Consider the following 72,089-nt stretch of genomic DNA (forward strand, 5'->3'; position numbering starts at 1 on the left):
TGTTGGCTGCACCAGTGTTCAGCATACATAAGTTCCCTAGTGGGGTGTGAAAAGCACTTTGGGAGTTCCTCAAATGAAAGGTGCTGTGGCAGTGAAAAATACTGGCCACATTTCCAAGTTGTCTTTGTCTTCTCATTTTTCCCCCTTTCTCTAATTTTCCCTTAATCTCTAGGCCCACCAACTGGTTGGGGGTGAGGTAAGGGGCCTGGGCTGGCCTTTTCAAAGGGGCCTGGAATTCCAACTGCCACCACTGCCAAAGTAGCATAGGTGACAGCCAGAGATCTGGGTCCCTTTGAAGTGCTGCAACAGTGCTGCGGCAGGAGGCTACAGGGGAGGGGGGCAGCACAATTGTCTGCGCGGCTCTGAGTGTTGCATGCCCTAGGCCCTGCCCCTTCTGCCTTTGGCCCCTCCCACCTTACCCTGGGGCCTGCAGCACTTCTCTGCGCTGCTGTTCGTCTCTCAGTTTCTGTTGAACAGTAGTTACAGGACCCATGAGACAACTGTATATACTGCATAAGTAAACTAAAACGCTGCTGTAAATACATCATGCTCACTCTGAAGAGGCATATGCTAACACAAACGAACACGCACTGGGGCATTCAAACAAAGTAACTGAGAAGCATAAAGTATGTAAAACCCAGCTACTTACAGATTAATTTACACATAAGGAAAAAGGGTAAAATGAGGCAATGCAAAATTATATGAATTGTTTATAACTTGTTTGAAAAAAAATCCTATAAACCAGATTGAAAGTGACAAAATCATCAATATGTAACTGGAGTCCAATTTAACCATCTGAGATCAAAAGATTATGTTTCATTTATTTTTAGAAAGCCTAGGAGCCCTGATGCCTAATATAAAAGGTATAAAGGAGGCAAAAAAAGAGTAGATTGTTAACAAACCTAAAGAAGGTAAAACTGAAATATCCCTGAATTGATCCATATGGGACGAAAGTGAAAAATGCAGCATTAACAGTTATGTATTCAGGGATGCTAGTGAAATGATTAAAAACCACAGGAAGTAAGTCACAGAATAAAAATAGGGTAGGGAACATTTGGTAAATCTAAGATATCATCCATGTCTCAATTTTGTCTCCCAGCAGTTATCTATGGAGCAAAAGGGCTGCCTACAAAGATAATTGAACAGACACTATCACAGGCACATAGAAACACGAATGCTCAGTACCCAGTATTTCAAGTGGGAGACAAGTCAAAAGAATGTATATAATCAACGAATCACAGAGGTTGAGATTATAAGAACTAACTGGCATTGGGTAAAATATCAGAGTAGAAAACCAGACTCTTAACATATAATGATAACAGCTATTCAGTTCATAGCCTTCATAAGGAGTGTCTGGAACAGGAGAATATTAAAATGCTAAAGAGAGGGAGGCTGTTAAGGACATTATTTCTCACATCAGAGTGAAATAGATTATCAATATTGTGCAAGACAATGAGAGCCAAGAAATTCCAAAGGCATTTGTCCAGTATTAAACAGGCTATCACTGCTGCATATTTTTAAAAAATGAAGGGCTCAGTTGTCCCTGGCATCAAAGTTCTTAATTACAGTTCTCTGATTCAGCCCCAGCCAAACCCAAGTATTAATTAGAGTAATTGAAGTGTCTCTCAGGACTGTTATGCCAGAAGAGAATTAGTATATCAGCCCATCCCCACCTTCCTGCATCTCTGAGCTGTGCCAGAGAAGCCAGAATGAAATTCTAACTTGTAATGTTTTCCATTTTTAAATAAAATGTGCAACATGTATTCTTCTCAATTCTTTTTCTCTGAGTCCTCTTAGGTGACTTCATCCTCTGAAATCTATGAGATCATGAACCTGCTATAAGTTCTCAAGGCATCTTTTGACACTAAAACACAAATCATGTATCTATAAACAATCCCTTAACTAGAGCAGTAATTTCCTAAAGATATATTATTTGCCTGTGTTATTCTTACACAAACAAAAATCCCTATCTTACAAGACATGATGAAAAGGAGAGAGAGAGAGAGAGATAGGTTTATCAGCTGTTGGCTCCATTTATTTAAGGTACTGTAGCTTGGACTATTTTGAGGGCGACTATCTGATTGACTGTTTCTGAGCTTCAAATTTATATTCATTTTTTATAAATATTGACTGCACAAAAGAAGAAAAACGCTGTTAGACAGTGTCTACACTTGTGTTCCTCTTTTGAAAGAGGCATGCAAATAAGGGAAATAAAAATGCAAATGAAGTGCAGATTTACATATCTGACATGTAATTTGCATATTCTTCTTTTGAAACTCGCACAGCCATCATTATGCTAATGAGGTGCTGCATATTCATGGCAGCACCTCATTAGCATCTGCTGAAACGGCTCATTAGCATCCCCCTTCTGAAAGGCAGGGGCTAGTGTAGCCACGGCCACAAGGTTTTCTATAGGTTTCATCAAAGAATGTGAACCCATGCCATTTTTTCTGCATTATATTTATTTCATTTTAGTACCAGAAGCTTTCTACCCATCCCCCTAGTTGCTTATTAAATGGTGCAACCTAGCATGTCTGAGATTAAGACTTCACACAAAGTAGCTCAATTGAACTTGACTAGAAAAGAGAAGTGGTTTCCGTGGCAATGGTAACCACATGCAACTCCTATGAGATCATTGTTTAGGTTTTTCTTTCCTTCAGCAGAGAATAAACAATACTGAGATCTGATTCAGTAATGCCTTAATTATCATCTAAGCAGTCATTTTTATATAGGCATTTTGCATTTTAATTCTTTACAAAAATTCCATTCACTTTTGACTTGCTAATATGTGATTATACTTAGCCTGAAAGCATAATACACCTGCTGCAAACATAACAATTTAATCATTCATTTCTTTCCTGGTTTATATGAATAACCTCTCAAAATACGTGACCATTCAAACAGGCACATTAGAAACCCTGAGGAAACAATAGTGCCCATCCACTAGAAGCTGTGGAAAGCATTTCAACTTGAACATAAAATGCAGTCACTCAAAACAACCTCAGTTGAAGTTTCATCTGGGTATGTGAACAAATAAGAATTAACTACTTTTCATCAAAGTTGGGTGTGAATGTTTTTGCTGGATATTTATAAACATTTTACAGCTGTCTCTTGACTAGCACATTTCAGCATCAAAGCTGGGAAAGGTCATGTTGCATTTTTTAGTATAGCAACTGACTAGCTAAGGCAAATTCGTGCAAGTAGTTATGAACTTCAACATTTCCTATGAGTTTAGGTTGATTAGGAGTCAAACATCTCCAATTTCAGGGCCTGTGAATGTATGTATTATACTATGGAGGACAAGAAAGTATTTTCAAACATTTATTAAACCAGTCTTGGAAGTGTTTTCACACAAATCATTTCCTTTCTTTGTTAAGCACTATATACAAACAATTTAAATACTTTTTCGTTGCTTATTTTCACACACACACACACACACACACTCCTGGGGATCCAAATCCTATTAGAAAGCAGCACGTGAAAATCATTTATTACATTGGTTTTGAATTAAATTGATCATACTGAAAGAAATCCTCCCATTTTCTTGTAGCTGGTTGTTCAACAATTAACAAAAGCTTGTGTTAGTAGAGAACATAAAATTAATATACAAAGTCCTGGCTGGAATAGTTTAATTAGGAGTGATCCTGCTTTAGGCAGGGGGCTGGACTAGATGACCTCTGAAGGTCCCTTTCACACATCACAGTTCATATCCTGAATATATTAATATTAACATTTAATAGCTACAAAGTAAGTCATATATATGCAGCAAATATTCTTTATGCAAGAGATGCATAACTTGTCCCCAAAATGCTTACAATCTAGTTAAGACCTTCAGATATAAACTAATTCAGATAAACAGGATAGCATTTCTAGTGCAGTAAGATGAGGAGATAATATCACCATAAAAATCAGTTTTGAAAGGTGTCGAGGTCACTGCCTGGGGGTCCACCCTGCTTGGGGTAGGAACAGTCACGGCACTCCACTGAAGTCCCACAGGCTGGCAAGCTCAGCGCCTTCTAGCAGGGCTAAGCCAAACAGTTGATAAGGCCTTGCCTTGGGGCAGGTCAAGGCAACAGTTAGGCTGTGTCTACATGGGCACAAATCTTCGAAATGGCCATGCTAATTGCCATTTCGAAGATTACTAATGAGGCGCTGAATAGAATATTCAGTGCCTCATTAGCATTAGGACTTTTCCAGCCGCAGCACTTTGAAAGCACACAGCTCAGCGCAGCTACACGGGGGTCCTATTCCCATGAGCTCATGGGAATAAGGGGACTTCGAAGTAGGCGGGGCCCTTTCGAAAAGGAGCCCCGTCTGGACGCGCCGCACAGCGGCAAGGCTCGTCAATTTCGAAGCGCCGCTGCCGCCCGCATGCTAATGAAGCGCTGAATATGCATTTCAGCGCTTCATTAGTAAACTTCGAAATGGCCATTTGCATGGCCATTTCGAAGTTTGGGGCACGTGTAGACACAGCCAAGGTGAGCAAATCAGAGAGTGGAGGGGTGGGGGGAAAGGTCAAGAATTAGATTGAGCCAAGTATGCAGACAAGCCCCTGTAGTGACTCAGAAAGTTCCCATCACGATTTAAACCGTGTGTTAATGTGCTGAATTTGAATATAAAAGCCAGCTCAGATGTTTCTCTTTCCAAAACGGTGCGAGAATTCCTTTTCAGTAACACACATACCTTTAGGTCATTGACAGAATGCCCCATTCCATTAAAATGTTGACTAACTGGTTTGTGGATCTGGAGTGTTTTGATGTCTGTTTTGTGCCCATTGACCCTTTGTCTAAGGGAGTTAGAAGTCTGTCCAATATACAAAGCAGCTGGGCATTGTTGGCACATGATAGCATATATGATGTTAGTAGAGGAGCATGAGAAAGTGCCCGTGATTCTGTCAGTAACCTGGTCAGGTCCAGTGATGGTATTTCCAGAGAAGATATGTGGACAAAACTGGCAGCGGGCTTTGTTGCAGGGAAAGGTTCCAGGGCTGGTATTCCTGGGGTATAGACTGTGGCTGTTAGTGAGGATCCTCATGAGGTTGGGAGGTTGTCTGTAGGAGAGAACAGGCATGTCACCCAGGGCCTTCTGGAGTGTGGCATCCTGATTAAGGATAGGTTGTAGGTCTTTAATAATTTGTTGCAGTGGTCTGAGTTGGGGGCTGTAGGTGATGACCAGTGGTGTTCTGTTCTTGGCTTTTTTGGGCCGATCTTGGAGTAGCTGGTCTCTGGGTATTCGTCTGGCCCTGTCGATTTGTTTTTTTTACTTCTCCTGGTGGGTAATTCAGGTTTATGAATATTTGGTAAAGTTCTTGTAGTTTTTGGTCTCTGTCAGTTGGATCAGAGCAAATGCGATTGTACCTAAGAGCTTGACTGTAAACAATGGATCTAGTCACGTGTGCAGGATGGAAACTAGAAGGCTGTAGATAAGTATAGCGATCAGTAGGTTTTTGGTACAGTGTGGTACTGATCAGGCTTCTAGTTTCCATCCTGCACACGTGACTAGATCCATTGTTTACAGTCAAGCTCTTAGGTACAATTGCATTTGCTCTGATCCAACTGACAGAGACCAAAAACTACAAGAACTTTACCAAATATTCATAAACCTGAATTACCCACCAGGAGAAGTGAAAAAAAAAATCGACAGGGCCAGACGAATACCCAGAGACCAGCTACTCCAAGATCGGCCCAAAAAAGCCAAGAACAGAACACCACTGGTCATCACCTACAGCCCCCAACTCAGACCACTGCAACGAATTATTAAAGACCTACAACCTATCCTTAATCAGGATGCCACACTCCAGAAGGCCCTGGGTGACATGCCTGTTCTCTCCTACAGACAACCTCCCAACCTCATGAGGATCCTCACTAACAGCCACAGTCTATACCCCAGGAATACCAGCCCTGGAACCTTTCCCTGCAACAAAGCCCGCTGCCAGCTTTGTCCACATATCTTCTCTGGAAATACCATCACTGGACCTAACCAGAATAAAAAGCAGTCAAGTAGCACTTTAAAGACTACCAAAATAGTTTATCAGGTGAGCTTTCGTGGGACAGACCCACTTCTTCAGACCATATCCAGACCTAACCAGGTTACTGACAGAATCATGGGCACTTTCTCATGCTTCTCTACTAACATCATATATGCCATCATGTGCCAACAATGCCCAGCTGCTTTGTATATTGGACAGACTTCTAACTCCCTAAGACAAAGGGTCAATGGGCACAAAACAGACATCAAAACACTCCAGATCCACAAACCAGTTAGTCAACATTTTAATGGAATGGGGCATTCTGTCAATGACCTAAAGGTATGTGTGTTACTGAAAAGGCATTCTCGCACCGTTTTGGAAAGAGAAACATCTGAGCTGACTTTTATATTCAAATTCAGCACATTAACACACGGTTTAAATCGTGATGGGAACTTTCTCAGTCACTATAGGGGCTTGTCTGCATACTTGGCTCAATCTAATTCTTGACCTTCCCCCCCAACCCCTCCACTCTCTGATTTGCTCACCTTGATTATCTTTTTCTGATTTGTCCTCCTTGCTTACTGTTTTTGGTTCTGTGTGCCTTAAATATTGAGTCTGTATGGTCTGAAGAAGTGGGTCTGTCCCACGAAAGCTCACCTAATAAACCATTTTGCTAGTCTTTAAAGTGCTACTTGACTACTTTTTGTTTTGATAGTGTATAGACTAGCACGGCTTCCTTTTTGTTACTATCGAAGATTTGTGCTTGTGTAGACACAGCCTTAATGAGCTCAGCACCCTGCAGCAGGGCTGAGCAATACAGTTGAGGAGCAGCAGTTGGTGAGATCAGTGGCTCACATTAGGGTGAGCTATACTGTTAGTAAACAGCAGGTAATTAGCTCAGCACATTGCAGCAGGGCTGAGCAAGGCAGTTTATAGGCACTGGTTGGGGCAGAATAGTTGTTAATGAGCTCAGTGCCTTGCAGCAGGACTGAGAAAACCAGCTGATAGGCCCTGGCCCTGGGACAGGGCAGCAGTCAACAAGGCCCAACTCCCTTTTAGGAGGACTAAACAGCCCAACCAGTACACCAGGGGTTTGCCCTAGCATAGGGCAAGATAAAAGCCACACAGCCAAAGCAGTGTGAGTTGGGAGAGGAGAGAGGCTGCCTTTCTATGGGTAGGTGAGGGCAGGCCGACCCACTCCACTGCATCCCAGCCCAGGGCCCTAGCAACAGCTCCCACCAGAAACCAGTCAGTGGAGATCGAGACTGCAACACACCACCGTGGCTCTGGTGGAGCATTCCCAAGCCACTTCCTTCCTGTGCCTCCATTGGCACTGGATCCTATTCAGTGTCCTCTGGGTACATGGCTGCGGAGAGGTCCAGTCAGCCGGTCATCTCCACATCACTGGAGTAGTGGACTGGAGGCAGGACCATAGGCTCAGGCAAGTCAGAGGCCTCTGGGTAGCTGGCAGCAGGTAGGCTCCCATGCTTAGGCCAGTCCTGGTCCTTGAGGTAGCTGGCAGCAGGGTGGCTCACAGGCTTGGACTGACCTGGGCCCTGGAGTACAGGGCTTGCAGCAAGGGTGAGGGCACAGGTGGGTCTGAGAACTCTAGGAACTGGGCCAAAGACAGGCTCAGTTGTGGCACTAGAGTTGGGTCAGAGCATCTGGCTGGTAGGTCTGGCATAGGACGTGTAGCTCCTGCTTGCAGAAGCCCAGCCAGAAGCCTCTAATTGGCTCAGAGGCCAGCCTTTTACTGAGCCATGGGCCACACATCTGGTACTTCCAGTCCCAGGTGCCACTTGCTGCAGGGCAGTGCACAGGTGCTCTGAGCCCACCACCAGGGTTTTTGAGAAGCTTCCTCTGCTTCAGAGTCGGGGAAGGCCACTTCAGCTCACTACTGAAGGCTGCAAGAAAGAAGTGAGATAATGTCATATAGTACAAGCTCTAGTATCTGGCATATTAGGAGGAATGCAGGTGGCTGGTTAATCAAATATTCTGGTTAACTGAGCATTGTACGTTACCAATGGAATACCATTTTTCATAGAATTAGAATATGATGAAATGAATAAACTACAAAATAGCATACAGGTACTTGCCAATCTAGTAGTAGTAATGCACTGCAGAGTGGTTCATTTCTTGAAGCACTTAGGACTACACATGTAAAGTTTTCTATATAATAGGCTATTTTATGACACTAAACATTACTGTGGGCAACATGGGGTATACAACCAGATCACTAAAATACATTTTACACAGTAATTATATGGAATCTAATTTAATCTCTCTTTGATTGTTTAGAAAGCACCTCAGGATCATTATTACCAGCAACAAATGTTATTGTGAGTGTATAAGGTACAGGAAATTGAGCCGATCTGTAATGATCCTATGACACAACCTGAAAGCTGCTGTCCCTGATTTCAGCTTATTTGTCTTCTGCCTCTTTTGCATAAAAAGTAGACTGCATAATATGCAATCACATAATGTCCTGGGCAGTACACTAGTCCCAGTTACTAGACTGAAGATTTATATTGAAAGATTCTGTTTCGGGCACAAGAATTTGCTTGGAAGAGAGGCGATCCAACTAATAAGGAGAGGAAAGAGCACTTTGTGGGCAGGCCTGAGAACCTAGTGAGGAGGGCTTTAAACCAAGTCCATCGGGGAGGGTGACATAAGTCCTAAGGTAAGTGGAGAAGTGGAGTGCCAGGAAGAAACACAAGGTGAAAGGAACAACAAAGGGGAAAGTAAGCCAATCTGCTAATTATCTAAGGTGTTCGTACATGAATACAAGATGTCTGAGAAACAAACAGGAAGAATTAGAAGCCCTGGCACAGTCAATGAAGTATGAGGTGATTGGGACAACCGGGACTGGTGGGATAACTCACAAAACTAGAGCATAGTCGTGGAAGGGTGTAAACTGTTCATAAAGGATAGGCAGGGCAGAAAAGGAGAAGGAGTTGTGCTATATGTAAGAGAGCCCCGACTTTGATTCCAATGAAGTTAGTTCTCATTGGAACAGTCAGGGGAGAATCAAATCCTAGGTGGTGTTATGTGAAGGCAGGAGCAATAAGACATGAGTGTTTACAACAGAGTACAGTTAATGCTCAGTTAATGATAACTTGGAAGTGACAATAGAGGAGCAACACAACATTTCAGGAGCACTGAGGCCTGCTGTCTTAACTTTTAAATACTCTCCACTACACTAATTAAGGGTGGTAGCAGGAGTTTTGGGAAATGTTGGCAAGCCTAATTTAGGAAAATAGTTGTTGGGGTTCTTTTGGGGACAGACTATGACCCTCCAGTGCACCATGATCTGTGTAGCAGTCAGCTTTTCAGTTACACTGTTGAATGTTGCAGCACCAAATGCACTATAAACATATGTGCTAATGTCTCAATTGATCCAAAGGGACAAGAACATAATGTCCAGTAGGTGTTGGAGTTTTGGGTTATGCAATCTATATTTCTGTTACAAGTTTCTGTGGTAATACCCTAGATGTTTTATGATTGTTTTCATTGCTACTGAGACACAAGACTATGTTCTTATCAAACATAGCTTGCAAGCAGATAATTTTCAAATTGCAGAATGTGTCCCTCTAGATGAATTTCACATGCAATTAGATGAGTAACAAAAAAGTTTGATGTATAACCTGATGCATCACTGTAGAAAAGCATCTCTCAAAGAGAAGTATTAGCAGTAAAAACACCATTTACAAAATTTTATTTTTCTCCTCTGTTCACTTTTTCCTCACGATATCTATTAGCCTTTTATTTTCCTTTCTCTTCACACTATACCCACTACAATGGTGCAAAACCAGGCACCATCTTTACAAAGGTGACTGACCACAAACAAAGAATTCAGGTCCAGACATCCAGCATAGTTAGATGCCCAACTTCTAATGACAACACAAAATACAATCACTAAAGATAATGGCTACGTCTACACTGGGACGCTACATCTAAATAGCTTATTTTGATGTTGTGAAATCGAAATAAGCTATTTCGACGCGTAGCGTCCACATATTCTCCAGGGTTGGTGCTGTTGACGTTCAACATTGACGTAGGACAGCACTAAGTCGAAATAGGCCCCTCAGGGGAGCGTCTACACACAAAAGCAGCCCCAATCAGAAAAAGGGGGCTAGGAAAGCCTGCGGACAGCATCACAGGGCAGACTAGCCCTTCCGGGGCAACAGCAAGCTGCTCCCTTAAAGGGCCCCTCCCAGACACACTCAGCCTGCACAGCATGTGGTCTGCAGAGCCCACAGCCACTTGCACCCCCTGCATGCAGCATGGACCCCCAGCAGCAGCAGCAGCAGCAGACAGAAGCCCACACAGCCGCCCTTGGAGCAGTGACTGCCCTGCTTGGTGCCATGGAGGAGGCCACCCAGCATCTCCGAGAAGAAGATGAGCTGTCCTCCTCCGGGAATGAAGAAGCTGCCCCAGACCATGTAGCCCTCCCAGCCTCCCCCCGCCGGACGCGCCGCCAGCTATGGAGGTACCTCACCAGCACAGAGTGGTGGGAACGGCTGGTGCCTGGGGAATGGGACAATGACCACTGGCTCCAGAATTTCCGGATGAGTAGGCAGACGTTCCTCGAGCTATGCCAGTGGCTCACCCCTGCTCTGCAACACTAGGACACCCCCATGCGATGTGCCTTCACTGTCGAGAAACGGGTCGGCATCGCTGTCTGGAAGCTGGCCACTCCAGAAAGCTACCAATCCATAGGACAGCAGTTCAGTGTGGGCAAGGCCACAGTCAGGGCTGTTGTCATGGAGGTAAGGGGACCCCAGGGGGAAGGGTAGAGAGCAGGGGGAGGGGAAGGTGGGGGGGAGGGGGAACCTGGGGGTGGACCCGGGGGGAGGGGGGACATGGAGGGAACCTGGGGGGAGCTGGGGGCAGAGGGGGGACCCCAGGGGAGCCCGGGGGGGACCCTGGGGGGAAGGGGCACCTGGGGGAGCCCAGGGGGAGCCCGGGGGGAGCTGGGGGCAGAGGAGGGACCCAGGGGGAGCCCAGGGGGAGGGGAGACCCAGGGGGAGACTGGGAGAAGGCCAGGCACACCCTGCACACCCCTCAAGGGTGCTCATGTCCTTCCCCTGCAGTTGGTCCGCGCACTGAATGCCCTACTGCTCCACAGGCTCGTGCGGCTTGGGGACCTGGATGCGGCCATCACGGGGTTTGCCAGCATGGGGTTCCCTAATTGCTTTGGGGCACTGGATGGGACCCACATTCCCATCTGTGCCCCAGAACACAGCGGAGGATGCTTCCTGAATAGGAAGGGCTACCATTTGGTGGTCTTCCACGCCTTGGTGGACAGCCGGGGCCGCTTCTTGGACATTTATGTTGGCTGGCCTGGCAGCGCCCGTGATGCCTGGGTGTTTAGGAACTCAGGTATGTGCCACTGGCTGGAGGCAGGGACTTACATTGACCAGTGGGAGATCCCTCTGGGGGACACCACCGTGCCCCTCTGCCTCGTCGCAGATGTGGCCTACCCCTCCAGCCCTGGCTCATGTGCCCCTACAAAGGCCACCTCAGTGTGAGCCAGGAGCGGTTCAACACCCACCTAAACCATGAACGCCACGTGGTTGAGAGGACTTTCGGCCACCTCAAAGGCTGCTGGAGGTGCCTCCTCACCCGCCTGGATGCAGGGCTCCCCAACATCGTGGGCACGTGCTGTGCACTCCACAACCTGGTGGAGAGCAAGTGGGAGGCATTCGTGCAGGGCTGGACTGTGGAGGCTGGCATGGCCTACGCCCAGCCATCCGCTGTCCCCAGTCGCCAAGTTGACCATGAGGGGCTCCGGGTCCGGGAGGCCCTAGCCGCATCTACACGTGCCGCCTACTTCGAAGTAGCGGTGCCAACTTCGAAATAGCGCCTGTCACAGCTACACATGTTGGGCACTATTTCGAAGTTAACATCGACGTTAGGCGGCGAGACATCAAAGTCGCTAACCCCATGAGGGGATGGGAATAGCGCCCTACTTCGACGTTCAACGTCGAAGTAGGGAACGTGTAGTTGTTGCGCATCCTGCAACATCGAAATTGCAGGGTCCTCCATGGCGGCCATGAGCTGAGGGGTTGAGAGACGCTCTCTCCAGTCCCTGAGCTCGATGGTGGCCCCATGGAGTGGCCCCTTAAAGCTCCCTGCCCCCTCCCTTCCTATGCAGGAAGCTGAGAGAGCGTGCAGGCAGCAGCATTGCCGTGCAGCTAGCCTGCACACTCCTCCGCAGCCACAGACACCCACACCCATGCAATGGCCTACCGCCAGCCCCCCAAGCGCCCCCAGGGGGCCCCCCCAAGGGGAGCCAGGGCTCCCAGCCCAGCAGCCAGGCAGGGAAGCGGCAGTGGGGCCTCTCCTGGATGGAGGCCGAGCTTCGGGACCTGCTGGGGCTCTGGAGCAAGGAGGAGGTGCTCCAGGTAATGGGGAGCAAGAGGCGGAACGTGGATGCGATCGCTCGGCTGGCCGAGGGCATGGCCACCCGGGGTCACCCTGCCCGCACTCCGGATCATGTACGCAGTAAAGTGAAGGAGCTGCGGCAGGGTTACGCCCGGGCCCGGGATGCGGCCGGCCGATGTGGGGCCACTCCCGTCACTTGCCCCTTTTACAGGGAGCTCAGGGACATCCTGGGCCCCTGGCACACCTCCTCCCCTCCAGCCACGCTTGATACCTCAGCCGACGATCCCCAGCAGGCCCCGGAGACGGAGTCCACCCCGGAGGCAAGCCCCGCACCCCGGGGACCCCCAGGAGCCCACCCCCGGGGCACTGGAGAAGGAGGAGGAGGAGGGGAAGTCCTCCTCCAGCAATGCCGGCCTGAGGATCGTCCTGCCATCCAGGAGCTCCAGCCGGGCGTCCGCCCCCCGGGTGTCCCCCGACCGTGGGAGTGGACCATCAGGTATGTACCCCCCCGGTGCACACCCCCAGGGTTGAGGGGCGGGGGTAGTAGATATGACCAGGGCCCTCCACATGCCCAGATGACCATGGCCCCAAGGACAGCAGTGGCATGTCCCTCAGAAAAGTGCATCAGCCCCTGTCCCCCCCCAGCACGACAGTGCCATGCCCCATCCCCGGGGCTGGGGGGAGCGGAACCTCTAGGGTCCTCTGGGGGGAGGGGGTGGGACACCCAGCAGCAGCAGCAGCAGCAGCATGTGACGGAGTGGGGAGAGTGTAAATGCGAGACTCAGGCTACATATGAGAAACAAGCAGAATATCTTCCAGTGGCTAAGGATGATCCTGAGGCTACAACTGGCAGGTTACACCTCTGCCCTGAACAAAGAGGAGGGAGGAGCTGAGCTAGGTTTGAATCGGGGGCGGCAGTTAGAGGCTCGGGGAAGGGAGAGCTCGAAGGCAGCCAGCCTGAGGAGGGGGAAAGCTACACCCCAGAGGGGCACCCCTCGGGGTCTTCTCCCCAGGATGGGTTGGAAGGACTGTCTCTGACTGCTGTACTGTCGTTTCTGTGAGAAACTGGGCATCTGTTGCCTAAGAAACCTCCTGTCGTACCTGCTGAGTGAGTGACAGTCACTCCTGCCAGCGGACGGGGTGCAGTGCAGGGGGACCCCTGAACCCCATCACAGCAGCATCTCCCGGGGATGGGGATGGGGAACCTGCAGCAGAGGGGTGGGGGGACAAGGGCCACGGCTCGGGGACCACACTAACGGCCGTCTCCACTCTTCTTCCCCCCCTCCTGTGTTCCGCAGCTGCACCATAGAAAGGACCGGAGAGCGCCGGCGACGTGTCAGTGGTCCCAGACAGCCCACCGGGGCCATCACTCCAGGCCAGCCCCTCGGCGGAGGACCGACCAGCCCCACGGCGGGGAAGACGGTGGACCCAGCACCACCACCCAATGGCGACGGATCCCCAGCTGCTGGCCCTCCACCGTCGGCAGCTGGAGGTCGCCGAGCAGCGGCTGTGGGTGGAGGAACGCCGCCTCCATCTGCAGGAGCGTGTGCTGGTCTGGCGCCAGGAGGCATGGGGGGGCCTACATGAGAACCCTCAACCGCATCGCGGACTCCCTGGCCCCCCATGCCGCGCCGGCCGCCACTGTGCCCGCCCTGCCTGCTCCACTTGCTGCTACAGCCGCTGTGCCGTCTGCCATCGCACCACCACCTGCCACCGAGGGCCCTTCCACTGAGGGGGACCTGGGGCCAGCTGACACCCGCCGGCCATATCTACCAGTCCGCCCGGCCCCCAGCCAGCCCCGGCCAGGGCTGAGGCCGAGGCGGGGATCCCGGCCCCCCACCCTCAGCGCTGGACATTAGGGGGTGTGCGGCCCAGGACATGCCCCCCCTCCTTTGTATATATTCCCCCCAGTGTTATGTTCTTTTGTAAATAGTTTGTATATTTGACCCCTGTTACTATGCTGATCCTTGCCCTCCCCATGTACATAGTTCTCCCCTTCCTTGTCTTCCCCTTTCATCTTATCCTTATTTATAATACATATATATATAAGTTAGATTTTGCCTGTAAATAGTTAGTCTTGTTGATAATAATAATAATGAGTTCTACAGATATTTGATTTGACAAACAACTGTCTGCTTTTATTTACAAGAAAAGTGGGGGGCGGTGCTCTTGGGTGCTCTGTGGTGTGGGCGTAGGGGCAGGGAGTGTTGTGGAGGATGGGGGGGCAGCAGGGGGGGCCTGCCAGCGTTCACCCCGCGGCCTCATCGAACTGGGCCCGCAGGGCCTCCCAGACCCGGGGCCCTTCGGGGTCCACCTGGCGACTGGGGGCAGCGGGTGGCTGCACATCGGCCCTGCCGGCCTCCACAGACCAGCCATGAAAGAAGGCCTCCCCCTTGCTCTCCACCAGGTTGTGGAGGGCGCTGCACATGCCCACAATCTGGGGGATGTTGGTGAGGCCCGCATCAAGGCGGGTGAGGAGACACCTCCAGCGCCCTTTGAGGCGGCCAAATGTGCACTCCACCACCTGGCACGCGTGGTTCAGGCGCTGGCTGAAGCACTCCTGGCTGGCTGACAGATGGCCCGTGTATGGGTGCATGAGCCAGGGCCGGAGGGGGTATGCCGCATCTGCGATGACGCAAAGGGGCATGGTGGTGTCCCCCACAGGGATCTCCCACTGGGGGATGTAGGTCCCCGCCTCCAGCCAGCGGCACAGGCCCGAGTTCCAAAATACCCAGGCTTCTTGGGTGCTGCCAGGCCAGCCCACATATATGAACAGGAAATGGCCCCGGCTGTCCACCAAGGCGTGGAGGACCACTGAGTGGTAGCCCTTCCTGTTTAAGTAGCGTCCTCCACTGTGTTCCGGGGTGCAGATGGGGATATGAGTCCCATCCAGAGCCCCGAAGCAATTGGGGAAGCCTAGGGTGGCAAAGCCCGTGATGGCGGCATCAGGGTCCCCAAGCCTCACGAGCCTGTGGAGGAGCAGGGCGTTGATGACGCTGATGACCTGCAGGGGAAGCACATGGAAGAGCACCAATGATGGGTGTGCAGGGTGTGTGTGGCCCTCCCCTGCCAGGGCCCCCCTCCCCTCCCCTCCCGTCCCCTCCCCTGCCAGGGCTCCCTCTCCGGCCCCCCCCGTGGGTCCTCTTACCTCCATGAGGACAGCCCCGACGGTGGCCTTGCCGATGCCAAACTGCTGGCCCACGGATCGGTAGCTGTCTGGAGTGGCCAGCTTCTGGACAGCGATGCCGACCCATTTCTCGACGCTGAGGGCACGCCACATGGCGGTGTCCTGGTGCCTCAGTGCGGGGGTGAGCCACTGGCAGAGCTCCAGAAATGTCTGCCGGCTCATGCAAAAGTTCTGGAGCCAGCGGTCGTCATCCCACTCTCCGAGCTCCAGCCGCTCCCACCAGTCGGTGCTGGTGGGGTAGCTCCACAGCCAGCAGCGTGTGCGGCGGGTGGGGGGCAGGGTGCTGCAGGGTTGGGGGTTGCGTCCTCCTCCCCTGCGGGCAGCTCCTCCTCTGTGGCAAGGAGGTGCTCAGCTGCCTCCTGGATGGCATGGAGCAGGGCGACCACTGCTCCTGCAGGGGCAGCTGGGTGGACCTCTGGCTGCTGCTGCTGCTGCTGCTGCTGCTGCTGCTGGGGGTCCATGACTGCATCGCTCGAGGTGTGCGTGCCTGTGGCTCTGCAGACCGCGTGCTGTGCAGGCTGCGTGTGTCTGGGAGGGGCCCTTTAAGAGAGCGGCTAGCTGTTGCCCTGGAAGCGCTAGTCCTCCCTGTGACCCTGTCTGCAGCTGTTCCTGGCACCCTTATTTCGATGTGCGCTACTTTGGCATGTAGACGTTCCCTCGCAGCGCCTATTTCGATGTGGTGCTGCCCAATGTCGACGTTGAATGTCGATGTTGCCAGCCCTGGAGGACGTGTAGACGTTATTCATCAAAATAGCCTATTTCTGTGTCACTACATCGAAATAGGCTATTTCGATGTGGCATTCACATGTAGAAGTTGCCCCTGTTGGCCCATTTTGAACAGGCTGTGGGATGAATGCTGGCAGGGCCAGCTGGTGAGCCACCTACCTCCCTTCCACACTCCCCACAACACTATCTGCCGCCACGCCCACACCACGGAGTACCAAAGAGCACACACCACCACACTTGTTTTATCTTAAATAAACCAAACCTTCTTGAAACAACGATGAACTTTGACATTGATGATGGGGAACTATGTACTTCGGGGGAGCACAGCTACTAAAGGGTGGGTGGGACAAGGCAGCTATGTACAATTAAAGGGGTGCAGAATATGTATGAAGGGGGGCCTGGGGAGCTCAGTCCTTGGCCTCCTTTGCCCCTACTGTCCAGAGCCTGGTGTGGGGTGTGTGTGACCCACGTCTGGGCTGAAGGCCCTGTTGAAGCTGGGTGGGGGCCAGGAGAACTGGCAGGTATGGCCAGGCTGGTTCCTGAGCCCCGCGGTCTCCCTTCTTGGCAGGCCCCAGGACAGGTGGAGGGTGGCTGAGAGGGACGGCAGCCGGAGTGGCAGGGGGTGCCATCTGCTCTGCGATCCACTCAAAAGTCCTCATGAAGGACCCCCAAAGCTGCCTAGCGCCAGGCCAGCACTCACTCCTGCTAGTTGAGCCAGTGCTCCTCCACTTTCAGGCAGCACTCTGAAACCTCCACTTGATGCCGGAGGGTGGTGAGGAGCTAGGGGTCAGCAGTTGCCCATGGCTGGCTCCAGCAGTGGTGGGCTCATCCTGGGGCCAGTCCCTGCTCTGCTGTTAGGCTGCCCTGATGTGATGGCCCCGGTGGGCTGTCCAGCACAACAGACGCAGGGCCTGTGCTGTCAAGACCTTCAGATGGTGCAGCTGCAGAATGGGGGGTGGGCAGAGACAGCCGTTAGTCTGGGCCCTGACCTGTGGCCCACATCCCCCTACCCCTCCGCTGCTGGTTCCCCACATCCTGCCCCCAGAGATGATGATGATGGGTGTGGTATGCCCCCCGGGGGTGGCCCTGTCTGAGGTTCTGCTGCCCCCTGTCCTCAGGGATGGGGCATGGCGCTGTCCTGGGAGGCAGGTGCTGACGGGCTCTGAGGGATATGCTACTGCTGTCCTCAGGGCTGTGGTCTGGCTGGGTGTGTGGAGGGCCCTGGTCATGTCCCTTGTCCCTGCCCCTTAACCCGGGGGTGTGCACCTGGGGTACATTCCTGATGGTCCACTCCCACGGTCGGGGGGACACCTGTTGGGCGGACGCCCTGCTGGAGCTGCAGGAAGGGAGGTTGATGAGGAGCCCCCTGTCACTGGAGCCCTCCTCCTCCTCCTCTGCTGTCCCAGGGGTGGGCTCCTCTGAGGGACACTGGGGAGCAGGGCTGGCCTCCAGGCCAGACTCCAGCTCCAGGGCCTGCTGGGGCTCGTCAGCCAAAGTGTCAAGGGTGGCTGGGGGGAGGTGATGTACCGGGGGCCTAGGATCTCCCTGAGCTCCTTGTAAAAGGGGCAAGTGATAGGGGCGGCCCCAGACCGGCTGGCCGTGTCCGAGGCCCGGGCTTAACTCTGCCGCAGCTCCTTGACCTTACTCCTGACATGGTCAGGAGTGCAGACAGGGTGATCCCAGGCAGCCAGGCCCTTGGCCAGCTGGGCAAATGCATCTGCGTTCCACCGCTTGCTCCCCATTACCTGGAGTACCTCCTCCTCACGCCAAAGCCCCAGCAGGTCCTGGATCTCAGCGTCTGACCAGGAGGGGCCCTGCCACCTCTTCCCCTGCTGTCTGGATGTCTGGGAGCCCTGGTTTCCTTTGGGGGGGGTGCCCTGTGGGTGCTTGGGGGGGGCTGGCTGGCTGCCATTTGTTCTGGGTGGTGGATTGGGGCGTCTGGAGGGCATGCAGTCTGTGCATGTCTGTGCTGCTGCCTGGACGCTCACAGCTTCCTGGCATAGGAAATAAGGGGGTGGGGAGTTTTAAGGGGCTGCTGCACGTGGCTACCATAGAGCTCAGGGGCTGGATAGAGCATCTCTCAACCCCTCAGCTGGTGGCTGCCATGGACGACCCCACTCTTTCGACGTAGCGGGATGCGGATCGTCTACACATGCCCTACTTCGACGTTGGACGTTGAAGTAGGGCGCTATTCCCATCTTCTGATGGGGATAGTGATTTTGACTTCTCGCCGCCTTACATTGATTTCAACTTTGAAATAGCGCTAGGCACATCTAGACATGCCGGGCGCTATTTCGAAGTTGGCACAGCTATTTCTAAATAGCCGGCTAGTGTAGACGCTGATAATAGGTCATAATGTCCCAAATATAAATCCCTGGAAAACAAATTTGAGAGTTCTGTGCTTCCCAGTATGAATGGAAACATACATATTTCTGCTAGGAAAGATTTGGGATTGACTACAGAAACACTTAGTAGAGGCTGAAACTCTCTAGTCCGGAACTCTCTCATCCAGCAATATCTGTAATCCAGATGATGTTAGTTAGCCGAATGACCATTTATCATGGGTGTGGCCAAGCTTCCTGTTATCCCATAAAGTTTGTTTACAGCCAGCAGTCCTTGTGTGTTTCCTTTTAAACACATTTGTTTACATTATTCCCAGCTCTTGCGCCACCCACAATTTGGTTGTGCACGGTGTTAACACTAAGAGGTTAATGAATTTTTCAATAAAAACTGCAATTACAGAATTTCAAAGATTTTGTTTTAGCTAGTCTAATATTTATTCTTTGTCAGCATATCATGGAGTAGTCCAACAACTGCATTTCCCATCCGCTAGAAGGTCTTTGAACTACTGGAACTGTAGTTATTTGACAGACATTTTTTTTTACTTTCAGACCACTGCCTTTGTATGTGCTAGAGGAGTGGATGCTAACCATTCTAGACTACTGTACGCCTTTCAAGAATCTGATTTATCCTGTGTACCCTCAAGTTTTCGTCTCACTTAAAAACTTACAAAATCAAACACAAAAATATAAAAGTGCCAGAGAACACTATAACTGAAAAAGTTACTTACTCACTCATTTTTCCTATATAATTATAAAATAAATCAATGCGAATATAAATACTGTGCATACAAACAAATCATTACCTATGAAATTTTAATCTGTACTGACTTCTCTACTGGTTTTTATGAATTCTATTGTAAAACTGGTAAATATCTAGATGAGTTGATGAAATTCCTTGTAAGACCACGTGGTTCAGAACCACTGGGCTAGAGGTACATGCCATTACCGAGTCACTGCTGATAAAACCCTCTTCCTGAGGCCACTAACACTGCCATTCCTGGATTACATTTCAGTTTCCAGCTTCCCATCATTGTAATAGATGTTAACATCTCTTAAGCCGTGTCTACATGTGCACGCTACTTCGAAGTAGCGGCACTAACTTCGAAATAGCGCCCGTCACGGCTACACGTGTTGGGCGCTATTTCGATGTTAACATCGACATTAGGCAGTGAGACGTCGAAGCCACTAACATCCTGAGGGGATGGGAATAGCGCCCTACTTCGAAGTTGAACGTCGAAGTAGGGCACATGTAGACGATCCGTGTCCTGCAACATCGAAATAGTGGGGTCCGCCATGGCGGCCATCAGCTGAGGGGTTGAGAGACGCTCTGTCTCCAGCCCCTGCGGGGCTCTATGGTCTCCGTGTGCAGCAGCCCTTAGCCCAGGGCTTCTGGCTGCTGCTGCTGCAGCTGGGGATCCATGCTGCATGCACAGGGTCTGCAACCAGGTGTCGGCTCTGTGGATCTTGTGTTGTTTAGTGCAACTGTGTCTGGGAGGGGCCCTTTAAGGGAGCGGCTTGCTGTTGAGTCTGCCCTGTGACCCTCTCTGCAGCTGTGCCTGGCACCCTTATTTCGATGTGTGCTACTTTGGCGTGTAGACGTTCCCTTGCAGTGCCTATTTCGATGTGGTGCTGCGCAACGTCGATGTTGAACGTCGACGTTGCCAGCCCTGGAGGACGTGTAGACGTTATTCATCGAAATAGCCTATTTCGATGTCGCTACATCGAAATAAGCTACTTCGATGTAGGCTTCACGTGTAGACGTAGCTTTAAAGGTGTTTTTTAAAGTCTTATTTTGGCTCATATTTTTCACCAGCTCTGTCAGTTTCCATTTATTCCCTGATCTCAGAATTGCTCCTTTTTTATGAAAAGCAATTAAATCATTTTAAATAAACATTGATACATACATTTTAGTACAAATCAAAGGTGCTTGAAACGACCACAAATCAGGGTTTTATAAACATGCATGTCCTCACTCCTTGCTGATTTTGCCTTTTTATATTTGTAAAACACTAGGGTTTTCTCATGTTTTGACTGGAATTGAAATTGATGTGGCTGTTTTGGTTCGCAACAAAACAAATCCTTTCACCTTACATGAAGCAATCTGTCCTGTCCAAAGCACTGTTGCACATAGGTATCATCAATTGATGTCCCCAGAGCTCTGAGAACAGCGTTTGTTAGTTAACTATAGCTGCAGAGGAAAGCCATTTTTATCTATCTCAACAATGTACCAAATTCATAATAATTTCCTTGTTCTTCTGACATAAAATGACAATGGGCCTATTTAAACCAAAATTATTGTACATTTTAAAAGGTCTCTGAAAAAAATGCAATACTCACTTATTTCACAGTCATGCCCAGTCAAGCACTATAGGAAACAAGCAAGAAATCAGGCCCGCCAATGGGGACAAAAAGGAAGTTGCCCCCAGACTGGCATTTCAAAGGGGCCCAGAGCTCTGGTTGTCGCTGCTGCTGCAGCTGGTGCTCCAGACCCCTTTTAAAGTCTGTGAAATGCTGTGCTACTGTGCTGCACTTCACACTACACCCCACTCCTTCTGGCCTTGGCCCCACTCCCCCCGGGGGAAGGGAGCCAGGCCCCTCTCCCACCTTGCCCCTGGTCTCATAGTGTCTGTTGGCACTGCTGCAAGAAATCATTTAAAAAACTACAAGTTCCAGAATACAACATGCTCACTGAAGAGAAAACAAACAGGAAAGAAGAGAGAGATGCGGCCTGATATTATTCATTTATAATGCAGTACCATAAGGGGGCCCATCAAAACCAAAGTCCCACAGTGCAAGTGTAGGCATGTACAACACAAAAATGGAAGAAATTTGCAGTGTGGAGCAGAGTTTGGTGTTGTGAGGGTAGTTCAGTTTGGTGGTAATTTTTTTTTTAAATTATTTATGATGGGGGGTATAAAACCCTGGGTATGTACTGATTTCTTATGCTTCATATAAACTTGCAGCATCTGATGCTAGCCACAGCAAGAGCCAGAATATTAGATTACATATTTATCTTGTTATTTTATGTGTTTCTGAGGTGGGAAAAAAAGGCAGGGGTATCAACAGTAGATTCAATAGGTGTCTCTGTATTTATACAATTGGTGTAAATGGTATGCCTACGCCTATGTTATTCAGAACCACACAGAGTAATGTCTTTTATTACTAACCATGCTATATTTTTACCAGCGCTATGAAATGCTGTGCTTTTGTCCATAAAAGCACAGTATGTATATTAAATAATTCTAAACATTTTTTCTAACTATATATAGATTTTCATGCTAAAATTAATAGCAGTGGTATTGCAACTTCTCTCCTTGAGAGCTTAATAGAGAGAGAACATTAATTCTGCCTTTAAAACAAAACCTTCTAATTAATGATATTATAATAGAGCAGAATTAATTATCTACTCAGAAGAATTTATTTTTTCAAAATTTCATTTTAACAAAACCCCCCCCCACTATTGTTAATTCTTTAAAATGTCTTGTGCAATAGAAAGAGCAATATATTAACTGTGAAGAGAAAGCTATCTATTAGGTTGTGTGATCTGGCATGAATAATTACCTCTAGCACAATGAAAATTGCAATTATAGAACATCACATGGGCATAGTGCCCCATCCTTTATTCTGTTCTAGCTATTTCCTTCATTTATATTAAGGCTTTAACATAAACATCTGAGAGGACAGGCCAGGAATACACAAAAGAGAATCAAAAGTAAACAGAGTGCTTTTGAGAGAATGAGTCATTCCAAGAACAGCATATTCATGCTCTGCATAAAGAGAAGACATCACTTACCTGTGTCCTGCCAGACAAGACTGGTGAAAAGGCACAGAACATTTTTTACAATAGGACACCTAAAATCTGTAGAATTCAGTAGGTGATAACTGGATGGAGGACTAGTTTGATGTTCACTTAAAGATGAAAACTAAATATTTGTATTGTAAAACACTGATTAAATCTGAACATGTATTACTTTACCATGGTTTGCATTGTACAATAGCAGTGTAACAACTCACTTTCACAGCAGTTTTCAAGGTTTGGAAATAAGTTTGCATTGCACATGAGAACAAAAATCTTTCAAACATTCTCTTGAGCTTTAAAGATAGCTGCACCAGTGAGGCCTTTCTAGGCAGGCCTATGAAACCCCCTTTTTCTCCAGCCTCCCTGATTCTTGGACCAGGGTGTAGCAGATTAGCACGGCATCAGCAGTGGCCCACCAAAAGTTGGCACCCCCATACAACAGAGGAAAATACTTCTGGGAATAGCCTGTCTCAAGCTTGTCTATAAAATACCTATAGATAAAGGAACACTACCTCAAGGTGTGGCAAGGATTTCAGGGAAGGCATCTGGGATGTAGAAAACAGCCATTCTCTAGACCTTCAAGTTCCATGAGTAAAATGAGCAGGCATCTTTCTTTACATTTACTGTGGAGGCATCTAGCCAATCAACTCTAAAAGCCAGGAGAGCTGGAAAGGCCCATTAATGGAGACGATTGAATTTCTAGCTATGGGTTCACATCTAATGTACACAGAAGTCCCTGTTGAGCCCATGTTATATGTGGAGCCCACACTCTAGCTCCCCATTTCTACAACTGCATTGGCAGGACCTACCAACTGAGCACTCAGATCTCCCCCTTTTAAAAAGCACCAAAAGCAAATTATCAGAGAGGTAGCTGAGTTAGTCTGTATCTTCAAAAGCAACAAGAAGTCCTGTGGCACCTCATAGACTAATAGATATGTTGGAGCATAAGCTTTTGTGGGCAAAGACCCACTTCATTAGATGCATGGGGCAGGGGGTTTGGAGGAGGATTTCACGAGGGGGTCTCAGTAAAGGGAAGGGCCAGAGCTGACAAGGTCTACTCAGTCAGGTTGGATATGGCCCATTATCAGCAGTTAATGTGGAGTTGCGAGCATCAAGAGAGGAGAAAACAAGTCAGTTCAGTGAGGGGGGATGTGGCCCATTGTCAGTTGCTAATGTGTAGGTGTGGACACCAAGGCTACGTCTACACGTGAAGCCTACATCGAAGTAGCCTATTTCGATGTGGCGACATCGAAATAGGCTATTTCGATTAATAGCGTCTACACGTCCTCCAGGGCTGGCAACGTCAATGTTCAACTTCGACGTTGCGCAGCACCACATCGAAATAGGCGCAGCGAGGGAACGTCTACACGCCAAAGTAGCACACATCGAAACAGGGATGCCAGGCACAGCTGCAGACAGGGTCACTGGGCAGACTAGCGCTTCCGGGGCAACAGCTAGCCGCTCCCTTAAAGGGCCCCTCCCAGACACACTCAGCCTGCACAGCACGCGGTCTGAGGAGCCATAGGCACACAGACCCCAGGCGCCGCAGTCATGGACCCCCAGCAGCAGCAGCAGCAGCAGCAGCTAGAGGTCCACCCAGCCCTCCCGGCAGGAGCAGGGCTTGCCCTGCTCTGTGCCATGCGGGAGGCAGCTGAGCACCTCCTTGCCCCAGAGGAGGAGATGCCCCCAGGGCAGCAGGGCTCAACCCCTACCCCTGCAGCACCCCCCCCCCCGCCTGACAAGCCGGCGGCTGTGGAGCTACCCCACCAGCACCGACTGGTGGGAGCGGCTGGTGCTTGGGGAGTGGGACAACGACCGCTGGCTCAGGAACTTCAGGATGAGCCGGCAGACATTCCTGGAGCTGTACCAGTGGCTCACCCCCGCACTCAGGCACCAGGACACCGCCATGCGGCGTGCCCTCACAGTGCAGAAACGGGTCGGCATCGCTGTCTGGAAGCTGGCCACTCCAGACAGCTACCGATCCGTGGGACAGCAGTTTGGTGTCGGCAAGGCCACCGTCAGGGCTGTCTTCATGGAGGTAAGCGAACCCACGGGGGGAGGGCAGGGCAGGGGAGGGGAGGCCAGGGCAGGGCAGGGCAGGGCATGGGGGCCAGGGCAGGGGGCCAGAGCAGGGCAGGGCAGGACAGGGCATGGGGGCCAGGGCAGGGGGGCCAGAGCAGGGCAGGGCAGGGCAGGGCAGGGCAGGGCCACTCACACCCTGTTCACCCCTCATTGGTGCTGCCCCATGTGCTTTCTCTGCAGGTTGTGCGTGCCATCAACGCCATGCTCCTGCACAGGCTCGTGAGGCTGGGGGACCCAGATGCCACCATCGCCGCCTTTGCCACCCTGGGCTTCCCCAACTGCTTCGGGGCTCTGGATGGGACTCACATCCCCATCCACACCCCGCATCACAGTGGAGGACGATACCTGAATCGAAAGGGCTACCATTCTGTCGTCCTCCAGGCCTTGGTGAACAGCCAGGGACATTTCCAGGACATTTACGTGGGCTGGCCTGGCAGCACCCACGACGCCCGGGTTTTCCGGAACTCGGGCCTGTGCCGCTGGCTGGAGGCGGGGACCTACATCCACCAGCGGGAGATCCCTCTGGGGGACACCACCCCCTCTGGCCGTGGCTCATGCACCCCTACACGGGCCATCTCTCCGCTAGCCAGGAGCGCTTCAACGAGCGCCTGAACCACGTGCGCCAGGTGGTGGAGCACTCATTTGGCCGCCTGAAGGGACGCTGGAGATGTCTCCTGACCCGCCTGGATGCGGGCCCCAACAACATCCCCCAGATTGTGGGTGCCTGCTGTGCCCTGCACAATTTGGTCGAGAGCAAGGGGGACACCTTTTTCCAGGGCTGGGCTGCGGAGGCCGGCAGGGCACACGTCCAGCCACCTGCTTCCCCCAGTTGGCAGGTGGACCCCAAGGGGACCCGGGTCCGGGAGGCCCTGTGGGCCCACTTTGATGAACAGGCCGCAGGGTGAACTCTGCCCAGGCCCCCTACTGCCCGCCCCTTCCTCCCCCACACTCCTGCCCCAACGCCTACACCATGGAGCACCCCACCGCCCCCGCCCCACTTGTCCTGGACAAATGACAGCACGCACTTTTGGCTGAACGTAAACTTTTTTTTTTTCTTTCCGAAGCTTTTTTTTTTTATGACTGTAAATAAATATGTGAACCACAAACCAAAAACTATGTACAAACATGTTGAACAAAAGCAGTATGTACAAAAATAAAACAATACAAAGAAACAACTGTCCACAATAATAAAAAGAAAACCAGGGAGGATAAAGGGGAGAACTATTTACATGGGGGGGACGGGGCAAACTGGGGGCCGAAAAAAACAGGGTCCAACTATATACAAGGGGGGGGGCACGTCCCGGGCCCCTCGCCCCTATAGCCCGGCACCGGGCGTTGGCGGCCGGGAGCCCCGCCGCGGTCACAGCCTGGTCCGTGGCTGGGTGGGAGCGGGCTGGACCGGAAGGTACGGTGGCCGGCGAGTGTCAGGTGGCTCCAGGGGTCCCTCGGCATTCTGGCCCTCGCCGGTGGGTGGCGGGGCGACGGCAGACGGGACGGTGACGGGCGGAGCAGCTGGTGGTGGGGCTGCAGGAGCAGGCAGGGCGGGCGATGTTGCGGCCGGCGCGGCATGGGGGGCCAGGTAGTCCACTAAGCGGTTAAATGTGTCCATGTAGGCCCCCATGCCTCCTGGCGCCAGGACAGCACCCGCTCCTGCAGCTGGAGGTGCTGCTCTGTGACCTCCAGCTGCCGACGGTGGATGGCCAGCAGCTGGGGGTCTGTCGCCGTCGGCGGTTGGTGGCGCGGGGTCCGCCGTCTAGCCCTCCGCGGGGCCGGTTGGTCCTCGGCCGAGGGGCTGCCCTGGAGCGATGGTCCCGGAGGGCTCTCCAGGACGATTGACGCCTCGCTGGCACTCTCTTCCGGTCCTTCTGATGGTGCAGGTGCAGGACACAGGAGAGGAGGGGGGAACGAAGAATGGAGACAGGCGTTAGTGTGGGCCCCGAGCCATGGCCTTTGTCCCCCCAGCCCTGCGCTGCAGGTTCCCCATCCCCGTCCCCGGGAGAGGGTGCTGTGATGGATGGGGTTCAGGGGTCCCCCTGCCCTGCACCCCGTCCCCTGGTAGGAGCGACTCTCACTTCACCCTGCAGGGTCTGAGAGCAGGAGAGGTTTCTTAGGCCACAGATGCCCAGTTTCTGCCAGGAGTGACAGCACCAGCTGTCGGAAGAGACAGTCCTTCCAACCCATCCTGGGGATGCAGCTTTCCCCCTCCTCAGGCTGGCTGCCTTCCAGCTCTCCCTTCCCCTAGCCTCTACCCGTGGGCCCCGCCCTCGCCCCTAAGTCCAAGCCAGCTCGGCTCCTCCCTCCTGTTTGTTCAGGGCAGAGGTGTCACCTGCCAGCTGTAGCCCCAGGATCCTCCTTTGCCCCTGGGAGCTATTCGGCTCTTGTTGCTCATATGTAGCCTGAGTCTCCCTTTGGCACTCCCCCCACTCCATCACATGCTGCTGCTGCAGGGTGGCCCACCCCCTCCTCCCGGGGGCCCCTCGAGGTTCTGCTCCCCCCTGGCCCAGGGATGGGGCATGGCACTGTCATGCGGGGTGGGGGTGGGGCAGGGGCTGATGCAGTGTTGTGAGGGCCATGGCCCTGGTGTCCTTGGGGCCATGGCCATGTGAGCATGTGGGGGGCCCTGGACACATATCTCTTACCCCCGCCCCTCAAGCTCAGGGGTGTCCACCAGAGGGGGGTACCTACCTGTCGGTCCGCTCCCACGGTCCGGAGATCCCCGGGGGGCGGAGGCCCTGCTGCTGCTCCGGGATGGCAGGAGGAGGATCTGCAGCCCGGATTCTGTGGAGGAGGAGCCCCCATCCTCCTCCTTCTCCTCCTCCTGCCGCGATGTCCCCGGGCTGGCCTCCGGGGGGGGGCCCCCGGGGTGCGGGGCTTGCCTCCAGGGCGGACTCCGTCTGCAGGGCCTGCTGGGGCTCGTCAGCCGAGGTGTCAAGGGTGGCCAGAGGGAAGGAGGTGTGCCGGGGGCCCAGGATGTCCCTGAGCTCCCTGTAAAAGGGGCAAGTGACGGGGGCGGCCCCAGATTGGCTGGTCGCATCCCGGGCCCGGGCGTAACCCTGCCGCAGCTCCTTGACCTTACTCCTGACATGGTCAGGAGTGCGGGCAGGGTGACCCTGGGCAGCCAGGCTCTCGGCCAGCCGAGCGAACACATCCGCGTTCCGCCTCTTGCTCCCCATTACCTGGAGCACCTCCTCCTCACTCCAGAGCCCCAGCAGGTCACGCAGCTCGGCCTCCGTCCAGGAGGGGCCCCGCTGCCGCTTGCCAGCCTGGCTGCCCTGGCTCCCCTTGGGGGGTCCCCTGGGGGCGCTGGGGGGGCTTCTGGCCAGCCATCGCTGCTGTGTGCGGGGCTGAGGGTGGTGCAGGCTGGCTGCGTGTGCAGGCTGCAGCCTGCATGTTCCCTCAGCTTCCTGCACAGGAAGGGAGGGGGAGGGGACCTTTAAGGGGCCGCTCCACGCGGCCACCAGTGAGCTGAGGGGCTGGAGAGAGCATCTCTCAACCCCCCAGCTGATGGCCGCCATGGAGGACCCGGCAATTTCGACGTTGCGGGACACGGATCGTCTACATGGTCCCTCCTTCGACGTTGAACGTCGAAGTAGGGCGCTATTCCGATCCCCTCATGAGGTTAGCGACTTCAACGTCTCGCCGCCTAACGTCGAAGTTAACTTTGAAATAGCGCCCGACGCGTGTAGCCGCGACGGGCGCTATTTCAAAGTTAGTGCCGCTACTTCGAAGTAGCGTGCACGTGTAGACACAGCTCAAGAGTGGAGAAACTGCTTTTTTTAATGGGCCAACCACTCCCAGTCATTGTTCAATCCTTGGCTGATGGAGTCAAATTTGCAAATGAATTGCAGCTCTGAAATTTCTCTTTCCATTTCCAGCAAATTACCGCTGATCTGGACAACAGTTGCTCACAGTGCAAACTATTATGAGTTCTATTAATCTGAGGCACAAACACACTACTTCCAGGAGACCTCATGTACAGAGAGTGAGGTAGGGAAAGAAGCTCTTATGCAATGAGGACAATACGACAAGCTATTTGAATAGCTCTCGTCTACTCTCCTTAGAAGAATTAAGGCTGCTCTGTTCCCCTCTGTATTCCATATAAAGAACGGAGCATACAGCAGATAGCATTCTAGTGAATGTTATTTCTCAGCTTCAGTGTCACCCTCAGGCTCTAGGGAAAAACACTGGTAAATTCTATAGCTTATAAATACTTGGGTTTTAAAATTGCTATTGTGTATATGAATATGATGATGTGCATGAAAGTCAAAGTCTGAAATCATGTGACATGTCAGAATTAAAAATTGTCATCGCATTTTTCAATAAGAGGAATTCATCATCATACTGTACTGTTCGAAAGAATGACAAAATACTGACCTTTTTGCTGAAAATTAACCGTAGTGATGAGTTGATGGTCTTGGAGCCAACAGATCTCCATGATGTTGGACTGTTTCAACATTCCCCTGTCCTTGTTTGCAGATAATTACAAGCAGTGAATGATAGGAAATAATCACCTTGGTCATGGAGCAAATTGAAGTTCAACCTGAACTGCCAATTCCATTTACTTTCAGAAAGTGAAGTATGAGGAATATTTTATTGAAAAAGGTACTACTCTGATTCATTTTAAGGTCTGAATTGCTGTACTAAGAATTCAGCCTTCAGAAGGGGTAAGTGTAATAACAATAAATATGTGTAATGGAAGTAATAAGTAATTGAACACCAGCCTTAAACAAAAAATCAATTTACTACAAATTAAAGACCAGAAAGTGAATTGTGACACTGAATAATATACTGATTGGGAATAGTTGTAACATTTTTAATGATCTACCACCATGTTAAAAAGGACAGATCCTAAGGGGAAACATCTTTCAAGATTTTCTTTCCAGTTTCAGGGCCAAATTTGTGCTTGCTGCAAACTAGCTTAACTAGAGTTAGTCTTGGCATGAGTCTGGTCCTTAAGTCAGTGGGAAATGTAATGTAGAATAAAGCTATAATGAGATTCACTTATCTTTTTTAACTTCACAACTCTGTTCCTTCCAAGAACAGAAGTCAACATTTTAACCATAAGTTAATTTTAGTTATGTTTTCCGTAAGTACAGTATAATGACAGTAAATACAAATAAATACAGAAAATACAGTATGTTTATAGTGTACAATGTTACTGTTGTTGGTAAATAAAGTCTTCTTCATACATCTTTGTTTTTCTTTTCTTTTTTTTTGGTTTGTTAGTTTTTTTGTTAGCTAATCTTGTTTTTCTTTAGTGTTATGCATTACTAGGTATACCTCTCTACTATCCAGAATATGTGAATATCTGGCATCTCCCGGTTCTGAGGCTGCTGGATTTGAAAGAGTTTACTGTACTACATATATTCTGTCATAAAATAGTAAAAATAGTAGACAGAAAAACATCCAACATCCCTATATCATCTATTCTTAATTAAAGCAGTTTCACATTAACAGAATATATAAACAGATTATTAAAAGAAAGCAGGAAAAAATAGAAACTAACCTTCCCATGTTTGTGAAGCAAATTTTTTAGCACCAAAATCTTGAGCACTATGCATTCAAGTATAGCTGTTGATTTCAGTTTCACCAGGTTTTGGCCATTATTTCATATTAGTACAGATTTTTGATAAAAAACTTCTTGGAGTATGACTATAATTTGTATGTTTCACCTGTACTTAGCACAAGACCCAAACTGGTTGTGAACTTTAAGCAGTACTACAATGATAAGAACAAGAATAAATGCACAAATATTATACGTACACTATAAATACACAAAATTTGCAAAGGCAAAGGCAGACAATCAAAAGTGAGTAAATGACAGTAATAAAGTTAATAAGTATATATATTTTAAGGCTAGAAGAGAGCAGTTGATCACTGATTTACCGTATATACTAAACTCTTTCATAACTGGCAGCCACTGGACTGGATGGTTGCCGGATATTCAAATATTCTAGATAATAGAAAGGTCTATCTAGCTGTAGCCAACCAGGCTTGGGTTCCGCAGAAACGAGGCTGCACCCAGAAGGTGAGTGCTATATTTGGTTTATTCAAAGCGCGTGACACCCGCGACGGGAGCCCCAGAGATGCCGCAGTCACCCATGGGGGAAGACCCAACGCGCCAGAGCTTCTCTCAGGGAGAGGCTTTGTAACAGGCTTCTTAACACTAGCTGATAAAGCTCAACTCATTAACATAAGATTGCCTAAAATTGCCTATGCATTCCTATCACTATCTCTTGTGGCCTACTGCCAGCGTAGCCTTGAAGTCTTGGCAAGCGTGCCTTGTTCTGTAGTAGTTCCCATGGCAGTTATTTTGCAGCTTTTCATGTTGCACAGACTGGTCTGTTTAGATTCTCCTGAGGATTCACAGAGGGGGTCGGACTGCCACCACTGCCTCTTTGCAGAGGTCAAAGGCTCGTTGATGCTTCTCTGTCCAGTTCCACTGGGTGGCTTTGCGCACAAGCTACTGTAAAGGATGTATAAGGAAAGCAAGGTGCGGAATAAAAGCACGCCAGAAACCAAGAAGGCCCAGAAAGGTTTGCAACTGCTGTTTAGACGTGGATGTGGGGAAAGCCTGGATGGTATACCTCACTTTTGGCAGAATGCATTTTTCCGTACCCATCCACAGTACACCCAAGTAGACCACACTGGTGGCTGGCCCCTGCACTTTCTTGGGGTTAATAGCTCACCCCGATTCCTGCAAACCTGTTACAACGGTGTCTAGGGCAGCTTGAACAGTCGGTTCATCTGGTCCCGAGATCATAACGTCGTCGATGGAGTGGTAGCAGGCCATCTGGTGAGGGAGGTCCAGACGCTCCAGATCAGCCTGCACTAGCTGATGGCAGATCGTCGGGGAGTGCTTAAAGTCCTGTGGCAACAAGGTAAACGTGTACTGCTTTGTTAGCCACGTGAAGGCAAACTGCTCTTGACTCTCGGGATGAATGTCAATAAAGAAAAATGCATTGGCCAGGTCTATGACTGCATGCCACGGCAAGGCCGCAAAGGTGATACGCTCCAGGATGGTAACCATGTCTGGAACTATGGCTGTTAGCTCCAGGGTTACCTTATTGAGTTCTCAATAGTCCACTGTCATGCGCCACGACCCATTCGGCTTCTTCACTGGCCAGATGGGGCTGTGGAAGGCGCTCAGCGTGGGGCGAATAATCTCCGCCTGTAGCAACACAGCAATAGTGTCACTGATCTCGTGCTCTCCACCAGGAATACGGTACTGCTTGACTGACACCAGGGTCTGGGGGACCGGCAGGCACACAGGGTCCCATTTGGGATGTCCCTGCAGTAGGGGCTCCACAGTTCTGATTGCCCGAATGTATTGGGGGTGCCCAAAGACAAACAGCCCATACTGCGTATCCACACACCGGCCACGCAAGACATCCATGCCAATAATGTATTCACCTAAAGGTGCAGCCAGTACAGTCACCCGAAAGGGAGGGGCTTTCCCCAGCGTGAGGATGACCTCTACTGAATAAGCAGTGGTCTCCGCTCCTCCGAGGCCCTGCATGACCACCGCGTGACCTGCAGTCCGGGTAGAATGCAGAATGGTCGCCTCGGCTCCAGTGTCTAACAGAGCTAGCACATACTGCTCCCCTCCCAGGGGCCACTTGATGGTTAACGGGATGAATGGGTGCTGGTCCCCTGCTACCTGTTGCACCGCCACAGCTCGTACTGCAGGGGACCTGCCTCCCCGTCACTTCCTATGAGGAAGGGTCCAGTTGACCTGGGCACTGGGCTCGGTCCTCCCCCCAGCTCCTGTACCTTTCTTTGGTGCCTGAGTCTTGCCTGCCCTCTTGGAGGCACCCACATCCACGGCAGTTGTAACCAACGCTTGTAAAAGTCTGGTGTTGGCAAACCATTGATCTCCTCACGGGGGACTCCTGCCTTCAGCAAGTCCATTCACATGGTTCTCCGGGTCACCTGAGCATGCCCTTTCTCCCGTCCAGGGGCTCCCGCCCAACCACCTTTTCCTTTTGTGGCGCGGACTGCTTTCGCGCCTATGACAGCCTCTAACTGCATCAACGTTCCAACCAAGTCACCTACATTCCTGCCCGCTGCCCTGACCATGGCCATAAGGGAGGCCTTCAGCTCGAGGGGGGCAAGGAGTAACAGAGTGACCTTGATGGATTTATGGACCTCTATATCGTCCCGTCCCATGTCGATGAAAGCCACAGCCCACGCCATGCCCAGCTGCCGCAGCGCACTCACCCCTTCTGGGATCGTACGCCAGGGCCTCACCAGTGCTTCCAGTTCCCCTGGAGAGGAGTAGACCTGGTCCACCACCTTAGTCAACCAGAGGTACAGGGACGGCGCTTCCACGGCGTTTCCCTGTGCATCAGTAATACCTTGCATAGTCTGCAGTGCCTGTCTGACCTGTGAATCCTGGGACAACACGCCCATCTGGTGGAGTTCTGCAAGCAGCAGCAACACAGTGTTGCCCGCGTTGTCCCACACACTCACCAGCCAGGCCAAAAGGCCTTCGCCTAGCTCCTGCTTAAACCTCTTCACCATCTCCTGCAATTCACTTGTCTTAAATGTCCGCCAGACCTCATTGCAGTGACCTCCTCATGCCCTCAGCTCCTGAATGGGGTGCGCCTGTCTCGGGGTGGTTTGCACAGCCTTCCTGTTCACCTCCTCCTCCTCCTCAGATGAGGAAGAGCTCCAAATGTTCCCATCCCAGGTCTCAGGGTCCCAAGTGGCTAGCACAAGGACCGCACGCACTTGGCCCGTTGACACCGGTTCTTTCCCTAGTTTCACCCGCTGCCGATTCGCAACTCTCGCCGCCAACACCTCACAATGATGGGTTAACTCTTGCATCCTTTCAGACTGCGAGGTAACCACTTCCTGCGCTATTGCCTGCGCGTCCGCCAAATTGCAACGTTCCTGCTCCTTCCCCGCCAGCACCTTCTGCAGGCAGACAAGCTCATTATCCAGGGCCCGGAGGGCAGTTAGGAAAAGCCATGCTACCTCTCCCACCGCCCTTTTTTCCGTTCCTGGCCAGTGGCTCAGCCTCAGCCAACACAACGCCCTTTTTACCTGTACCGGCATCACGCCTGCCGCCTCCTGCAACTCCGGCCAGTCTGCCGGGGCTTCCCAAAAGGCCACCATCTGCACTACTGGCCCCCATCGCTCTGTCGAGGGCCATCCTGGTATGCACTGCAGGAACAGCGCTGGCTTCCCTGTCTCCCCCTCTTTCGACCAAAAAGGCATCGTACCTGGAGAACCCTGCTCGCTGCGCCAATTGTGGCCAACCAGGCTCGGGTGCCCCAGAAATGAGGCTGCACCCAGAAGGCGAGTGCTATATTTGGTTTATTCAAAGCGCATGACACCCACGATGGGAGCTCCAGAGATGCCACAGTCACCCGTGGGGGAAGACCCGACGCGCCAGAGCTTCGCTCAGGGAGAGGCTCTGTAACAGGCCTCTTAACACTAGCTGATAAAGCTCAACTCATTAACATAAGATTGCCTAAAATTGCCTATGCATTCCTATCACTATCTCTTGTGGCCTACTGCCAGCGTAGCCTTGGAGTCTTGGCAAGCGCACCTTGTTCTGTAGTAGTTCCCATGGCAGTTATTTTGCAGCTTTTCATGTTGCACAGACTGGTCTGTTTAGATTCTCCTGAGGATTCACAGAGGGGGTCGGACTGCACTCTCGACTGTTACAATGTCTTCTCGCACCCTACACTAGCACTGCATAACACTAAAGAAAAACAAGATTAGATATTAGGAAAAAACCAAAAATGTATGCAGAGTACTTTATTTACCAAAAGTAGCATTGTGCACTATGAATGTACACTGTATTTCTGTATTTATTTGTATTTACTTTCACTATACTGTACTTATGGAAAACATAACCAAAATTCACTTATGGTTATTGGATGCATATTGGATATTGCTGGCTAATAGAATGCCAGATATGAAAGAGTTTACTGTAACACAGACCATGGAATTTCCTCAAAAGTTGTTCAGGCAGCCTGAATTTGGTCCCATTGTGTATATATATTACAGTTTTCAATTATATGCTCACATACTACTTTTTCCTCATCTCCCTATAATTTGCGGTGCAATTTATATCTTGTGCTGCAGCTTGGATAGATGTGTTAGCTTTAAAATTAGTATTATATATGAAAAACTGCAAAATTGCTACAAAGTTGAAGAAACCATGCAGAGAAGGTTAATGTATCATGCATTATCAAGTGGTGTCACTTTAAGGATTGGCCTTACTCAGTATTCTTGATGGATTTGAGTTTCAATTTAGAGTGGACTTATGTTTGTGTTAGAACTGATTCTCTTTAAGGGTACTGAAAAGTAGGTCAGGATGTGGGACATTTTGGCTTTGTAAATACGCAAGCTTGCTTACTTGTTTTGCTGTCTGAACTCTTGTTTAATTTATTTATGGGAGAGGGTGGGGAAAGAAGAAAACTCCCTTCTAAAGGTATGCCTACACTATGAAATTAGCTTGAATTTGTTAAGGTTGATTTTCTATCACCTGACTTACAAAGTCAAAGGTGCATGTCCCTTTTGGCACATAAAATTGACCATTAGCATAGCCAGCTTTGAATTTGTCAGCAATGCACTGTGGGAACCTATCCCAAAATTCTACTGCCCAGTTACATTCTGGGTTTCTATCACAGCCTGGTAGGACAAAAATGTGCAGCAGGTGGTTGTGTGGTGTCAGTATCCCAACATGTGCTTCTGTCCTACTCCTCCCTGTGAGACACTGGACAGGAGGAACTGGAGGAGGATGCTGACTGCACTTAATGTTTTGCACACAGTGGAGCAGTGGTTCTGGTGTCATGAAACAAGCTCAGACAGGTGGGACCACATTTTTCTGCAGGTATGGGACACTCATCAGTGGTTACAAAACTTCTGCATGCATATGGACACTTTCATAGAACTTTGTGAATTGCATTCCCCCACTCTGAAGCACTGCAATACCAAAACGAGACCTGCTCTGACAGTTCAGAAGTGTGTGGCAATTGTTCTGTGGAAGCTTGTAATGCCAGACAGCCCTACAGGTAAGGGGCCAATCAATTCTGCATGAATAAATCTACAGTAGGGGCTGCTGTGATCCAGGTAACCAAGGCAACCTTCTCCTACCAGACGCAATGACTCTGGAAAATGTGCAGACGTAGGAGATGGTTTTGACAAGATGGGATTGATCATTGGATTCTCTTTCATGAACAAGTATTGTTAGGAAGAGATGGGATCCGCCGAACCAAGAGAAGAAAGAGCATCTTTGCAAGCAGGCTTGCAAACCTAGTGAGGAGGGCTTTAAACTAGGTTCATCCGGGGATGGTGACACAAGCCCTGAGGTATGTGGGGAAGGAGTAGGAAACAATAAAGTAGGTTTCTTGGGTGAAGAAGAATAAGTAGGCCAATCAGTCACTTCTCTAAAGTGCTTGTACACCAATGCAAGAAGCCTGGGGAACAAACAGGAAGAATTAGAGGCCCTGGCACAGTCTGGCTACGTCTACACTAGCCAAAAACTTCGAAATGCCGAGGCCGCCCACATGCTAATGAGGCACTGAATATGTATTTCAGCACTTCATTAGTAAACTTTGAAATGGCCATTTGCATGGCCATTTCAAGGTTTTTGGCTAGTGTAGACACGGCCTCAAAGTAGTATGAGGTGGTTGGAATAATGGAGACTTGGTGGGATGATTCGCATAACTGGAGCATGGTAATGGAAAGGTATAAACTGTTTAGAAAGGACAGCCAGGGGATAAAAGGAGGAGGAGTTATGCTCTGTGTGAGGGAGCAGTATGATAGCTCAGAGCTCCTGTATAAGGAGGGAGAAAAGCAGTTGATTTTATGTGGATTAAGCTAAGAGGCAGAAATAGCAAAGGTGATGTTGTAGTTGGTATCTCCTATAGACCACCAGATCAGGGAGATGAGGTAGATGAGGACTTCTTCAGACAGCTAAGTGAAGCTTCCAAATCACAGTTCCTGGTTCTCATGGGAGACTTTAATCATCCGGACATTTGTTGGGAGACTAATACAGCAGCACACAGACAATCCAGGAAGTTTTTTGAGAATGTTGGAGATAATTTCTTGGTACAAGTGCTGAAGGAAACAACCAGGGGCCATGCAAAACTTGACCACTGCTCACGAACAGGGAAGAACTAGTAGGAGAAATAGAAGTGGGTGGCAACCTGGGCTGCAGCGACCATGAGATGGTAGATTTCAGGATCTTGACAAAAGGAAGAAAGTTGACCAGAAATATACAGAAACTTGATTTCAAAAGAGCAGACTTCAGCTCCGTGAGAGAATTTATGGGCACGGTCCCTTGGGAAATGAAGATGAAGGGGAAAAGAGTTAGGAGAACTGTCATGATTTTAAACAAGTATACTGAAGGAACAGGAACAAACTGTCATGCTGCATAGTGAGAAATGCAAATATGGTAGTCAACCAGCTTGTCTTAACAGGGAAATCCTTGGTCATCCTAAACTCAAAAAGGATGCATACAACAAATGGAAACATGGACAGTTGACTAACAAGGAGTATAAATACATGGCTGGAGAATGCCAGGCAGTAATCAGCAAAGCGAAAGCACAATTGGAACTGCAGCTGGCAACAGATGTGAAGGGTATCAAGAAGGGTTTCTACAGGCATGTTAACAATAAGACGGTTATCAGGGAAGGTGTGGAGCTGTTACTGGATGAAAAAGGTAACCTAGTGACAGATGATGTAATTAAAGCTGATGTACTCAATGCTTTTTTTGCCTCATTCTTCACAGACAAGGACAGCTCCTACGCTACGGTGCTAGACAATGCAGTATGGGAAGGTGCAGGGCATCCATAGGAGGGAAGGAACGAGTTAAGTGCTACCTAGAAAAACTAGATGTATACAAATCCATGGGTCTGGATTTAGTGCACCCAAGGTTACTGAGGGAATTGGCAGATGTCATCACTGAGCCTTTGGACATAGTCTTTGAAGACTCTGGGAGATCAGGAGAAATCCTGGATGACTAGAAAAAGGCAAATATAGTGCCCTTCTTTAAAAAAGGGAAGAATAATCCAGGGAACTATAGACTGGTCAGCTTTACCACAGTCCCTGGGAAAATAATGGAAGGGATCCTCAAAGAATCCATTTTGGAGCACTTGGAAGAGGGAAGTGATCAACAGTAGTCAACATGGATTCACCAAGGGCAAGTCCTTCCTGACCAATCTGATTAACTTCTATGATGAGGTAACAGGCTCTGTGGACTTGGGGAAGTCAGTGGATGTGATATATCCTGACTTCAGCAAAGCTTTTGATACAGTCTCCCACAACATTCTTGACCATAGGTTGAGAAAGTATGGATTGGATCCATGGACTAAATGATGGATAGAAAGTTGGCTTGATGGTCGGGCCTAATGGGTAGTGGTTAATGGCTCAATAGCTGGATGGCAGTTGGTTTCAAGCAGAGTGCCCGAAGACTTCATTCTGGGGCCATTGTTGTTCAATATCTTTGTTAATGACCTGGATGAGGGTCTGGATTGCACCCTCAGCAAGTTTGCAGATGACACTAAGCTAGTGGGAGAGGTAGATACGTTGGAGGGTAGAGATAGGGTCCAGAGTGACCTGGATAAATTGGAGGATTGTGCCAAAAGAAATGATGTGGTTCAACGAGGAGAAGTGTAGACTCCTGCACTCAGGATGGAAGAATCCCAAGCAATGTTATAGGCTGGGGACTGGTGGGCTAAGCAGCAGTACAGCAGAAAGGGACCTAGGGGTGTGGTGGATAAAAGGCTGGATATGAGTAAACAGTGTGCCTTTGTAGCCAAGAAGGCTAACAGCATATTAGGGTGCATTAAGAGGAGCATTGTCAACAAATCTAGAGAAGTGCTTGTTCCCCTTTATTTGTCATTGGTGAGGCCACATCTGAAAAATTGTGTCCAGTTTTGGGCCCCCCAGTATAAAAAGCATGTGGATGTGCTGGAGCAGGTTCAGTGGAGGACAATAAAAATGATTAATGGGCTGGAGCACATGACCTATGAGAAGAGACTGAGGGATTTGGGCTTATTTAGTTTACCGAAGAGAAGACTAAGGGATGATTTAATAGCAGACTTCAATTTCCTGAAGCAGTGCTCTAAAGAGGATGAAGAGTAATTGTTCTCATTGGTGACAGATGGCAGAAGAAGAGGAAATTGTCCGAAGTTATAGAAGGAAAGGAGTAGGTTGTATATTTGAAAAAAACTACTTCACCAGGAGGGTGGTGAAGCACTGGAACGTGTTGCCTAGAGAGGTGGTGGATTCTTCATCCCGAGAGGTTTTTAGGCCCAGCTTGACAAGGTCCTGGCTGGGATGACTTAGTTGGAATTGATCCTGCTTGAAGCAGAGGGCTGGACTAGAGGACCTCCTGAGGTCACTTCCAGCCCTATGATTCTAAAAGTGGTGCATTAATAGATGAATTGCACATCCCAATCTTGGTATTGGACTACCTTGCCACAGAGTACATAAACTATAAGGGGTGCTTCACCGTGGTGTTGGCATTGATTGGGAAAGGCGCATGACATGCACGTCTTTCGAAATTTTGTATGTTTAGAAAGCTACAAACTAGGACTTTCTTCCCAAAGCAGAACATTACCTTTGGAGATGTGTAGATGCCAACAGAGATTCTGAGTGATCCATTTTACCCTTTGCTACCTTGCCCCATGAAGGCATACACAGGCTGCCTAGACCACAGTAAGGAGCAGGTCAACTGCCATCTGAGCAAGTGTAGAATGGTAGTAGAATGTACATTTTGCCATTAAGAGCAAGGTTAAGGATCCTCCTAACTGTTAGACCTCAGCAAATGTAATATTCCCCAAGTGGTGGCTGCCTGCTGTGTGCATCAAAATTTATGTGAGAGCAAGGAGGAAAAATTCATACCAGGCGGTAAGACAGAGGCAGATCACCTAGCCAGTAATTATGAGAAGCCAGACACCAGGGAAATAAGGAGAGGACAGCAAGGGACACTGCTATCAGGGAGGCTTTTAAAAACTGCTTTATGAATGACCGGACAGTAACATCAAAACAAAAAGCAGTGAAGAAACACTTTAAAGACTAGCAAAATAGTTCATTAGGTGAGCTTTCGTGGGACAGACCCACTTTTTCAGACCATAGACAAACCAGAACAGACTCAATATTTAAGGCACAATATTAAGGCCTTTTGATGTTTTGATAGTGTATAGACTAGCACAGCTGCCTCTCTGTTTCTTTCCAGACAGTGACATGACAGTCATGTCCATTGCTCTTAATGTGATCCCTGATGGATGATGTATGCTGGACTGTAAAGCCTGTAAAACCTGTAAGCCCCATCACCCCATGCGACACAAGCAATAAAGACACAGGTTTTGTGAGTGTATATCCTTTTTATTCAGGGAACACTAAAGGAGTTCGTAACAAAGTCTTCAGGGGTGGGCAAGCAAGGGTATTATGCCATCACAGGTGGGGGGAATGTCAGCCTTCTGCTCAGCCACACATGCCTTGGTGCACATAAAAAAATTATTCCACCCATGGAAGGAAAATAATTAGAACAAACACTGCATGGGACAGTAAATTTTTAGTTGAGCACCAAAGTTGATTAGATGGAGATATGACAGGGAGACATTAAGGAAAGGAAAAAACCCTCAAACATTATATAACATATTGTTAAAAGTGTGGTTAAATACGTATTTTATTGTGCCAAGACAGTCTATAAAATATCTGCCGACTGATATGAATATTATGAATTATTAGAAGGAAAATATATTTTGCAGTCATTCTGGATAGTCAGAAAATAACACTGAAGAAATCGACAGTAAGAAGAATTTAGATAAAATGCTACCTCTTTCATTCAAGACATATTTACCAAAGAGAAGGCTACTCAGTTTCCTTCTGGGTATTCCCTTCTGAATATCCAAAGTGCTATTTAGTCTAAATTGTGAGCCATAAGTCTGAAAACAATTATATATGACCCATCCAACTGCCTCCATGGAAGATGTTACAGAGTCACTGAGTAATGCTGGTGTCCTTTGGTGTGACAAGTTTAGATAGAGAAATCAGGAAAAATAGTACATAATCTGTTTCTTTTTAGACATAGTATCTTTCCTTTTCCTGCTCCGTGCTCTGGAGATACACATTCAGATGGATTTGTTTTGATAGTTTTTGTTACTCTTTATATGAGATCAAACAGATTATTCAAATGATAACTTCAAAGAATGAAAGTAGCAGGAGAATTTAAGGATAATCCTATTTAAATGTCTGTGCTTCAAGGGATGCTGCTTGTAACACTCCAGGTTATTTAAAAAGGTCAGCACACACACATCCAGCTTTTTTGCCTCTGTCACATAACACCAAGGTTCTTTCCTGGCTTATGCTTTATATATTGTATCTCCTAATAAAGTTATTAAAATACCACTTTAAAGAAACAATTAAAATGTGTTAAAACAACACAACAAGAAGGTCTACACGATTATCTTTTATGACAAATTACAGCTGTGTGTTTTGGTTTTCTATTCATTCTATTCTGGGTTCATTTCTCTTTTATGTTTGGGTTGTACATACATTCTAGTGGAGAATCTGTGTGAGAGGAATGAACGCCTGCCAACAGGGTGGAGGGAAGGAGCAAGCAGGCAGTTGCCCCACAGCCTAGTGATTCAAATGGGCCTGGGGCTCCCAGCTGTGAGTGCTACATAAGCAGCTGTGGCGGTCAGAACCCTGGGTCCTGTAAATTGTTCCTGGAGCACAGTGTGGCACTTTCTGAACAGTCCTGAGGATTGGTGTGTTGTGGGGGAGGTGCAGCATAGTGCACTCTGCGCTGGACTCCCCTCAGTCCTGCCCCCTCTGCTCAAAGCCTAGCACCTTCTATGGGCACAGACCTGTCTCTGTCCACTTTGCCCAGCTCACTGGCAAAACTGGATGGGAAATCTGGCCCAACTAAAATCAATAGCTGTTTTACCATTTAGAATAGTTGATACAGAGCTTACAACATTTTTGAAAATATCTCATTAGAAACCTGATTCTATGTCTTTTGCTTCTGCATGCAGAGAAAAGAAATATCCCACATAATCTAGGTGACCAATCATATAGATTTACTTTTAAATACTTGTAACTAATTTCTCACAAATTAGCTGCAGATCTAGAAATATTTGCATAAAACTTTCAGCTAATAATGTCACATGATGCCCATATTTGGGGAAAAAATCCCTTGACCTCATTGCAGAAAATTAGCAAGCAGAAAAGTAGTAAACTGTTACGCTAATTTGTCATATTTCAATCCTCTGCTTTGAGCTCCAATGAGAATTATGAAGTACAGGTTGAACTCACTAATCTGGAGCTCCGTTACCTGCAAATATCCATAATCCAGCATGATTTTAGATCGTTGGATGACCACATCATGGGTATGGACAAGTCCCATGAAGTTTGTTTGCAACCACTAGTTCTGGTTCTCAGTGGTCTGTTTGTCATCTAGCTATAATCTACCCCTATATGTGTTCTAAGAGCCCCATGAGCATGGAAGTATTAGTAATGTGCTAGACAATATTGCTCTCCTGTGGTCCAGTAAATTCTCTCATTTGGCATCGGTCAGGTCCTGAACGTGCCAGACCAGAGAGTTTCAATCTGTATATAGCACAGGGGAAAAAAATCAAATGTAAAAATAAGTTGACCCACATTTTTTTTAAATTCAACAAAGCTTTGTATTGATTCTTTTTTTATCCCCAAACCAGATAGCTATCCCTAATTTTGCTCTCTATAACTTTCTAAAAAATGTGTTTGTGCTCTACATACAACAAGAAAACATTATTGATCCAGGAAGCACTCTTCATTGAGGATACTGGACAAGCATCATGTACAAGTGGGTTGGGAAAGTATCCCTCCACTTCACTAAACTCACTGATTTTAATTTCTCACAAACAAAACAAAATCACAAATTGATCCTTCTGCTCTTCAATCTTAGACCTGCTTTGGCTGTTTTATATGAAACTTTGATCACCTTAATTTAGGCAAGGTTGAAAGACACTTTAATGAGGAATTTTGCCATGGCTGCTTGCCAAGATATCAGTGAACTGATCTCTTTCAAAGTCTTTTACTAACTTCATTAAGTGAGTGAGAAATGGAACTGTGACTCCCTCACCCCCATTCCTAACAGGCTTCTGACATAATGAATGGCTAACACTGAAGAATACTAACTGAATCTCTCAGGCCGTTAACAGCAGGCTACTGGCTATGTTCAGAGGTATCATGGAACTGAGAAAAACGCAAATATGCAAATAACCTACACAGAGGAACCCTTCCAAGATTCCACTTAATTCTATGTGTCCTAATAGGACGTGAGTTTGGAAAAAGGATCTCTGCTTTCTGGTGAGTTACTATTTAACTAAACAAGCTAAATATGAGTCAACAGTGTGATGAAGAGTTGCAAGAAAAGCAAACATGATTCTGAGATGCATTAACAGGAGTGTTGAGAGCAAGATACAGGAAGTTATTCTTACTCAGCACTCATTAGACCTCAACTGGAGTATTGTGTCTATTTCTGGGCACCACATTTCAAGAAAGATGTGGAGAAATTGGAGAAGGTCCAGAGAAGAGCAACAAGAATGATTAAAGATCTAGAGAACACGAGCTATGAGGGAAGACTGAAAGAACAGGGCTTGTTTAGTTTAGAAAAGAGAAGATTTGGAGGGGACATGATAGCAGTTTTCAATTACCTAAAAGGGTTATATGGAGGGGAGAGAAAAATTGTTCTCCTTGGCCTCTTAGGATAGGACAAGAAGCAATGAGTTTAAACTGTAGCAAGGGAGGTTTAGATTGGGCATTAGGAAAAACTTTATAACTGTTGGGGTGTTTAAACACTGATATAAACTACCTAGGGATGTTGTGGAATCTCCATCACTGGAGACATTTAAGAGCAGGCTAGATACACATCTATTGGGGATGGTCTAGATGGTTCTTGGTCCGACCATGAGGGTAGGGGACTGGACTCAATGACCTCTCAAGGTCCCTTCCAGTTCTAGTGTTCTATAACTCTAGGGAGAATAGAAGTGGGAAACACTGAGAGAAAATCCACAAGACCTATTGCCTAACAGCAACATAGCCAGGTTTGACCATTGCAGCCTGCCAGCTTATAAGGCTTATTAGTTTAATTAAAGCTTCTCTATGGCTGTGTCTACACTAGCCCAAAACTTTGAAATGGCCATGCAAATGGCCATTTTGAAGATTACTAATGAAGAGCTGAAATACATATTCAGCACCTCATTAGCATACGGGCGTCTGCAGCACTTCGAAACTGCTGCATCTTGCCGCCGTGCAGCTCATCCAGACGGGGGTCCTTTTTGAAAGGACTCTGGCAACTTTGAAATCTGCTAATAGGAATAAGGGGATTTTGAATTGGTGGGGTCCTTTTCGAAAGGACCCCTGTCTGGATAAGCCGCATGGCGGCAAGACATGGCAATTTCAAAGTGCAGCAGGTGCCCGCTTGCTAATGAGGTGCTGAATATGTATTTCAGCACTTCATTAGTAATCTTCAAAATGGCCATTTTCATGGCCATTTCAAAGTTTTGGACTAGTGTAGACATAGCCTACAGTGCAGTTAACTGAATGCATAGTTGGCTTGACCTAGAAAATAGCTAACTTATTTTCTTGTTATACTTCATTTTGCAGTAACCACAAGAGACCTGCAGAGTATTCTGCTCTGGAAGAATTAGCTAATTGCAAGTTTTTTCTTATTTTCTGTTTCTCCAAATATTTTACCCCTAGAAGCTAGGTATAAAGGCAATTTGTATCAATGCTTGTCTGACCTAGGCCTTAGATCTAACTGTCAAGTCATATTCTTTTAACCACATACCACCTCAAAAAGTGACGGTTGTCATGGAGGGCATGCGTCAGATGTAACTTACATCAAGCCCACGGGTCAAACTCATCCTCTTATATGGGTGAAGTAAGGCAAGGATCACCAAGGTGGTCTTTCTGGGTACTCTTACCTTTTGTTGGAACTTATGCACAAGGCCATGACATCACACCTCATGAGTATTCAGGATGACACCTCAGATGAATGTCACCAATCACATCTGTGTACCCCATAAATTCCTGGAATGTTAGTGCCTAATTTGGCATTGAAAAGAAGGGTCTAATGTGACATAAAATGTACTATAATACCCCATGGCAAGTAGGAAAAGTAGGTTCATAGGAAGCTCATAAGAGACTCATGAGAGGTTCCTCAAAGGATTTCTGAAATTCCTGCCTCAACTTGATTTCTTTTCTTCAGTATTGGCTCTCCTTTCCTAACTTCAGCTTCCTTGTTCTACTGTCATACAATCTCCCCTCACCATCTGTGGAGCAGAGCAGGTCTTACTTCCTAGGATCTTTAGGAGTGACTGAGTATTGTACTTTACTGGGATATAAATTGTAATAACTGTAATGCAAACCATAATCAGTACACTGTGCTAAAATAGAGGAAAAAAGTATGTAGTCTGCAAGACTATGTTGGCTCTCTCTATTACTCAATAGCACTCAGTTTGTACTTCTATATTAATTCAACTATTTGTTTTAAATCAACCTGTTGTGAAAGAAAGATTAAGAAAAGTCTTGTTAAATTTAGTTGTGTAATCAATGGGAATCCCAGGACTGTAGTCCCAGAGTATTTCTAGCTCCACGGTGTTTAAAGTCATACAGGTATAGGTACAGGCCTTTCATCTTTAAATCAGATTGGCAAATTTAACCTAAATTAGTAACTACTTTCAAATATCCTTAATGCCTAGTTACACCATTTATTTCTTGTTTTGCTTTTTATTCCTAGTAAATAAACACATGCAGCCATATGCTCAGTGTTACATCATCGGCCACCAAGAGCAAGCAAGGGCTCGGGAATCAGACTCAATCTCCAGAAAGGTCAGTAGCAAACACTTCATGGAGTACATTTTGATGAGAATATTTTTCAGTCCAAAAAGGTATTCCAGTTCTAATCACTAAGGCATTTATAAGGTTACACTACTCTGACCATATAAAAGAGCCCTAAAACTTTTACACCTGCGTTATTGTCCTGGGGGAATTCATGAAGGCCATGTCTACACGGTCAGCCTCTGTCGACAGATGTCACTGTTGACAGGGAAACCTCATCAGTACCACTATCAACAGACAGCATCTACACACAAAAGCAGATGGAAAAAGCAAGCCGTTCTGTGAAGAGAGAGCAGCTACACTGTGCTTCACACACCCATGGGCCACTGGGCAGGGGCAACAGACATGACCAGGGAACAGCCACACTCCCAGCAGATCTGAGCCCCCCATGGCCCAGCCACAGCATGGCCCTGGGATGGCAACACAGCTGCCAGTGCCTGTCAGCACCTGCTCCCATGGACAGTGCAGAGCCCTAACCCCAGAGGGTGGGGGGCAGGGAGCTGACTGTGCAATGGGACCACCCACAGGGACACTGCACCCACAGATGGGGGATGGAGGAAGACCCGGTACCCATGGGGGGACAGGGGGCATGGGCCATGAGCCAGGGCACAGTACCAACAGCCTTCTTCTCCCTCCTTCCCCATTTCCACAGCCACTCCATCCAAGGCCCCAGACAGCCGGAGCCATCTGTTATTCTGGAGAGACCCCATGGTCCAGGGACTGCTAGCACCCAGGGGCACCATCAGTGCCAGAATGGGCCTGCCCCTTCCTGACCCAGGGGACAGCCACCATGGACCCCCAGCTCCTGATGACTCTCTGGCAGCATGTGGAGGTAACCGAGGAGAGGCTCTGCCATGACCGGAAGTAGGCTGCCTGGCACTCAACAGCATGGCAGGACTTCATGGGGGTCTTCAGGGACATCACCAGGTCATTCCAGGAGATTGTGGGCTGGCTCCTGGATCTTGCCACCCTCCTGGCTGCTCTCCTGCTGCCCCACCTGCTGCCCTGCCTGCTGCCCTGTCTGCCGCCACACCTGCCAGCTCCCCAAGACTGGAGTCTACAGTGACTGAAGACTGGGTAGGGGAGGCAGCCCAGCACTATCTTCCGGTCCTCCCAGCTCCCAGCCAGCCACGAGGAACCATGGACAAATGAGAGCCCCATGACCCAAACCTGCCGGGGGTTGCACTCATCCACCCCTGCCCTAGAGTGATGGGCCAAAGGCCAGCCATTCCACTGGTCCCCCCATGTATATAGTTATCACCCCCTGTATATATAGTTACCCCCCATATATATAGTTCTGATTTGTTGTGCAGAAACCATAGCTGACAGTTAACAGTTATCAATAATTCAAAGTTTTATTTTTCCCACAACCCTGTGAGATGTGTGCAGGTGGTGGGGGCGGTGTGCGGGTGGTGGGGGCAGTGTGCAGGAGGCCCACCAAGGATGGCCAGGGAGGAGCTTGATGGGCCCCCTGATCAAAATGTGCCCACAGGGCCTCTCAGACCAGGACTCCCTCCCGGTGAGCCTGGCAACTGGGTGAGACAGCTGACTGGGGTAGGCTGTGCCAGCATCAACTGCCCACCCCTGGACAAAGGCCTGCCCCTTACTCTCCATGATGTGGTGGAGCATGCAAAATGTGCCCACAACCCGGGAGATTTTCTGCAGGCCAACATTCAAGCAGGTGAGGAGGCAGCACCACCAGACCTTCAAGAGGCTGAAGGTCCTCTCCACCACCTGGGGAGCGTGGTTCAGGTATCCGTTAAACCGCTCCTGTCTGGTGTTGCGGTGGCCAGTGTATGGGTGCATGAGCCTGGGCTGGAGGGGGTAGGCCATATTGTCCACGAGACACACGGGCATGGTGAAGTCCCCCAGCAGAATCTCCCTCTGGGGGATGTAGGTCCCTGCCTCCAGCCGGTGGCACAGGCCCAAGTTCTGAAACACACCTCCTGGAAGCAGCCCCAGCTGTCCACTATGGCCTGCAGGACCAACGAGTGGTAGCCCCTGTGGTATATACATCGTCCCCCACTGTGGTCTGGGCGCGGATAAGGATATGGTCCTGGTCAGGGCCCCAAAGCCCTTTGGGCACCCCATGGGAGTGAAGCCCGCGATGGCCACATCCAGGTCCCCGATACAGACGACCTTCTGGATAAGCTAGTCCACCCTGTGACCCTGTCCGCAGGCTTTCCTGGCCCCTTATTTTGAAAGAGGCCACTTGTGTGTGTAGATGCTCTTATTTGCCATCTGGGGCAGCCCGTTTTGACATTCTCCATTGCTACTTCGACTTTGAACGTCAACGGCACCAGCCTGGAGGACGTGCAGACGATATGCATCGAAATAGATCATTTCAATGGTGTTACTTCGACATAGGCTACTTGACATAGCATTCTAGTGTAGACATAGCCACTACCGTATATTCACCTTCTCCACTCTCCCAGGAGATCACACAGATGTTATTTTTTTATCTGGCATGATTTTAGTTAGCCAGACAACCACTTATCATGGGTTTAGCCAAGTTAGGTGCATGGACCACCTGTGGGGAGGGGACATGAGCACCCATGAGGTTATGCAGGGTGCCCCCAGCCCCTGCTGGGCTTCCATCCAGGCCCCCCCCTGCCCCCCTGGCATCCCATCCTGGGCACCCCCCTCCCCCGGGCTCCCCTTCTCCTGCCCCCCCACCAAGTGTGTGCATGCCCAGGCCTCCTTCCCTTCATGATGATGGCTCCAACTGTGGCCTTGCCCACACCAAACTGGTGGCCCACGGAATGGTAGCTGTCTGTAGTGGCCAGCTTCCAGACAGCTATGGTGACCCTCTTGTCCACAGGGAAGGCACACTGCATCCGAGTGTCCTGGTGCCTCAGTGCAGGGGTGACCCACTGGAAGAGCTCGAGGAAGATCTGCCAGCACATGAGGAAGTTCCACAGCCACATGTCATCCTGCTCCATTACCAGGTGCTCCTACCACCCTGAGCTGGTGGGGTAAATCCAGAGGTGGTGGCGCACCTGGGGAGGGAGAGGGGAGGAACAGGGGAACCTGATGGTCTGGGGCGTCGCCGGTCCCCTGCCAGGAGATAGTGGGCTGCTTCCCATGCAGTGGCTAGCAGGGTGCTTGCTCCCTGGGTGACAGTCTGGAGGGCTTCCAGCTACTGCTGCTGCTGGGGGTCCATCACTGCTTGTGGTGCGTGTGCAGGTCTGGTGTCAGCTCTGCAGGATTTGTGCTGTGAAGGTCGAGTGTGTCATGGAGGGCTAGTCCACCCTGTGACTGTGTCCGCAGGCTTTCCTGGACCCTTATTTTGAAAGGGGCCACTTGTGTGTGTAGACACTCCTGTTTTCCATCTGGGGCAGCCCCTTTTGACATTCACCGTTGGTGCTTCGATTTTGAACATCGATGGCACCAGCCTGGAGGATTTGCAGACGATATGCATCGAAATAGCTCATTTCAATGGCGTTACTTTGACATAGGCTACTTGACATAGCGTTCTAGTGTAGACGTAGCCACTATCGTGTATTCACCTTCTGCACTCTCCCAGGAGATCACATAGATGTTATTTCTTACCTGTCATGATTTTAGTTAGCCAGACAACCACTTACCATGGTTATAGCCAAGTTTTCTGTGGTCCCATACAGTTTATTTACAGCCACCAGCCCTAGTTCTCAGTGCTCTGTGCTGTTATTTAGATGTAACTTACCCCTAAATGTTTTCTAAGAGCTCAGTAAGTAGTGGAAGTGTTGGAAATGCTGCTAGATAGTATTGACCTCTCCTGGTCTGACAAATTGTCTTGTCCAGCACTGGTCAGGTCTCCAAGGTGCTGGATTAGAGCAGTTCACCCTGTTCAAAATATATTTAATAATAATGATAGTAAAATGTAGAATACAATAATAGTCATAAAAGCAGAAGTATGTAGAAGATTTACTCTCTTCATGTCAGAATCATTATAGAACTGGATTATTGGTAAAACAACCGTTAATAGCCTTTTGATTTAGAAATTTTTTTTCAGTGTGTATTATATTAAACATTTATTAACCCACAAGTCTATGTGTTGCTGGGAAAGTTCTCCAGCTCCACAAGTCATTTGTAATTTATTCTATAGTAAGTGAAGTTATAATAAATTATGATTTAGTAATGTGGCTGAAGACATCACAAGATGAAGAGGGTGTTTCTTTTTTGCTTGTAAAATATCATTTTTAAGTTCATTCAGTGTGAAATTCATTCCTGCCCTAAAGTCCAGCATAAGCCTATGCTCCATTTAATAATCCCTTAGAACACTGTGAGCACAGGGCAGTTTCTTCGCACGTAGCATTGGATCCTGAGCAAACACTCACTAAAAATTGGACTGAGACAACTAATTCATTTCACATAGAATTGCAGTCAGATGGTGACTATGGAATGCTATGGACCAGAGCCAGATCTAGTTTGATGACCAATGTGACTGGTCAATATCCCTTAAGTTGCTCACTCCCTAGACAATATAAAAATGCTTCAAATACTCTAGAGAGAGTGAAAACCAAGTGCTCCTAAATTTGCTCTTGTCCTTAAATAAAAGGACCGGTTGCAGTGGGATATAGCGAAACACAGGTCACTCTGGGTGATATTCACACTTCTAAAGAGATCTATCAAAACACATACTTAAGGATGTAATTGAGTGGCTTTTGCTATAATAGCTATGAATTCCTGTAACAGGCCTTTCTCACAGTTACCACCAATAATAAAAGCTGGTCAAAAATGGGGCTGGGAGAAAGGATCAGTGTGCCATTTACGAAAAATTTCTAAGTAACTCTAATTCTATTTTTTGGAAGGGAAATACATTTCTCTGTTATTTTTATTTAAAATGTTTGGTTTATATTTATATTTATTTTCCTTTCTTTCCCCCTCTTCCAATCACTTTTCTTCTTACAATGGCTTTCCTTACCATCCCCACCACCACCCCCATTTTGTCACTGAAGAGCTGGGTTGGTGAGTAGGAAAAGGTGAAATACAGGGAAAATTAAAGATGAATAAATGTTTAAAATCTTATTTTTCCAATTTTGTCAAAAATTACAAAGTATTAGAAGGAAAACCTAGAAAAAATGTAAAGTTTGAACATATCAACCACAACATAGCATATGTATTGGTAGTCTCACTAGACAGGACAAAGATTAACTGAATATGAAGAATGGAATACATCAGTTTACTGCCTTGTGTCCTTGTTTACCTCAGCAACAGAATTTCCAACCAGTCACAAACAGCAGAACTGACCTACACAATGATTTATATACCAAACAACAGGCCATTGAAGATATCAGGAGCATATTTCCAAGCATGACACAACAGGAAAAAATGAAGCAAGCTCATTTTCCCCTTAAAATCATAGAATCATAGCATAGAATCATAGGGCTGGAAGGGACCTCGGGAGGTCATCTGTCCAATCCTCCTTCTTCAAGCAGGGTCAACCCCAACTAAGTCATCCCATCTAGGGCCTTATCAAGCTGGGACTTAGAAACCTCTAGGGATGGAGAATGCATTCCAGTGCTTCACCACCTGCCTGGTGAGGTAGTTTTTCTTAATATCCAACCTACACCTCTCCCTCTGTAACTTAAGACCATTGCTCCTTATTCTGCCATCTGTCACCAATGAGAACAATTTCTCTCCATCCTCTTTAGAGCACTCCTTCAGGAAGTTAAAGGCTGCTATTAAATCATCCCTCGGTCTTCTCTTCTGTAAACTAAACAAGCCAGATTCCTTAGCTTCTCCTCATAGGTCATGTGCTCCAGCCCCTTAATCATTTTTGTTGCCTTCTGCTAAACCTGCTCCAGCACATCCACATCCTTTTTATATTGGGGGAGCCAAAACTGGACACAATATTCCAGATGTGGCCTCACCAGTGCCAGATAGAGGGGAACAACCATTTCTCTAGATCTTGAAATGCTCCTCCTGTTGCACCCTAATGTGCCATTAGCCTTCTTGGCTACAAGGTCACACTGTTTACTCATATCCAGCCTTTCATCCACCATAACCCCTAGGTCGCTTTCCGTTGTACTGCTGCTTAGCCAGTTGGTCCCTATAACAATGCTTGGGATTCTTCTGTCCCAAGTGCAGGACTCTACACTTCTCCTTGTTGAACCGCATCAGATTCCTTTTGGCACAATCTTCCAATTTATCCAGGTCACTCTGGATCCTATCTCTACCCTTCAACATATCTACCTCTCCCATTGTCCACAAACTTGCTAAGGGTGCAATCCATTCCCTCATCCAGGTCACTAATAAAGATGTTGAACAGCACTGGTCCCAGAGCCAAGCCTTGCAGCACTCCACTTGAAACCGACCGCCATCCAGATATTGAGGCATTGACCATTACCCATTGGGCCTGACCATCAAGCCAGCTTTCTGTCCATCATATAGTCCATGGATCTGATCCATACTTCCTTAACTTATGGGCAAAAATGTTGTGGGAGACTCTATCAAAAGCTTTCCTGTAGTCAAGGTATGTCACGTGTCTTCCCTATGTCCACAGAGCCTGTTACCTTGTCATAGAAGCAAATCAAATCGATTAGGCAGGGCTTGTCCTTGGTGAATCCATGTTGGCTACTTTTGATCACTTTCCCCTTGTAGCCAAGAAAATGACTGCACATGCTCATTTTTTCCTACTATAGTACAAATGTTTCTTGAAAGGCAGTAAAAAAAATAATTTGATCTTACAATAGGAGTAGTCCTTTGTAGGAGATAGCTGTGATGCGAGAATTGAGATGGAAGGGACATCTCAACTTCATCAGAAGAAAGCTCTGGAGTGGCAGTGGGAAAGAAGCAGCATGTGAAAAGACTGGACGTGCTGGCCTGAAAAGAATGAAAAATACAGTATTAAAATAACCAGTCTACATAAATATGGCAAGTTATTAGCAAACATTAGTCCCAACTTTCCCACTGACAATGTTAACATGGAATTTGCTAAGCTCATGTCCACCAAGTAAAAGCTGATGATCAACTTAAAATAGGTGTAGGGATTTCAGTTTAAATGTTAGGTGATGTTTGAAATTCTCTTTCATTTCTATCAGTTCTTGTCTCTTGGCCATCACTCGACAATGAGTAGGATGTGTTCATGTCACCCTCCTATTTTTGAGTCAGCTGATGGCCCATCCTCCCAATTCTAGAGCCACAAGTCTTATCACAGAAGGGGCAGGTGTTGTTAGCTGTTGGAAGGGCACAGGGCAGTTTTTTCACTCTTTTCTTCTCCATCTCTCCTTGTCTTCACTGCAGCAGAACCTCTCAAATTGAGCCACCCCCTCATGGATTACTGCTTTCCCTGGGGACAATCCTGGGCATGGTTCAAAACCAACACTGCATTTTTTCATGTGGTTCTTCAGCGTGTCCCTATATTGCTTCCTCTGGCCTCCAGTGGTCCTCCATCCTTCCTTCAACTTGGAAAATAGAATCTGTTTTGGAACACACTGATCAGACATCCAAACCATATGACCAGTCCAATGAAGTTGTTGGTGAACAATAATGGCTTCAATGCAGGTCATGTTCGACTCTTCCGGGACACTAGTGTTTGTGTGCCTGTCCTCCCAAGAGATATGTAAGAATCTCCGAGGCAGTATTGATGATATTGTTCAAGAGCCTTCCAATGATGCTTGTATGTTATGCAGGTTTCACATACATACAGTAACATTGGAATAACCACTGCACAGTATAAAGGAGCTTTGTCTTGGCATAAATGTCCCAGTTTTCAAGGAATCATTGTCTCAGGCAGACAAATGCAGAGCTTGCACAACTCAGATGATGCTGGATTTCTGCATCAATGTCAACTTTAGCAGAAAGATGACTTCCAGGGTCTGGGAAATGCTCCACATTTTTCAATACTTCTCTGCTGATTTCAATAGAAGGTACGTAAGATTGTCCCATCAGTGAGAACTGGTGAACCACCTTGGTCTTTCTAACATTCTGTGTGAGGCTGAGATTCTCATAAGCTCAGTAAATGCACTTAAGATGGTCTGAAGGTCTCTGAGAGAAAGACCAGCAACCATATTGTCATCCACCTATTGGAGCTCCATGAAGGAGGTCGTGGAGGTCTTGCTTTTAGCTTTCAGTATCCTGAGATTGAAAACCTTCCCATTCTTTCTACAGACAGTCTTCATGTCACCTGGAAGCTTGCCATAAATGAGGTGAAGAGTCATGGCAATGAAGATACAGAACAGTGATGCAGCAGCGACAAAGCCTTGTTTGACTCCCGTTTTGACCTGCAGGAGGTTGCTTTGGGATCTGTTGTTGCTCACTATTGTGGTAGTCACGGTGTCATGAAATATTGTCAAGATATTAGTGAACTTTTTGAGGCAGGCGATCTTTGAGAAGATGGTCCACAGTGGGCTACGATTGATGGAGTTGACCGGTTTGGTTAGGTCAATGAAACTCTTGTAGAAGGCTTGGTTTTGTTCATGACATTTTTCTTGCACTTTCTAGATGGTGCAGATAATGTCTGCTGTTCCTCAGAATGGTCAGAAGCCATACTGGGATTCTAGGAGAATTTATTCTGAGAGTGGCAGGAGTCAGTTTGCAGAGATAAGATAAGATAAGATAAGATAAGAGCTAAGATTTCCCCTGCCATTGCCAAGAGAGAGATGCCACAATAATTTCCATGGTCCAACTTCTTGAAGATACTGATGATCAGTATATCTCTGAACTCTCATGGCATCTGCTCCATATTTAAGATCTTGAGAATCAGGAGATGAAGTTATTTGTGGCGCTCTGGCCTACCTTCTTTGAAGACTTCAGTGGGGATTCCATTTAGTCCAGTGGCTTTGTTGCCCTTCATCATTTTGATGGCAGCTTGTACTTCACTCAGAATAGGAGGTGTTGCAAGATTGTCCCTCAGTGGTTGCTGAAGGATTTGGTCAAAGGATTCTAGGACTACTGTGGATGGGTAGTTCATGAGCTCTTTATAGTGTTCCCTCTAGTGAAAAGAAATTGCTTCGTTGTCTTTCAAGAGTTGGTTACCATCCTTTGATCTCAGGGGATTGATTCCTTGGTTTCTCAGTCCATAAACTGCTTTGGTGACTTTGAAGAAACCTCTTTATCATTGATATCTATGAGATACTGGAGTTGTCAGTCCAACATTGTGTTTTTAGACTCCTTTACTACGGATTTCTGCCTTGGCCTTGGTGTGCACTTCTCTCTTCATTGTATAGCTGATGTCACTTTGCCAGGTCCTAAAAGTGTTGCTTGCCACCTCAATCAGGTATTCAGTTTCCACATTGTTCTCAAACCAGTCCTGATGCTTCCTGGCCTGGTAGCCAAGTGTTTCTTCACAATCTCCTATGATGCTATTTTTCAATTGACACCAGCTTCCACATCTTCAGGGTGTACTGTTGGCAGCTTGCTTGGGAGTGTGTTAGCCAATGGCCGGGTAATAAGTGGTCTGTGAGCCTTATTACATCCGAGTCTTTAACTGCTAGGACCGGCAGTCCCTTCTCAGCGGGCAGCCAGGGTGGCTGACAGATGCCCCAAAGGTTGGTGCAGAGAGCTTATTTCATCCGAGTCTTTAACTGCTAGGGCAGACTGTCCCTTCACAGCAGGCAGGCAGGGTGGCTGATGGGTGCCCCAGTAGTCTGTCCTGTGGAGGTGACACAACTCAGCACTCAGCTGTAACTGCACCTTACCACTGACCATGCTAATATAGCCAAACCGGCTAAGGGTCTTTGTTTGTGTTCGGCCGAGTTACAGTAACTGGAAGGAGTCAGGCTGAAGCTTAAATGGTTACTATTTATTAAAAGCAGAAATAAGAATCTTAGCGGTTACAAGGCTGTTGCTCTATCTTCTCAGCTACTAGTAGGATGATACATATGGCATACCAATTAGATTACAAGTTACACGTATCAGGACAAAATGCCTTAGCTTACAGAGCTCTTACTATTAAATGTGCACAAAAGTACATTGCAAGTATAATTCTCACCCCTGCGTCCTCCGACTCCGGCATAGCCAGCATCGTTAACTCAATCTCTTGGGAAGAAGAGTACGAGGAGGGTGTCCCCTGGGTCCTGGGAGGCAATGACCTTACCCAACAGGCAGGTATAGGTGATTGGAGCTCAATTAGAGTGGGCTGCCAGACCCTTCTTTATACCCCTTGGGTCACATACACTCTTCCTTATCTACAGATGCCAATTGTACTGGCTCACCTTTGTGACGCCAGTTCTTACAAGGGAGTTACAACTTAATTTACACTTGTAAGACAGAGATAACTAAATCATTAAGACAGGACATTCTTTTTGTATGGACACAAGATTCCTCTCCTGGGACGATGTGTAGGCATGTCAATTATCAGTACCAGCCAAGGGCAGTTTGAGGCCCTGTGGTCATTGGCTGGCCTGTTAGCCCTCTTATCTGTGTTCTTCCATTGTCCAGGGTCATGATGAGGCGGCACATCTGTGCTCTGAGGCATCAAAAACTGTGCTTGCTATTAGCACATCTGCGCTCCCAGGCATCAAAACTATGCTGTTTTCTTTTGTCCTTTGTGCTCTGAGGCACCTAAGAGGGGTAAGATGGTGTAGAGCAGGGGGATTCTGTCTGGCTACAGAGTGCTATCTGGAAGTCACTTCATTGGATGGGGCTCTTCAAGCCTTGTACATTGATCTTTCATTGGATTAGTTTCCTCTGACACTTTCTATCAATTACTCAATGAATAATCAGTATGCTTTGTTATCTTGACCAAAAGCCAATGCCACAACAGCATTAGCATTATTCTTAATTACCTCGTAGTTGACACTTTAAAAATAAAAATATAAGGAACAATTTAGGGGAGAAAAATGATAACTTCTAATTCAAATTAATGTTTACATAAATGCCAGGCAAAAAAACAGAGAAGAAGTAAGAATGATATCTGTACACCCACGTCAGCAGAGATTATTGAAATGCAGAATGTCTTTTAAAAGATGCTACAGGTTGCAAATCTCTTTTCTGCCGACATCCCTTGCCTGGCAGGACCTTGGATATTATTGACCAGAGAGCACCTGGACTGGAGTGCTCCATGTGTGTGGGGCTTGAGTGGAGCTGTGCTGGTAGCAGAAGCCATTCTGGCAGACTACTCCAGGGAGCCCTGGGGAAGTTCTGGGGCAAGAAGCCAGTTTGGGGAGCCCTATGGGAAACCTGGCTGGGGTTGGGATTGCCCACTATGGGGATCCCAGCCCCTGTCACGATCTGTGCCAGGAGCCCTGCAGTGGGGAGCCAGCCCTGCCAGAAGCCCTGCAGACACCAAAGCATGCTGGCAGGGCAGGGGGAGCCTGGCAACCCTCGGGTGGGGAACTGGCTGGAGTATGGAGACCTGCTGACAGTTCTATGGGAACTATGGGGACCACAGAGAGAGAAAGAGGAGCCCTACCAGCAGGTCTGCAGGTGTGGGGACCTGGTCAGGGTGCGGGAACAGAACAGCACTGCGGGGAGCTCTGCAGGAGTGGAGCCCCACTCCAGGCATCCTGGGGGCCTGACATTCCCCTGTCTGGCAAATCCCCTCAGGACCAATCATGTCCTCAGGGTGCTGAACAAGGGAGGTACAACCTATATAAGGGTTTGTGGGCTAAACTTAGAGTCAGAACTCTCTTTGATTTCAGTGGCATCAAGATTGACTCCTAACTGAGTATCAAATTATATGTTGTTTTGAATATCATAGGAACATATTGTTCCCAATATTTTGTTGTTGCTGTTGCCATTGATGATAGCACCAATGAGCCCCAGAGCAGGACTTCATTATACTGGGAACTGTACATGCATAAACACAAAAAGATAGTCCCTGACCCACAGAGCTTACAATCTGGGTCTAGTATGAGAGATGACAGCTGGAAACAGACAGAAGTGAGAGTACAAGGAAACAAAGAAATAGTATTGATTAGAATGCTACACAATTGTCTGAGCTTACCACCTGCCTAGCCTTTGTCACATTTTTGTTTAGACATCACAACAAAGGAAAATTTAATTATTTGACAGAACATTCAATGATGTCAGCTGGTGGGACATGCACATAGAGAGGTATCCCCATCTGCTTGTATTTACATACTTAGCAAATAATTTAAAATGTTAGTGGATAAAGTTACAGGTTGAACGAATCTCCTCTGGCACCCTCAGGACCTGACTGGTGCTAGACAAGAGAATTTGCTGGACAACAAAAGGTCAATATTTTCTCGCACATTACCAACACTTCCACTGCTTACTGAGCTCTTAGAAAAAAATTAAGTTACAGCTAAATAACAGCACAGAAAACTGAGAGCCAGGACTGGTGGCTGTAAACAGACTTTATAGGACCATGGAAAACTTGGCCGCACCCATGATAAGTGGTCATATAGCTAATTAAAATCATTCCTTATTATGCAGTTTGCCAGATGAGAGAGTTCCAGATTAGAGAGGTTCAACCTTTAGTTGACAGCAATTGGACAAAACCTCTACTTTTTAAATGTCTTTTAAAACCAATTTAAAAGTCTAGCGCAGCATGCCTTATCACCTTTCCTTATGTAATGCATTATTTTATGCATGCTTGTTCATTTGTCTGGATGTCCTAAGCACTCACAGAAACAGAGAATCTTTCATAGGATTTCAGATTACTTCTACAACATAAACTTTATTTCCAAAAATAAATACAGCTAGAGTGACAGGTGGTTTAGGAAAACAAAGCAGAGCAAGAGCAATTGCCGCAGGATGGGACTTGCCTCAGGACTTTTCTGCAATGACTATCTGCAAAACAGATTCTAATTTAAATCCTAGAGGGAAAGTGAGAATTGGAACTGGTTATTGCTGACAGCCTGGTGGTGTCTGTTATTTCACTGGAACTGGACAATGCTCAACTGTAGGGGATAAGTGAGCATGAAAATATAAAAGCATTTGCACAGTGCCTACTTTTTCATACTTTGAACTTGCAAGCACTTATCCACATGCTTAGCTTTATTCATGGGAATAAATTGCAATCCATGGGTCTACTCATTTGATTAAAGCTAACCAAATGCTTAGGTGATTTGCTGAACCAAACTCTTAAAATCAGAGCCCTTCACTTCAGAACGTCATTAAAAAGAGTGAGGTACATGGCATTGGCCACTGTCAGAATACAGAATGCTGGGATAGATGGTCCTTTGATCTGACCCCATATGGCCATTTTAAAGTTTTTATAAATTTCCTACCATCTATCATTTCTTTCATTTCCTTCTATATAAATATCAGTTATATTGTATGTACTGCATACTGCTAGGTCCAGTTAATGTAAAAATACCCATTCTGGAAAAAATCTACTGATAAAAATTAGATCAATGTAATTGTGCAGAGACATTTGTACATGTGTAATTAATGGAAATGTGCAAATCAGCAATTTGTGCATAGTTAGTTTCATAGTTGGGGGCATATGACTAGTCTTGTCTTATTCACATTTTTAATTTGCACATGAACATTTGTTATGTGTATGTATGTATTAAGAATTCACAATTGCGTATGAGCAATTGGTATAATCCTGTCCTCGCAAGAGGCCTTTGCACCTGTTAAATCTAACATAAGCACTATTTTGATAGACAATATGTGGTACAGAGGCTCCCGGCTAGCCCTGTGCACCAGGGTAAATTTAATATGCAGCTGGCTTTAAATGTCCACAGCTAAATACTTTTAAAAAGACACCCCAATCTTTTCACCTGAAGTCCTGGTTTTATGAAATTTAAAATTTTTAAAAGCATCAAATGAGCTTTTGTTTTGGATGAAGAATTATATTCTACTATAGCGAAAATTGAATTCTCTTTCAGCTCCACACAGACTCCTTAGAGGCACACAAAATGTTGACAAATTGTTCTGCCATTTCCAAAGGGGAAAAAAGCAAGGTATGTCTAAATTTTCTTTCAATTTGTTTTCTTTGTAAGAAAATACACAGTTGCACTAAGGGAGTATGCAGGATTTGAGCAAGCAACCATGGTTTAGTTGAAGAGAATGTATACAATAGCTGACGCACAGTTGTGATGGAAAATCTCAGCAGTAGCATTTTGACTAGCAAGGCTTCTTCAGAAATTATTTGGAAGTGAAAATATTACAGAAAATCTAGAAACTTTTTCTGTAAGCTCCAGGAAAATATATGATCATCTAAGCTGTGTCTACTTGTGAGTGCCGTTTCAAAAGGGGGAAAATCGAAGTTCAGAAGTCGAAATAGCGGCCATCGAAATAGAGCACCCACCGCCATTTTTCAGATTAGCCTTCGATCCACTCTTTCGAAGTGCTGTCAAGGTCTTTTGAAACAGAGCATGCACACGTCTCCAAGCCCTCTTTTCGAAAGAAGGGAGTCAGGAAACGCCACAGACGGGGTCCCATGGCCGACAAGCCCTTCCAGAGGGGCAGCCAGCTGCCTCCTTTAAAGGGTCCCTCCCTCCACCTTCCCCTCTGCATGAGCCAAGTGCTGCCCAGCCTTTCCCAGCCCAGCAGAGCCCACTTGTGCCCACCATGGAGGCCCAGCGACAGCTTCTACAGGAGGACGCCCTCATCATGGATGCCCTGCTGGCAGTGCTGTGCACCATCGCTGCAGCTGCACCCGATCTTATCGGGTGGCTAGGCAGTCCCCCCGGGGCTGCAGGGCTTCCCCCCCAGGGCACCACCGGGCACCCCCCCAAGTGCCCTGACATGTCTGGACCCACCCCAGCAGCAGCGACTGGTGGGAACGTGTGGTGCTAGGGGAGTGGGGCGAGGAAAGGTGGCTGCAGAACTTCCGCATGTCGAGGCAGACCTTTGAGGAGATCTGCCATTGGCTTGCCCCTGCACTCTGGCACCGTGACACCTGCATGCGGCCAGCCCTCACCCTAGAGAAAGGGGTCACGATCGCCATATGGAAGCTGGCCATCCCGGACTCCTATTGCTCCATGGGACAGCAGTTCGGGGTGAGCAAGGCCACCATCAGGGCTGTACTTATGGAGGTAAGGTGGGGCCGGGAGTGGGGGGTGGAGCTGGGGAAAGGGGAATCCTCTGCTGCAAGGGGACAGAGGGGGCAGGGGACAGATGGGCGGGGGGCAGAATGGGGCGGAGGCAGGGAGGTGACAGCTGCCACACCCGCACTAGAGCATGTGTCCCCCTTCCCGCTCTGCCTGTCGTCAGGGCCATCAACATGATGCTGCTCCAGACAGTCATCTGCCTGGGGGATCTGGACAGCATTGTTGCTGACTTCCAGGACCTGGGCTTCCCAAGCTGCATCGACGCTTTGGACGGCACACACATCCCCAATTGCGCCCCGTCACACAGCGCTGGCCAGTACATCAACCGGAAGGGCTACCATTCGGTGATGCTGCAGGCCCTGGTGGACGCGAGGGGCCGGTTCACTGACCTCTATGTGGGCTGGGCCAGCAGCACCTACGATGCCCGGGTCTTCCGGAACTCCAGCCTCTGCCACTGCATGGGGGCCGGCACCTTCATCCCCCAGTGGGAGAGCCCCGTGGCAGAGGACGTCCCCATGCCTCTCTGCATGGTGGCAGATGCAGCGTACCCCCTGCAGCCGTGGCTCATGAGGCCCTACACGGGACACCTCGACCCCACCTGGGAAGCGTTCAGTGCGTGCCTAAACCATGCCCGCAATGTGGTGGAGCGGGCCTTCCAGCGTTTTAAGGGTTGGTGGAGGTGCCTTCTCATGTGGCTGGAGGTCGGGGTCATCAGCATACCCCAGGTGGTGGGCACCTGTTGTGTCCTCCACAACATCGTGGAGGAAAAGGGGGATGCCTATGTCCCCGGGGGTGGGGGGAGGGCCCTCTGGCTGACGCTGTCTATTAGCAGCCGGGCACCACCCCCATCCACCAGGCCCACCAGCACGTCCACCGCATCCGAGAGGCCCTCAGGCAGACCTTTGCCAATGGCCACCTCTGACCTGCATGCAAGCCCACATCCCATGCACATCCGTCGCCCACCGTCGCTGCCACTCCGACCCCCACCAGCACCGCACCAGCACATCCACCACCCACCATCCCCCAAGGGGCACAGCACGGTGTGGTGAATAATAAAGAAAAGTTTATATAACTGGGTGTTGGTAACTATGTACAGGAGGGATCCTAACTTGGAAGGGTGCACCTAACTTGGAGGGGGGGGACTTAACTTGGAGGGAGGAACCTAACTTGGAGGAGGACAGGGGAACCTAACATGGAGGAGGGGGCGAGGCACTCATTCTGGGGTGGGGTGGTAGGGCGCGGGCCCTGTTGGTCCCTGAAGCCCCTGCCCCCCCTAGGTGCGGGGTCCCCAGTGGGGAAGAGAGGGTGTAGGTATCACCGGCAAATATTGCCAGTGAGTGGGCCTGGTGAGGGCAGAGGGAGCAGGCTCAGTGTGAGCGGAGGTGCTGGGCTCTGTAGTGGGGCAGAGGGGGTGGGCTCTGTAGTGGGAGCAGAGGGGGCAGGTTCAGTGGGAGCAGAGGGGGTAGGACCAATGGGGGAGCCACCGGGGGGGCCAGGAGGTGGGCCACAGTGGCTGCATGGTCCTGTACGGCGTGGCCAGTGCCCTCCAGGGTGGTGAGCAGTATATCCCAGGCCGCCCTCCACCACTGCATGTCGGCCCGGGCGAGCTGGAGGTGCTCCTCAGCCACCTCAGCCTGGCTCTGGCTGGCTGGGTCCTCCTCGGCCTGGTGGGGGGGGCCCTCTGGCCACGGCCCCGATGACACACTGCCTGGAGTGGCATCTGGACACCTCCGACGGCTGCAGGTGGGCTGTTGGGGACGAGGGACAGTGCGGGGCTCTCCTGGCCCATGGATGGTGTAGCTGTGTAGAGAGGAAGAGAGCATGTCAGTAGTGTGCCCCGGATGGAGGGGACCCAGCTGTGGCCTACCCACCTCAGCCCACCCCATGGGGCCCCTGCCCCCCCAAGGGACACTGACCCCCCCCAAGGAGCACCAACCCACCCCCCATGGACCAGGTCTCCCAGCCTGGTTGTACTTCCAGGGGTCTCTCCTGCAGGTGGCCTTTCCCGGCCTGTGGTGTGTGGGCCCTGGGCGCCGTCTGGCACCGACCGGCCGCCACCCCTGTGCAGCTTATGGTGCTGTCCACTGAGGACAGATACTGGGTGTCGCTGGTGCGCCACTGCAGGATGCCGCATCCCATGTGGGGGCTGGCCTGTGTGCGGCCTGGGAACAACGGTCTGATGTGTGGGCACCTAGCTGTTGCATCACTCCCACCATGTGGAGTAGGTGTGCACCCCTCCCTGGATGTACCTGAGGGTCCCTTGGCAATGTCTGGGGATGTCCAGCCCTTGGTTGCCCAGCTGGAGGAGCGGGAGGGGTCACGATGGTCAGCTCCCCCTCCTCACTTGACCAGTCCGTGGTCCCCTCACCCTCCTGGGTCCCCAGTCCGGCCTGCTCCTGCTCCTGCTCCTCCTCCTCCTCCAGCTGCAGTTCCTCCCCAGAGGTGTCCAGGAATGTCAGGGGGTGGTGAGCTCTCTTGGGGCCCCAAGATGCTCCAAAGATCCCTGTAGAAGGGGCACATCTCTGGAATCGCCCCGGACCATCCGGCCTGGTCCCTGGCCCGGGCATAGCCCAGACGCAGATTCTTAACTTTGGAGTGTACCTGCTCCACGATACGCTGCGGGTGGCCCCTGGTGTGGAGTCCCTGCGCCAGGCAGCCAAAGGTGGCAGCATTGCACCTCTTGACCCCCGTGTGGCGCAGGACCTCCTTGTCCTGCCAGAGGCCAAGGAGGTCACACGGCTCCTGCTCCATCCAGGAGGGGGCTCTTTCTTTTTTCTCCCCCGGGAGAGATCTTCCTGATACGGGATTGGGCTTCCGATTTCAAAGTGTGAGCCCCGTTCTTTCAATTTTTTTTTGCTTCTCCCACTCTTTCAAAAAAGGGCCACTTATTTTGAAGTTCTAGACACAGCTCTAGAGTTGCAGAAGTGAACTTAGCACTCATTTAATCACAGATTTCCTTGATTTTTGAAACTCCATGCTAATTTCAGCTTTAAATTAAATTAATGTCTAATCTTTATATTGTACAGATATTCAGGACAATCAGTAAATCAGTAATTGGAAGGGACCTCAAGAGATCTAGTCTAATTCCCTAAACTCATGGCAGAACTGAGTATCTGATGTACTATCCCTGACACGTTTCTCTAGCCCACTCTTAAAAATATCCAATAATGGAGATTCACCTGCTTCCCTAGGCAATTTATCCCAGTGGTTAACCACCCTGATAGGATTTTTTTTCCTAATATGCAATCTAAACTGTCCTTGCTGCAGGTTAAGCCCATTGTTTCTTGTTCTATCATCAGAGGTTAACAACAAATTTTCTCTCCCCTTGCAACAAACTTTTAAATAGCTGAAAAATATAATTTCCCCTCTTAGTCTTCTCTTCTAGACTACAAAATTCCAGAGTTATTTTTTCCGATCTTTCCTCATAAATCATGTTTTTTTAAAGTTTAATCATTTTTCTTGCTCTTCTCTGCACTTTCTCCAATTTGTCCATTTTTTTCCAGGAATGGGGTACCAAAACTAGACACAATGAGTCAACGGTGCAATACTGTTGCAAAAAACCCCAAGCATCATTCTGGGTTATATTAGCAGGAGTGTTCTAAGCAAGACACAAGGAGTGATATTTCCACTCTGCTCCATGTTGATTAGGCTATTGTGTCTAGGTCTTTCATGGGCAGTCATTTCTAGACTCCTTCAGGGATAAAATTTTCTATCCATCAATAGAAATTGGTATCCATTGAAACACAGGACTCAATTCCTGGGAAGTGCATTGACCAAAGATAAAAAATGTGGTACATACCATGCTGGCAGTTCCTTCTGACCATATGACTGTAACGCATCCACCCCAGTGGGGCTGTACAACCCTGATCAGGAGATCCAGTTGCACTAAAGGACTAGTGAGGTGGTCCAGCCACATGACCAGTAGGAGCTGCTGCAGTGGGGCATTGGCTCCTGGGAGCTACAGCACCATGATCCTCTCCTCTGGCCACTGTGGTTCCTGGGAGTAGAGCATTGTATTTCAGCAGCTACCAGCTTCCATCCATGGATATCCACATTTCCAGGTAGAAATTTGTATCCATGCAGGTCTCTAGTCATTTCCCATTTGGTGTGTGTGCAACTGCTTGTTCCTTCCTAAGTGGAGTACTTTGCATTTGTTCTTAGCGAATTTCACCCTATTTACTTCAGACTATTTCTCTGGTTTGTCCAGATTATTTTGAATTTTAATTCTATCCTCCAAAGCACTTGCAACCCCTTCCAGCTTGTATGATCTGCAATCTTTGTGAGTGTATGCTTTGTGTCATTATATAAATAATTGATAACGAAGTTGAACAGAACTAGCCACAGAACTAGTCCATGCAAGACCCTACTTGATATGCCCTCCTAGTCTGACTGTGAACCCATGATAATTACTTTGGGAATGGTTCCCATCCAGTTAGACACCCATTTGATAGTAGCTCAATCTTGTTTGTATTTCATTATTTTGTTTATGAGATGATCATGGAGACAGTGCCCAAAGATTTGCTGAAGTCAAGATACACCACATCTATCACTTTGTTATATTCATAAGACTTGTTACACCCATCAAAGAAAGGGATTAGACTGGTTTGATACAATGGCTACGTCTACACGTGCCCCAAACTTCGAAATGGCCATGCAAATGGCCATTTCGAAGTTTACCAGTGAAGCGCTGAAATGCATATTCAGCGCTTCATTAGCATGTGGGCGGCAGCGACGCTTCGAAATTGACGTGGCTTGCCGCCGCAAGTCTCGTCCAGACGGGGCTCCTTTTTGAAAGGGCCCCGCCTACGTCGAAGTCCCCTTATTCCCATGAGCTCATGGGAGCTCATGGAGCGCCACTGCCGCCCACATGCTAATGAAGCGCTGAATATGCATTTCAGCGCTTCATTGGTAAACTTCGAAATGGCCATTTGCATGGCCATTTCGAAGTTTGGGGCACGTGTAGACACGGCCAATATGTTCTTGACAATCCATGTTAGTTATTTCTTTATTATCTGGTAGGTGTTTGCAAATTGGATTCTTGACTTATTTACTCCACTACCTTCCAGGGTACAGAAATTAAGCTGACTGGTCTGTAATTCCCCAGGTGGCTCTTATTTATCTTTTTATAGATTGGTACTATATTTGCCTTTTCCCAGTCTTCTGCTATCTTTTGGGTTTCCATGACTTTTTTAAAGATACTTGCTAGTTGTTCAGATAGCATCTCAATCAGTTGTTTAAACATTCTAGGATATATTCCATCAGACCTCGGTGATTTCATATCACCTAACTTGTCCAAATAATTTTTATCTTGGTCTTTCCCTATTTTAGCTTCTGGTCCTACCTCATTTCCATAGTGACATTCATTATGTCGGATGTACAATTACTATTAAACTTATATTTACTTGCACTATTTGTTTCTATTTATTCTTTGTAATTTGAGCTACTTTCCACTTTTCTAGGGCTGTGTCTACACTAGCTCCCTAGTTGGAAAGAAGCCTGATACATAAGGTGTTTGGAGATTATTAATGAAGTGCTGCGCTGCATACACAGCACTTCATTAAGCTAATTCTCTCCCACGGCAACTTCAAAGTGTTAAAATTCGAAGTGCCAGCTTGTGTGTAGCTGCAGCTAACCCACTGATACTTCGAAGTTCCTGGGCAATTTCAAAGACGCCGCTGGGGAGAATTAGCTTAATGAAGTGTTGCATATGCCGCACAGCACTTCATTAATAATTTGCCGACACCTTACTTACTATGCTCCCTTCAAAGTAGGGAGCTAGTGGAGACAAACCCTAGGGCGCTTCTTTAAGTTTTGCATCGTTTTAGATCTCCTTGTTAAGCCAGGTTGAGGTCTCTTGCCATACTTCCTGCCATGCCTACTACCCTAACAGTGAGACAGTTTACTCTTGTATCCTTAAAGTCTTTTTGAAAAACTTCCAAGTCTCTGGAACTGTTCTCCTCCTTAAATTTGCTTCCCTTTGGATCTTACCTACCAACTCCCTGAGTTTTCTAAACTCTGAGCTCTTGAAATGCATTATCTATATTCTGCTGTTTTCTCTTCTACCATTCCTTAGAATCATTTATGGTCACTTTAACCTAAGCTGCCTTCCACTTTCAAATTCTTAACCAGTTCCTCCATATTTGTCAGAATCAAATCTAGAACAGCCTTTCCCTTAGTAACTTTCTTTGCCTTCTGAAAAAAATTTTTTCCAATACATTACAAACCCTTGTTGGGTAATCTGTGCCCTGCTGTGTTATTTTACCAACAGATATCTGGGTAGTTTGAATTTCTCTGTTACAACCATATCCTGTGCTTTGGATGATTTTGTTAGTTATTTTAAAAAAGCCTCCTCCACTTCTTTTTTTCCTGGTTAAGTGGTAGATCCTTACCATGACATCACCCTTGGGTTTTTTTTTTAACCCCTCTTATGCGTTCCCAAAACTTTCAATAAGTCTTGCTCCTATTTCCATCTCAGCCTTAGCCCAAGTGTTTTATATTTTAAAAATTTAAACATGTCCTCTCTTTTTTCCCCCTTTATGGCCTCTCTGAGCAAGCTATACCCTTCTCTACCAATATGCCAGTCATTCATATTATCCCACCAAGTGAGTCACCTATTTCATAGCTGTGTTTGTTAACTATCATTTCAAGTTCATCCTACTTATTCTCCATACTTGTCACTTTTGTACACAGACATCTATGACAGTGATTTGAAACACCCCACTCCCATGGCCTCTATTGTTTCTCCTTTACACCTGCTATACCAGCCCATCCTCTCCTCAGACTCTGACCCTTCTCCTATGACTCCATGTTTTTGACTTCTTCTGTGGGCTTTTGTCAACCACCCCCACTGAACTTAGTTTAAAGCCCTCCCTCACTTGGTTAGCCAGTTTGTACCCAAATTATGCTCTTTTTCTGCCTAGATAAGTGAATTCCATCTCTGCTTAGCATTTCTTCTTCCCAGAATGGCATCCCATGGTCAAGGAAGCCAAAGAAAAACTGATCACTGAAGCGGTTCATTTCTCAGTTACCCTCCCTCACAAACACCCTGGGGCTATATTTGTATTCTTTGAAACTGATTGTCCTCATCGGTTCCTCAGGAAACCTCAGAGCAAATTATGACTTGTGTGTCTATATACTGTGGCAAGGGCCCCTCTTACCCAGCCCATAGTTCAGGTTAGTCTCTTTGATCTTTCCAGCCTCTCAGCCTTTTTTCCTCCAGGGGCTCCCTCCTCTGCTGTCCTGACCCCAAAACTGGTCTGTCTTTCTTTCAATATAGGCTCTCTGAATCTTTCTTTCCTTCAGCTCCCCTCCCACCTTCCAACTGTGGAGTCAGCAGCCCCAGTTTGGCTGAGCCCGCTCCCACCCACCTGCCTGTAATTGCTCTGCTGGTATTAACAGGTCCTTCTGCCTGCTTGGGCTGCCTTTCTTCTCCTCTGAAGGAGACCTCTGACGTGGCCCTGCCACAATGCACAAAGCAAGGGTATAGATGAGGAAGTCGATTGAATGAGCTACTAAGGGCCTCAGGATTACTAAATGTAACAGCCTAATCGCCATCCAGCTGCCTCAGCTGATCAGCCTTTAGAAAACAAGGCCATGTCTACACTAGCCACAAACTTCAAAATGGCCATGCAAATAGCCATTTTGAAGTTTACTAATGAAGCGCTGAAATACATATTCAGTGCCTCATTAGCATACAGGCAGCCGCAGCACTTCGAAATTGATGTGGCTCGCCGCCACACAGCTCATCCTGACGGGGCTCCTTTTCTAAAGGACCCCACCTACTTCGAAGTCCCCTTATTCCCATCTGCTCACAGGAATAAGGGGACTTCGAAGTTGCCAGGGTTCTTTCGAAAAGGAACCCCATCTGGACTAGCCGTGCAGCGGCAAGCCATGTCAATTTGCATGGCCATTTTGAAGTTTTTGGCGAGCGTAGACATAGCACAAGAGGCATAAGCTCAATAGTGTGAGAAGCAGTGTGGTTTGCAGGGCTAGTTATGAGAACTAACAAACAAAGAGCAACTCATCACGTCTCTCACTAATTTTCTCTGGTTTTAACCAACTCAATCACTCTTTCTGTGTTAATTCCCCTACCTGTGAAATGGAGATTAAAATTGTCTTCATTTTAAAGAAGCATAAGACTTCTAAGTCAGAGGACACATGCTGCCAAAGTTTCTTCAGGCATACAATTTTATTATAAAGACTAGAGGTAATTGGTTTCATATTGGACAAAGATGTAACTTTATTGAATTAACCATCATGGAAGCAATAAGCCCAGGGAGATGCAGTCTCACCAGGTAGCCTGGCCAGAAAAAGAGAAGGGAATCTAACTACAAAATTACAACATGAGACACTGCACTAAAATATCTGACTTAAACAAAAGTTTTGGCCAAATACATTTTTCACCAAAGCTCTACTTTTTGACATATAAAATGTCTCCATAATCTGACAAACTCTAACAACAACAACTTGAACTAAAATGGTTTGTGGAAATGAAAGTTCTTTACTAGCAAAAGGAGGAACATCTTGTACAAAAAAAACCCAAACTATGAGTAGGTTTTATTCCCGGGTAACCACATGTAAGTCAAATTTTGCGCAATTCAAGGGAGCTGGGAAACTGACCAACTCTGTTGAGCTGGTGTGATGGGGTTCGGGGTTCCCCCAAGCTCTGCACCCCTTCTGCAGGCAGGAGCGACTCTCACTCAGCAGGAGAACAGCAGGTTTATTAGCAGACAGGACACAGCATCGTACAGAAGAGTCAGTACAGCAGGCAGAGACAGCCAGTCCAATCCATGTTGGGGAGAGGAGGCCCCGAGGGGTTCCCAGAGCTGGGGCCTTGCCCCCTCCTTGGTCTTGCTCTCTCTCAGCCCAGACTAACTGCTTCCCAACTCCCAGTTCCAATTCAAACCCCTCAGGCTCCACCTCCTCCTTTGTCTCCAGCACAAAGGTGTTACCTGGTCGTCAAGGTTACCCTCAGCAGAAGACCCACACCATCTGTGAGCCACTCACACACACACAGGTATGCCCCACTCCATCACAGGTGGTCAGTTTCCTGGCTCCTGGGACTAGTGGCAAGCTGCAAACCAGGAAGCAGCCTGGCTCCCGGATAGCCTTCTTGTGCCTTTATGGCCAGTCAGCACATAGGCCAGAAAATTACATTGCCTGATGGAAACAACTCCTTTTGACCAATAAAACTGTATTTTCAATAAAGGACAGAGTCATTAGCTGGCAGCACAAAAGAAAGAAATACAGGCATGCAAATATTGCTGTTCTGATAGCATCATTCATTTAAAGGAGTTAAGTCTATAGTCACACAAAGAAACATGGTTTAAATAAGGATTTAAAATATACTTGTAAGTAGGAGTACGACCTGCATGTTCTATATACTGGGCTATGTAACTCTTTGTAGCTCCACTGATTTCAGTAGCATTTTGTCAAAATATACCAGCTGACATACTCTGCTCATAGTGACTATTAATTCACATATGATTATTTTATAATAAAAGGCTGTCACGCAAAGTTTCCACAAAATATAATTTAATGATGTTTGATACTAAGACATAATGGATATCCAGATAAGCAAAGCATAAAATGAAACGAGTTAAAATGAAATTCTCTAATGGAGTATTTATGTCTTTTTTTATTAATATGTTATAAAAAATGTGAGGATTTTGACTTGACAGTGTTTTAAAACCATAATGTCAAGCTCTTGAATTATAAATGACTCTCTCTCTCTTTCTGTGTGCATGTGTGTGTGTGTGTGTGTGTGTATCTATATCTATATATAGATATAGATATGATCATAAGGACAGCAGGTTTGCGATTTTTTTTTTAGCTCCATATACTAAGTCTGCTTCAGAGTCAAAATAAATGAAAATTAAGAGGCTTCTTGAACCTTAAGCTCAAGGTAACTAACAATTCACTAGGAAGTTACATTAAATTCCTCATACACATTCTGCCATCTCAGCACATTTTTGATGAGGCTGTGGAACTGCCTGCTATAAATGATATTTCTGCTTGCTCCTTAAAGCTTGTCTGTCTGTATTAATAGTCTATCAGATTTCAGAGTATGACAGAATCTAAAATGAAACCATCTTGGTAAAAAATAATTTTTGTTCTCATACATGTTAATTTCAAATTATAAAATAGAAGCCTTTGTTTTACAAGTTAAAATAACTAGATAAGCCTTTTTGAACTTGTTAAATTTAAATATGGTTTTATTTGATTTCATCATTTTAGTAGCTGTGCAGTTTGTTTGCCCATCTTCAGTCACTTCTGAAAATCCCATCCTAAGTACCTATTTAGGTGCCAAACAAAAGGTCTGTTTTCCAAAAGGCTGATTAGCAGAATGGTGGTGAGTAGGGGGGAATTGCTGAGTACCCCATGTTTTCAAAAGTTCCCTTATTTACAGAGCCCTGCAAATCTGCAGATACCAGCTTTATATCTGAGGCTCATTTTGAATAGATGGATGTGGATACCATTTTTTACCTAGAACCCTGAAAATTTGCAGATAACTGCTTTGTATCTGAGGATGTGAATATTCATGAATTACATTTGCAAATACAGGGGTGGATACCAATTTTGTATCTGTGCAGACCTCTGCTTATTTAGGGACTTAAACTGCACCTTACATTTTTGAAAATCTTGGCTTTATGGCCTAATTTTCTCAGAAGCCCCAAACTGGCTTCCATTTTATAAATAATGCCTTGTTGGGTTTTTGCATGTTTACATTCTATCATCACCTTCATGTCAAAGAGAAAATCCATTACCTATAAACACAAATAATGGCATGAGTCTAAAGAAAAAGTATATGCAATTGGCTTCTCCAAATGGAGGCTGTGTTTGGAGGTATGACACTTAAAGCAATGTTTTTAAAAGTTACTGGGATAGTGGCAGGCAGACACATTTTAAAGTAGAATTGACATATGTTCATTTGAACTCAAGTCTGCAGAGGAGACTAAATCGTAAACTTATCCAATGCATCACCTGCTTTAGCCGCAGTGTCCTCCCTACTTTTTGACCCATAACTGTACCATAATTCATTTTAAAAAAAATCATTTTCCTCATCACTTTTAATCTTCTATTATTATGATCCTGCAGTGTTATTTACACCATAAAAATGGATCACAGAAAACTTTCCGTGTTCTTTTGATCTATCCGAGGAAGGTTGGTCTTGATGTTGACTGAAACTCATATCAAGAAATAAGGAGGAGGTAGTCATCTGAAACAGGTGCATATGGCTTTATGATGTCTTTACTGACTCATTTCAGTGTAGAACCTACATTTTTGTAATTCTGGAAGCTATTTTCCCCTTTAAAAATAATTATTATATTGTCAAATATGGATAATCAACAGTTCAGCAGGCAGAAGTACTAGAATCATATAATTCTGTGGTGTAATTTACAAGTATATAAACATTCTTCATCTATACAAAAAATCTTTTTGTAGCTGGAAATGTAAAGAGGTTGAAAATATGGAGAAAACCAGAAGGTCTTTCATGATCGCTGCAATTTTGTTTTGCTGGAGCAATAAATTATCTGCAAGAAGTCCTAAAAAAGGACACAAATTTGGCACATGTAGATATATACAATAAATTAAAATACAAAATAAAGCATGATCCCTAATTTTTCAGTGAGCTCAATTTCAGTGGACTCCAGTGGATGAGTGGAGAGGTTTGCTTGTGCAAATTTCTTTACAGGATTATAGTCTGTAGCATTATGACATCACACCTGACTTGGCTTGGCTGAGTAATTCGGTATGTTTCTATTAATCCTAAAATTTATTTCCAGAAATATTTTTCATAGTAAATGAAACAGGAATTTCAAAGCGGTAGGAAGCCAAGAACTCAGGA

Source organism: Carettochelys insculpta, chromosome 9 (genome assembly GCF_033958435.1).
Source record: "Carettochelys insculpta isolate YL-2023 chromosome 9, ASM3395843v1, whole genome shotgun sequence".
NCBI lineage: Eukaryota > Metazoa > Chordata > Testudines > Carettochelyidae > Carettochelys > Carettochelys insculpta.